At 31.9% G+C, this 72,089-nt stretch overlaps 2 protein-coding genes across 2 annotated transcripts; both read left to right on the forward strand.

Annotated features, from left to right (window-relative positions):
- The first annotated feature begins 2,420 nt into the window (after nt 1-2,420).
- LOC139489968 (uncharacterized) lies at nt 2,421-9,727 on the forward strand. Its single transcript, XM_071276819.1, has 5 exons — nt 2,421-2,424; nt 4,367-4,504; nt 7,664-7,810; nt 8,703-8,834; nt 9,422-9,727. Exons 1-5 carry the CDS (start codon nt 2,421-2,423, stop codon nt 9,502-9,504), a joined length of 504 nt encoding a protein of 167 aa, XP_071132920.1. The 3' UTR covers nt 9,505-9,727.
- Nucleotides 9,728-14,498: 4,771 nt separating this feature from the next.
- LOC139489969 (adhesive plaque matrix protein 2-like) lies at nt 14,499-53,140 on the forward strand. Its single transcript, XM_071276820.1, has 6 exons — nt 14,499-14,553; nt 45,171-45,302; nt 48,049-48,192; nt 50,331-50,477; nt 51,498-51,623; nt 52,657-53,140. Exons 1-6 carry the CDS (start codon nt 14,499-14,501, stop codon nt 52,737-52,739), a joined length of 687 nt encoding a protein of 228 aa, XP_071132921.1. The 3' UTR covers nt 52,740-53,140.
- Nucleotides 53,141-72,089: the final 18,949 nt, after the last annotated feature.

Raw genomic sequence — 72,089 nt, forward strand, 5'->3', positions numbered from 1 at the left:
AAGCGGGATTGTGTTTGAATCTATGTAATTCAGATAATGACATTGTTATAGTTTAAGTCCAATAGTATAATGACATCAAAACGTAATTTGGTATCTCTGGACTTCTTTTAAAATGTGTGTGCGTTCCATACGAAGGTAAATCAGGACAGGTGCTTTAAACGCACACACTTTATCAAGTATTATAATTTCTTTTGATATGAAGACAGAGCCAGTCGTACCGATTATGCAATGTCATCAAATTGTTTCTCTCACCTGGAAACGTTTCGAATAACATTATCGTATAAAACAAGATATAGTATATATATATATGGCGTTAATATTGAGTCACTGATAAGGTCTTTGCGTCGGAACTAAACACATTTATTCTAAAAACAGTTGTTGGCATGACACGGGTTATGTTCTTCTCATATATGTTATGATGGTATGATGCTAAACCCCTAACGGGAAGGATTGTGCCTGATGTACATATGATGAAATCATAATCTTTCAGTCAGTTTAATTGAAGTCTGGAGCTGGCATGTCAGTTAACTGCTAGTAGTCTGTTGTTATTTATGTATTATTGTCATTTTGTTTATTTTCTTTGGTTACATCTTCTGACATCAGACTCGGACTTCTCTTGAACTGAATTTTAATGTGCGTATTGTTATGCGTTTACTTTTCTACATTGGTTAGAGGTATAGGGGGAGGGTTGAGATCTCACAAACATGTTTAACCCCGCCGCATTTGTGCGCCTGTCCCAAGTCAGGAGCCTCTGGCCTTTGTTAGTCTTGTATTACTTTAATTTTAGTTTCTTGTGTACAATTTGGAAATTAGTATGGCGTTCATTATCACTGAACTAGTATATATATTTGTTTAGGGGCCAGCTGAAGGACGCCTCCGGGTGCGGGAATTTCTCGCTACATTGAAGACCTGTTGGTGACCTTCTGCTGTTGTTTTTTATTTGGTCGGGTTGTTGTCTCTTTGACACATTCCCCATTTCCATTCTCAATTTTATTACCATTTCTGATTTTGAGTTTGTTGGTTTTCATTGAACTATGGTAAGTGCAATGAATTTTATTTCAATGCTATATTAATTAATAAAATAATTAAATATTGTGAACAAATTTTGTTTGATTAAAAAAGGAATAAAGATTTTAAGTTTGATATGATATATTAGATATTCCGCTGACGTTAATTTACGTTTGAATTTTTTATCATATTTTTTCGTTATCGGTTTTGTCAACTTCACTCTTTTTTTGCATTCTTGAATTAATTTTCTAAATTCGCACATGGTTCAGTGCACTCGATGCTTTTAAATAAAATCATAAACGTTTGGTTTGTATTTTCTAAATCGACTTTTTTTGTGTGTAATGTGTTTATAAATTATAGTTTTTATCCATTGCATGATGATGAAAAAAGAGAACAATATTCTTTGACACTCCAGCACCTTTGATGATTACGTGCCTCATGGTAAAAATTAGAAAAATAGGACAAACAAAAAATATCAACCAATTTGATCTTGGTATTGAAAGGTCATGTTCCTGTAGTCAGTATTATGATAATACATTATTTTATTTATTACACTTTGACCAAGACTTCAGTTTGCATAAACAATGTAGGATTGATGTGCTTCATTATGTAAACTTATTTTAGTAGTAGTTTGCTCTCGAAACGGAAGTGTCTCATTACAAGACTTTAACGATTTGGTTGATAATTTGCATGTAGAAAGATTAAACTTGTACAAGATGTACCAGGTTTAAACTTAATGTATTATATCTCTAAGGCTGTTAAAAATTGAAAAAAAGGTTGAATAGATAATAATTCTGAATTGGTGGTTTAACATTTGTAAATCGACTGACACGAATAGCCTCGCACCGTAATGTGAGGCATTTCCATCCAGAACATCATAATACACAGCTTAAATCCCGGGCTTTAAGCTGGGGTCACACATTCACCATTTTTACTACCGTCCTTGAAAGGACTATTCCCGATTAAAATTTGTCAAAAGTCTGGTTAAGATCTTGTGAATCGTGGATAAAAATTCAAACTTTAATTAAAATTTGTAAAACAAATAGTTTAATCACGACAACAATCAGATATTTTTCAGGAAGCGTCGATATTCAACCGTTTCGAAGCGAATTTATCCCGATTATCCCGTTCTCAATCCGCTTCTTATCCAATTTGTATCTTTCGCCAGGTAAAATTCGACCGAGTATGTTACGACTGCGTCCCGATTCTACCGAATGTAATCCGACAGAGATCAGACAGTGACCAGACAGTGAACAGACGCTGACGGGAGTTATCCGTTCGAAAACTGTCGACATAATCCGGATGAGCAGGTACTGTCGGAACGTTATCCTATTGAGGTCCGCTCTATCGCATTTCAGACGGCTTTGTCTGGTATCAGTCGTATTGTATTCTGTAATTGTCGGGACTCTGACATGGGTATTATTGACGAACTTCGTATTAATAACGGGACTGTTCCGGAACGGTTTCGGCAAAAACGGTTCGCAATCCTCCATCGGCAGAAAAACAGCAATGAAAAATTTCTCCAGATCATTCCCGTTCCACAAGACACCGTCCAGAATACACTTAACATTGTTAGGATTTTGATCCGATACAGCAGAATCTGTCACGACATAGGCACGATTGTAATCCGACTAGACAAAATCGGCTGAGTTTCCCCGAATGTTACGAGACGCACCTAACTGTCGGGGTGCTTCGCCGAAATATTCGGACCCTTCCCGACCCGTAGGAATCTGTTCCGAAATTAAACGACTCCGTTCAGACAATGATAGGACATTCCAGATAATTGAGGATAGTAATCCGACTTTTTCATTTTTCGTTTCGTATCGCTGTCTAATCTCAAACGAGAGCAATACTCAGCAATGTGTGAAGCCCGCATTAAACTGTTTTTGGTTTTAGCATTGTTAATAAGGTTGAATTTAGAAATCACGAAAACCCATACATTGTTATGTTAATAAAAATTAGATTAAAAGTAATTTCATAAAAACAAATTTTTCTTCTTACAGTACCTCTTTTCTCGGTTTGTTGGCATCTGGATCGTGTGTGTCATTTATATTGCAGTCGTCATTGAAGGTATGTTCCGATCATGTATACAGTTTAAGTTCAAGTACAAATTATTGTTAGGTTTTCGAATTTCATTCAGGATATAAATGTTTATAAAAAAATACAAAAAATATAATAACAAAAATACCGAACTTCAAGAAAAATTCAAAACGGAAGGCTCAAACACACAAAACGAATGGAAAGCAACTGTTGTATTCCTGACTTGGTACAGGTTTTTTTTGTAGAAAATAGTGGATTAAACATTGTTTTATAGCCAGCCTTACCTCTCACTGATATGCCTGTCGCATTGAATTTCATTATTTTGACAACAAAACAGACAACAACAGGTTATTATGTCAAAAATAGGGATACAGCAGGTCTCTAATTTAATTGTCTTAAAAATTTTGTGATGTGATCAAATTACAAAAAAGGTAGTAGATTTTTCACCAGAAGCCTGAGGTGTCAACATATATTATAAAGCTTGTATAGCTAAACTTTTTTAACATGATAATGTTACTCAATGGTTATTTGAATACTTACTGTATTTCCAATGGAATACATAAAAATATAACATAGCTTAATCTGAAAAGTACCGATTAGAATAAGAGAGACAAACATTAGAACATAATTAAAGTCTTCTGAAAAAATTACAATGTATGAAAAGTTGTGACAAGATGGTTTACATCCTTTGAAATACCCATTAGACAATTCCCTCGTTACCCAAATCTTTTAATGTTAAAGCTAGAATCATGATATACGATATCAATAAAATGTTTCTTATGAGTTGATAAATCGATGAACTTCGATTGAACAATTAATGGTGACAAGCAAAAGAAATCGTACAATATCAATTATATTCCTTCGTTTGTATTCATTTGCTTGTTTTGTGAATGGTTTTGAAATCTACACATCTTCCTTTAACTTTCTTTCTTTAAATATACCTCGGTTTATTGTAACTAAATTTTTTTGTTTCGTAAGCTATACCTTCTTAATTCAGTCTCCAAAATGAATTTTTAATGATTGTTTTTTGCAATATCCTTTTTTCTAATATTTATCCTGTCTTGTTTCTCTTATTTTGTCCTGTTCATAACATTTCCAAAGAACTACAAGCCATATATTATAAGAGTTTAACTTATGTTAACTTTATACAAAGTTGTTGAAAAACTATCGTGGGTTAAGGGGTGTATTATGGAATGTTCAGCGCTACTAAACAAATTCTAAAGTGTGGCGTCCTTTTAAATGTGTGCAAAGCCTATTAGTTTAAACCACGATTTGGAATGATGTATAAAACTAAAATAACACATGATACTTTCTTCAGGAGCAAATTACGATGAGGCTTGTAAAGTTGATGGAGATTGCAAGGAAGCAAATGCTGCAAAATGTGATAGTGGTACTAGCAAATGTATATGCAGTGACAATTTTTTCCGAAAAACTACTGCTACAGAATGTGCCGCAAGTAAGAGTTGATTGTAAAATTATGTTGTTGGCTAGATGTTACATTAATATGTTTAAAGGTCGTCTTTTTTTACCCTTTTATTTAAATAAGTTTGATTTCAATTTAACTATTTTCATAATTACCGAATATGAAAAGCCAACAAACCTTTTTGATGTAGTAATAACGAACGTACATTCAAAAGCTTTTACGCTAATGACAAATATGTGTTGGGATATGTTCTTCCGTTCGTTTGTCTGTCTGTTCCCTTTTAGGTTAACGTTTTATGGTCAAGGTAGTTTTTGATAAAGTTGAAGTTCAATCAACTTGAAACTTGATACACATTTTGCCTGCGATATGATTTTTCCAATTTCAATGCCACATTAGAGATTTTACTCCATTTCACGGACCAGTGAACAGAAAAAAATGATAAAAGTTTAAATACTACAACTGCTCAAATCTGTTGACGTCAATAGTAGTGTGATGTTGACGTTTGTTATGTCATAATCAAAGTAAGGACGGATTCCTGTTTAAGAACAAACTTAACATAAGGGATACAAATATGGCCATCAAAATATTTTACATCCGATATCGAAAATGAAATGCTGATGGAAACAAACAGCTGAAAGCGCCAGATAAAACTGGTCTCCAAAACATTCATAATCTTGTCTTTCTAACTGTTTTATTTTATCAGTGTCTTTGTTAGCAATCAAATGATCCAAAGACTTCTATTCTGTTTACTCTTTGGTTAACATTTCAAGACAATACGTGATAATCATGGACAGTCCTGTACAACTGATCCATCTTTTTATTTATTTCAAAATTACCGTCAACGATTAATCGGCTTACTATCTTATTATCAGTATATATACATTTGTGTACATAACAGAACTTCTATAACTAGATTAAAAATTATAAAGTAATTTTGACTTCACAAATTTCTCGTACAGTATAAAGAAATTAGTTATAATTAGTCAGTTTGCAATGTGATGTTGCTGCAGAATCTGAAGTACACATCTCTGATTATTTTTTTTCAGTAAAGGATATGAACCAATAACGGAATGGACTGTTAGAGGCTTATATCTTACTTAAAACATTGTTTACCACGTCAAAAAAAGGTTAACAAAAGAAAAAGTAAGCACATTTATTTTCATCAATTGTGAAAATTGTTATGTGAATACACATTCTAAATTAAAATAAACCCCACATGTTGGCCCCTTTAAACAGTAGCTTAAATTAAACAATAGACAAAAAGAAAGTAAGGTGAAGCTGAAGGTAAAAAAATAACATGTAATGCTACATGAAGAATAAGACACAGGAATACGTATCATGATTTTTGCGTGTGCAAGGACTATTCATATTTTCCGTTAATACCTTTACATGCGTCTTGTGTTTCGAAATGGATAAAGTTATGGAAGTTTATAATTCATGCAAAAACGATGGAAATGATATTGTTATTAGTGATTGTGTTTTTTTCAAACTTTATATTAAAATCAAATGTGTATTTACAATATATGCAGATATATTCGACAGTTCGATTTCAGTGTGAAATACAAAGATAATATAATTATAGCAGCTAATAACGGCAAGTTTTATATATATTATATTTTAAAATGTAGTCCCCTCCTTTTTTGTTCCTTCTCAGTTTTGTTTTTACTAGCTGAATAAGAAAAAAAGAATAGCATATGTGACAGGTTCACATAGAACCATATCGAGTGCACCGTAGTCGATTTTATTTCAAATATATAATAAATATGATCACATGAAAAGGTAACGTGGTGCAATCAGTTAAATTCTTTTGTTTTTCATTGCAATGTTCAAGAGACTGCTATTGATTACCCAAACAGTACCACCTGAATACCCCCCTATTTTTTTTTCTTCAGCAAGATCGTAGCGCTCTTTTTTCGTTTATTTGTTTATTGATGTCCCATATGTTTTTTTCATGTTACCGAAATATAATTTTGTGTCTCAATATCCTTTTAAGAAACCGTTTTTGATGAGTAACACAATTATTCCATTGGAAGATGACTTTAATAAAATGTTTTTTTTTATTTTCATTTGTTCTTTGGTTGTATTTTTGTTCACATGATAAAAAAAAATAAGGCAATTAACATTTTTTTTTATTTCATTGATTGAACTATCATTAAACTGTAAGAATCAGTTCCGCTACCTTAAGCTGTCCAATACCTTTAAGAAAGAGTAAATCTTAAAAATATTGGACAGTTTAAGGTAACATAATGGTTTCTTACAGGTAAGTGCTAGTCCAATCACTGAATTAAAGAACGGGTAAAACAATGGAATGACGTCACAACAATTTTTTAATTACTGATGTATACTCGTTAACTTTCATCAACTTGTTATCATATGGTATAATGTATTATTGGTACTAGGAAATAACTCACAAAAGCGGGTATGAAGCTTATGTATGTCTTTTCTTTTTATTAATACAACAGAGTAATGAGACATCACAGTCGTTGTAATGGAGTTCTAGTTGTTGCGGGTAAAACATTGTCATTTAATTTTTTTTTCATTCTGAATTTCAGTGTAAATGAGTTTACCAAACATGAACTATTAAAAAATTTGGATAGAATATACCAAAAGTGATGTTTGAATAGGACAAGGAGATAGCATCCCAAACATTAATTATAAATTTTTTATTTTGCTTTTTCAAAGATTCCAAACTAATGTGCCATATCGTGTTATAATTTTCGTAAAACCTGTGGAAATCAAATTGAGCCCTGCATAACTCTTCTTTCTGATGTATTGTTTCACATATCTAAAAAGTAGTATTTGACGTGACTGCGTAAAAGATGTTTATTTATCATGACTTTCAACTAATGTAAGTGAATCATACCAACCCGAATTTTACATGAAGGGATACAGATAATTAAGATTATTAAAGAGACTAATCTCATTGGCATACATACAACTTTGTCATATTTACGTTGTTTACTTCACTTGTGGACTCTCCTTTTTAAAATTTTCCTCTGAGTTCGGTAAGTTTGTTTCTCTACTTGACTGACTGAACATAAAAATTTCCATTAATATATTTTTCATTATTTGTGTTCTTATGATATATTTTCAAAACAATACGTATTAAATGTAATTGATTACTTTATTTGAATTTTGTAATTATAAATACAACTGTATAGACTAAAACTAAATAATTTTTACAAATTACAGAAGTTGCCTTGGATGGAGCTTGCAAAGTCACGGAATCTACCAAAGGTCAATGTAGTGTAGCCGAAACTGAATGTAGACATGATGGTTCAGAAAGTAAATGTTTGTGTAAAGCAACACACTATTCAGATGGAAGCGCTTGTCAAACAAGTAAGACTAGACATATAAACATCGGTTATTGTAACAATTTACTTGTGTGTCAATTTTAAAAAGACTAACCAAAACTTTTCGTTTCTGTCGTACAAAGAGGTGCACATATGTACTTTTGTACTGTTGTGTTGAACTGAAATAATCTTTGAAAACTGACAACTAGTATACAAATGATTGTTGTATTCTGATGTACCATTGCTTGAATACATATTTGTTTAAACCGCTAGTATATGAGTGAGATTACATTAAGAATTAAGAAATTATTGCGATGTTTTCATTATTGCGAATAATGCAACAGGGTTATAAACGCAATAATTGAAACTCGCATTTTGAAATTTTGCAATCAAGTCCAAAATGCCAAAATCGCATTAATAAATGCAAGCAATAATTTCTGAATTTACAGCATATGTCTTGATAATATTATTATATGGTAGTACCGTTTAATCTAAATAAAGGGAAATGAAATTGTGTACGTAAAGTATTTGTATAATTTCGGTTTTAGTTAATATAAATTCCGTTTAGTGTTTCTAGTCATTACATTAATTTTTTATTTATATACATTTCGCATGTTTAGTGATTGAGCATATGTTATTGACTTATATACAGTTTAAGACTTAACCTGTTTAATCAACATTTTAACTTTAATTATATATTACATTTTATATTTTGGTATAGGCCACTTTAATGATAGAGCTCTTCACGTGTTTAGGTAGACATTGACACTCCATGTTGTTTGTATATCAGCGTTTCAGACTCTGCTCGATTGACAGATAAACGTACTATATATCCATCGAATGAGTGTCCTAGACCAGATGTTGAATATAATGTGTTTTTATATTGCATCATTGTCACATTAACCTATACTCTATGTGTGTTTGTTCATTTTTAACAGGAATTGGTCCAGGTGCCACTTGTGCTGTTCATCAGTGTGTAACCAATGCGTCTTGTAACACAACTTCTAGTCTGAATAAATGTCAATGTAATGCAGGTTATACTGCAACGCAAACCGGCAAACCTACCATGTGTAAGTTTCAGTTAATTTGCAATGTCACCTTTACATATGTCCTTTTTATCTTTGTATGTCTATGATCTGTAATTATCATCAACTTCAAGGATGAGTGTTTCAAACATTTGACGACGATTAAATACAACAAGACAATTTGGTGAATATTTCACTATTTCATAGTAGAAAACATTGTAATATTCGCGCATCACTGATGAATATAATGTAGACAATACATTTTTCGTACGTACGTTTTTAAATAAAACATTATATGCCTGGTGTGTTTTATGAGCTTTTATAGTCTTTGATAACGTTTTAGTCTATGTTGTATTGTAATCTTTAATTCTCACCAAAAACGCATACTAAAAGAAATTGTTACCTTGGTCAAAATGTCAGGAAACAATGTTACGACTACCGGTTTGGTATACCATTTTATTTATCAGACGAGTATTTTCGCTACTCATAATGACCAATGAAATGATAGCTATTTCCACATTTTCCGTACTGCCTTTGCGAACAAAAATCTTGCGATTCATGAACAAAATTTTACGTGACATACACACTCATCCAGCGAATAAGGAAATTTTGTGTTTTGATACTTTTTTCAGGCAGTAGCAATGGTGTTGTGAAAGTCATAACTCTTACGTACGTGGTATCCATCCTGTTATCAATGATGTTGGTTCTACGATGAATGTTTTTTCTTGATCATTTAGAATTGTTTGCTTTTTCCAATTTTTGATAATCATTTATAATATGTATATCTTACATGTTAACTTTCTAAACATCTAAATGATGCTTAGTGGAACTTTATATGTTAATGTTAGTTGTCGTTTGCTATAATTTGAGTTATTGAGTACATGTATTTCCGATATTCACGGAAACATTTTGAGGGTAAATTGTTTGTATAATTAACATTAAATTATTCCAGTTGAAACATTTGTTACAGTTTAAAAAGTAATTTGAATAGATTCCAAATAAAAACGTTTTATATTATTCGTTCAGTTTATGCTTACTTGTTTTTGTCAATATGTGTTTTTTTAATTTAGCTAAGCCGTTTCCATTGACATTTTAAAGTGTGTCTTTTGTACATTTTTATGTAGTAACACTACTTCATGTTAAGATGCTAAGTTGGAGGTTGACGCCTGTTAAAATGTCGAAACCCGCTGCATTTGTTTTTAACTGTCCTGCTGTTCAGTGGTTGTCGATTGTTAGTGTGGTTCATACGTGTTTCTCGTTTCGCATTTTAATGTAGAGTATACCATTGGGTTAATTGCTTGAATGGTCTGACAGTAATCCATTTTGTGGACCTTTAGAGGTTGCTGTTTGGTGTGAGACAAAGCTTCGTGTTTGCAGGCCGTTCTTTTACCTATAATGATTTACTATCAAATATTTGTCACTTGGATGAAGAGTTGTCTCATTGGTTCGCCTTACTAATCTTGTTATGTCAAAGAATAAGTTTAAAAAGATTCGAAATTTCATCACCTCATCTTGTCGTTGTTTACTTTGATAGATAGGGACTTTCACTTTTAAAGAAATTTTCAGTATATTGAAAGACTTTTTATTTTTAAAACCTTTTTTTGTTTATTTATTTGAATAATCATCGCTGCGATATATGCTTTCGGCGCTGATGCGGTGTACAACAAAATCAATCATGCATCGTCAAGTAATTAACTGTTGTACATACGTATGTTTATGTTTTTGCAGTCATATTAGAATTGTTATTAAAATTACATGAAACAGTTTTTACACAAGCTCGTGCACATCTGTAAATTAATGAAAACTAAAAAGAAACTTCCTTTGTCAAATAGCAAAATGAAATGCTCAAACATATCAAACGAATGACAAACAACTGTGATATTCATGAATTGATACAGACATTTCCTTATGAAAAAAAAGGTGGAATAAACCTGGTTAACTTGTATGACAATCTTATAAATTTCATAATATTGACAACAACAGAGGGATACACGGGGTACAGTCAAACTCATAAATTGAAAATAAACTGACAAGGCCATGACTAAAAAATAAAAAGACAAACATACAACTAATAGAATAAAAGACTCAACATAGAGAACTAAAGACTAAGCAACACGAACCCCACCAAAAACTTGGGGTGATCTCAGGTGCCCCGGAAGAGTAAGTAGATCCTGCTCCAGCTATGACACCCGTTGTGTTGCTCATGTTATTACAAACCCGGTTAATAGTCTAATTCGGTAGGTCACATTCGTGGGGAAAAGGAATGTGGATTGAAGTTATGACATAAGGTACATTTCCGATATCATCTGTGAAACGGTTACTCCATAACGGTCAACCAACTCGTGATGTACGTAGGGATGATTTCAAGTTCACCATTTGGAAGTCTTGGTTAAATATCTTCCTTGTGAGCAGCAACCCTCTATCGAAGAACTCATGATAGGAAATATAACCCCGGGAATATCGTATCAATTGGAAGATATATACTCCGTGTTCAGGCACTGCTGGAATTTATCAACATAGAAATGGAAAGTTCACTATCGGGGGGCTGAAATCATCTCTTTTGTCGTAAAGTTTTGTTTTCAACTGACTCTCATTGTCCATTCTAGATATCAGTCAATGTGTGAGCAAAAAAAAAATATAGCTTGATATAAAAAGTCAAAAGTTAAAATACAATATTGTGTTAATCTCAATCAATATAGAAGCAAATAACTGTTTCGATAAAAAAAAATATGGTATAAAGCAAATCGGTAGAAAAACTAGCATAGGTTTCGGCCTAGTGGGAGTAGTACATCAACGTTATTAATTTTTCTCCACCAGATCCGCATTTCTACAATAAATGTATAACTGTTTACCACTGATTGGCTCTCACACTGTCTCAATAATGACAACTTCAGTATGTACACTAAAAACTATTTAACAATGAACATTGCCCTTTCCAGGATATTGATATCCTAATTATCTTAAACGCGAACCTTAGTATCAAAATTTATGAAAGCAGAAATGATTTACCATTTCCTATTGTTAATTATTCATTTTTAAATGTTGAAGTTCCCTTGTCACCATCTTATGGTGTTTATATATATCAACTATTTCGATTTGATCGTGTATATAACAACGTTTTTGATTTTAACTAAAACGAAATAACAATAACAACAGTACTCTATTTTAAGAGGGTTACTCAGTTAGTTATATAACTTACCTTCCCTGCGCCCCTCATCATACAAAACCATAAACAAAACTCTAACATATACATTGCATACAACAGTATAAAAGTCAGGTATGACAATAATGTTAGGAAAATAAACATAATGACATAACTAGTTTCAATATTTTTTTCAACAGATTGATTTCAATAAATGATCTGTTATTTTTGTTACTGAAAGAATTAACAATTGTATTATTCCTTAACGGCATTGGCAAATTATTCCACAAGAATGGTCCTGAATACAGGATATAAAGATTTCTTGAACAATTCTATTTTGTGTTTTGGGAGTATGAGGTTACCTTGAACAGTATTTCCCAAGGAGTATGGATTTCTGTATGAAACATAATGAAACATAATGAAACTTGTTAATGAGATAAGATCAGATATCATTGGGCATAATTTTTTATGCCCTTTAATGTCATCACAAACTTGTGATATTTCATTCTCTGTTCAACTGTCAACCAGTTTAGGCGTTTGAAAAACAGCTCGGAAAGAGCGAAAGGGTCTGATTGTAACTAATGGGTTAAAATATTGTTTTTTTTTAAAAGATTTGTTAAAAAAATTGTGTTTTGAAATCTCAAAAAAATGCAAAAAAAGAAAAAAATGTTTTCAGCTCAAATCAATGTTTTGGATTTAAAAACAACACACTCTAAATTTGGAACATTTCGGATTAGTTTTAAGATTGTTAACGATTTTTTTAAATTTCACTTTACCCATACTGCCAATGGTAAACCAATTGATAATGTTTACATTTTAACGATTTCCTGTGGGGCCGAACTTTGCTTTACAAATAAACAAAGAAAATGTACAATTTAAAAAATAAGAATTGGTGGCAAACATTGTCTTTATCTTTAAATGAGAGGTTGACATCGGTAGTTGGAATTTTTGTTTTTAAAATTGTCGTTTTATGTAAATTTTGTGAAGAAAAAAAAAGTTCGCCAAATGACGTCATGAATGCAAAAAAAAAAATCTTTTTTTTAAACGGACTAATATTTCCATGGTCATCAAATAATACTTCCTTCAATATTGGTCCTAGAAACGGAAAACTTCATCTTTTTGGAAAAAGTCGTGTATCGTTTCTTTTGTTGACTAGTATAGTATTTATCTAGCAGCTCTCTTTTTAAAGTTTTAATGTCCTATTTAAACCCTCACTGCTACAACTAATCCAACCTATAAAACAGTAAACAATTTGTGGCAAGATATAACCATTATAGAATTATTTTTTATGTATTAATGAAAAATTATTACACCAGGGTTTTCGAATACACAAACTAGTCAAAACAGTTTATTTAATTTATCATCGGTATAAGAACATCATTGGTAAATATAAATCAACATGCAGACATCTTATACGTTCAGGTATTTCACATTGAATCTTGTATTGTAATATTCTTTACAAAGCACAAAAATGTTGGCAATCATCTCAAAAGCTAGCCAAAGCTTTAAACAGACTCATTAATATGAGATATAGTTACGATACTGTTGTCGGGTCATTATATATGGCATATTTTGGTATATATATATATTGATTTACATGGGGTCTATGCATCTGAAACGTACACATTTATCTTAAAACCAGTTGATGGCATGATACGGTTGATGTTCTTCTCGTATATGTTTGATGGTATTAAAATAAACCGCTAATGGAGGGGTGGGGGTATGTGCATGTTTTTCATATGTTCAATCAGTTTAATTGAGATCTGGAGCTGGCATGTCATTAGCGACTATTAGTCCTTTGTTAATTTATGTATCATTGATATTTGCTTAGTTTCTTTTGTAATCAATGATGACGTTTTTTTAGTTATAGTTCATTTATATGTTTTGGACTGATCTGGTACCCGTTTTTGTTTAAGGGCCAGCGAAAGCACGCCTTCAGGTGTGGGATATTCTCATTGTGTTGAAGCCCGATGGTGGCCGTCGGATTTGTATATTCTTTGATTGGTTTGTTTCCTTGACACATTCCCCATTTCCCGTCCCAATTTTACTCTTCAGTGATGCTCGCAGATTAGGTATTATACCTCAGAAGAAGTGTTCATTTATCATGTTTATGGTTTTAAACTCTTAAGCATATTTAAATCCATATATCAAGTGTATATGTGAATTGTTAAAACCTTAAACTTAACTAAGTTACCGTAGATACTGATTGTAAAAAAAAATCTTGGACAAAGAAAACATGAGACTGATATCGTAACCACAACCCATGACCCTGAAATAACCAACAAAAAAACGAACCACTTTAAAACGAAATTTTGTGTGATATCAGATACTTACGTGCTCTAGAAGATCTGACTTGGAACAGGCACATACAGAATGTGGCGGGGTTAAACATGTTAGTGGCCACCCACCCTTCCCCGCAATCTAAGGACATTGGTGCAACAGACCAATACAGGACTGAACAAGACAATAAACAAACAACACATTTGATCAACATCAACAACAAACAACCTTTAACTACAGTTTTCTAACTTGTGACAGTCACATATAAAATGTTGGTGGGGTTAAAAATGTTAGTGGGCGCCAAACCTCCTCTAGCCTGGGACAGTGGTGAAACAGTACAACGTAAGAGTAAACTACAAAATCAGTTTAAATAGATGTTACTCATCAGATACAAATGAAAATACATTTAACAAAAACAGAGAGTAGACATGAACCTGAACTACTAGTAATACATCCCAACATAAAAAAAACACAACTAAGTACAGTCAGAGAATATCATGATCTTCTGAAATGTCAAGATAGAGTGATCGTCAGATTATAGAGCCATACATGTGTATAGGTATATAACAAAAATGTTTAGTTTCCTTTAACAATATTATGTTCTATAAAAACAATATTCAAAGATCTAATTACAGTGTTGAATCGGTAAACTTTTAGAATAAATTTATTGAAACACGTGAAAGGATCGATTAGTTAACCTTAATCGTTTCTAAATTTCCTAGCTCAGTAAACAATTTATCCATTACACATGTTTAAATTAGAATGTGCTATTCCGTTTTTTACAGGAACAATCAAACCAAATCATATCGATGGATAATATAGTTTAGAAAAGGTTTAAGGTGGTATGGGAGTCTAAAATAAAAATGAAAGAATTTGTTAATACTTTGCTAAAACGTAGTATCTATTGATATATGTTGAAAAATATAATAAAAATGGTAGGTCACCGCGCAGTTTCTCAAGCTACAGGACGTGACAAAATGACACATTTTGTATGGATTATACAGGAAAAAACACCATTTTGGGATTAGAAACCAGACAAAATGATAGAATTGTTAAATACTTAAGGAAAAGATAGTTTTCAGACAATGCTTTGAGAATATCAAAAGAAAAGATAGGGTCACCGTACGTTTTCCCCGGCTAAAACACAAAATAGGAAAATTCCATGTAGATTCCTTCAGAAAATACACTGTTTTAGAGTTCCCTCCCCTTAAAATGCTAATTTAAAAAAAAAATAAAAACAACCAAAATTAATCAACATTTGCAAAAATATTAATATTTATAAGTTATATTCTTATAAATTGGTTGTTTTAAAGGAAAATTCACATTAAATATCTGCATTCCTGCATCAAATTTTGCTGACTTGATAGAAAATCTGGACCTTTGATTCTCTGTTTTTTACAATCCAATATGGAGGAAGACACCCATACCACCTTAATGTAAGTTTTGGTAACGAGATCCCTAACTTTATAATTTTCCACACAAACATAGATTACGTTCATTAAAATCTAAACCGGAACAAAAATGCCATGGACGACTGAAATTGTAAATTATGTTCAAAACGTTTAGACTAGGTGAGCGACGTAGGACCCTGAATTTTTTTTTATAAAAGACGTGCAATAGATTAAAGTGACGGTTTTCATTGCGATTTCATGACCAAAAAAAATATTAATATAGATAGAGGAAGATGTGGTGTGAGTGCCAATGAGACAACTCTCCATCCAAATAACAATTAATAAAAGTAAACCATTATAGGTCAATGTACGGCCTTCAACACGGAGCCTTGTATGCACATAATAGTTTGCTTTGTGACCGGTATAATCATGATAATAGTTTATCTTCGCGGAAAGGTTTTCCTGTTAGATCTTAGTTTTACTTTTACAGCGGGTCATTGTTTAGAAAAAGGGATATTGCCGAGCACATATGAACTAATCTACGTCAAAGGTTGTATGTTAATTGATCTGAATGAGTGCACATTCCTGTTTTACAAGCCAGTAATATAACTGCGAAGTTTGAGACTGTTTTGGACAAGATAAATTTCAAAACAGGTATAATTCCGTTTTTATAACAATTGCTTTCAATTATACCAGCAAAATGGAAGCCATTTTCCATTTAGAAGTAAGATAAAAAAAAAAAATCGCGCAACAGAAATTTGCCGTACAAATTGATGTTAAACACAGTGGAATTAAACATCTATCCAAAAGCAATAAATCTATGAATACTGCAATGACAAATGAATATGTTGAACTTCGTTACTTTGCATTCCAATTGTCACAGTTGTTTGTTATACATATCCAAACCATTTCTTTTCAAACATAGTAGTATGATCATAATGCATCCTAGAGAAATAAATTCCGCTTCAAGTAATTAAATCGACGCTATCACTAAGATTACTTAGAGTAATATGCGAAGTGTATTCGAAATACTAAGAAGTTTTGGCATGGCTGGACCCCCGTGTATAAAATGGCTTACTGATTTATGATTTTAACAAACTGGCTGAAAATGACATCATTTCATTTATAAGTAGAAGATGAAAGGATTTGGACTTACATAATTTATGTCGCTGTCATTATTGTAGTGTAACTTAATCACCCGTACTTCATGTATCCAATATGTAAAAGCAGTTAAGTTTTCGATTCTAATGAACTCCAGGTAAAAACTTTCTTAAGATAAACAAAATTTGCCTTGTCGTTTCTTTAAAGCATGATATATGAAATAACTTTTTACATTTTGTCAATATATTTCTTCTTTGCAATTAATATCTCACTTCAAATATTTAAACCTTTTACTCAAACATGAATCATTTGCAATGTCATTGTGGCCGTATTCAGTCATTCAGCGTTTTCGCTTTTTGCTATTTGTATCAGCTAAAAACTCGAAAACACCAAAACAAATGTCAGTAACGATGGACCACTCTATGCAAATTAATTAAAAAATTCAAATATACAACTTGAAAGTCATTTGTTGAGCATTCAAGGACATTCTTGTGGATACATTTTTATAGCTATGATTTTTAAATGTTTCATGTCGAAAGGTATTATTAAAACACGTTTATTGTCAAAGCTCACTCATAAAAGATAAACATTTATTTACTTATACGTCGGTGGGTGCAAATGTGTCCTATGGTTACCATCCTTTGACTATGGTCGATAACAATGTACTGGATGGTTGATTACATGAGCAAAAAACAACCAAAAAACACGATAAATAAAATATGAAAAACTATTTAAGCTAAACTTGTGTTAGGAATGATGTAGTGTTAGTATCAACACGATTGTATAATTTCGCAATGAAAAAGATATCACAACGTGTATTTGCGAAATTGTCCGCACAGAACAGTCATGTACATTGTACAAGGTAGATGCTATCTTTGGGTACTAGATACAAGCAGCAGAGACGATCAAATGGGAGTATCGTAAACACGCTACACTGATAATAAAGCGCTTACCATGTACGTGTGTTTGAAATAACCGAAAACCATTACGCGGAAAAAATATAAACGAACAAACATACAAAAAAGCAAAGACTAGATAAAATGTAATATTAAGCGAACTCAAAACTAAGATCCTCCTTGCTTATTTGAGAACGCTTACTCATTAAAATATTGACCAAATATGTAAAGAACCAACTTTTTGAATGGCAGGTATCATCTTCTGTTTGTCTTTTTCATTTTTAGCCATGGCGCTGTCCGTTTATTTTCGATTTATGAGTTTCGCAATCTTACAAATGTAACGCAATAAAGTACGATGGACTAGCAGTTTTACTTCATGGCAGATTTACATATTTAACGATGAATACGATTCTTTAGGGTTTCAGTATTTTGAAATATGAAAGTTTGAGTTCAAAGAGTAACAAATATGACAATACATTTAAGACAAGTGTCCGAAGAATAATATCGTCTACAGTTATATCTTAAATTGCACCGCGATGAACCGCTCAGACTATCAATCTGAATCGTTCAAATGATTTGAGGGGAATATAATCCTAAAGCTTAAATAAATAAAACTTTAATACATTAAAGATCATAATAAATATATATAAAACGAAATCTTCAGTAAATGATAACCTTTTTGTAAATATAAAATATATTATGGTTTAGATAATTTTTGTATTGTGCTATATAAAGTTGAATTTATAGCATATTAATGATCCTTTAATTCATTGTTGTGTGATATGAAAGGTTTCAAATTAAATAAAGACATAGATATTATAGATAAAAGACATTTAGTGTATTTATTTGAAATCCGGATATTTATTTTGTGTCAATAATATCAAAAAAAGATAATACAACGACACTGGACGTATTGATACTGTCACAACACGATCGAAATTGGTACGAGAAAACTGAAATATGCACATCTCACTATCATACATTGTGGACCAGTTATCATATGTAAGAGGTTTAACTATTAGTTTTAAGGGCCCTTACAATAAAAGTCTTAAATAGTAAACAATCAAGTACTTGTCCTATATGATATCCTTTTAAATACAGACTCCTTTATAGCTTGCTGTTCGGTGTGAATCAATGCTCCGTGTCGAAGACAGTACTTTGACATATAATGGTTTACTTTTAAAGATTGTGACTTTGATGGCAAGTTGTCTCATTGGCACTCATACCACATCTTCTTATATTTATCTATATTTCCGGCAAGTTCTGTTTTTACACAATTTCATCTAGCAAAAAACTATTAAGCAAACTACATCGAAACTCTTTATGTTGAATTGAAGAATTTCTCAAAAACTTCAAAATTAAAGAATCGACATTTTGATTATTTAGACATCAGCAAGTGTTTATATGCGTGTTGGAGGGATGTTTTAAATGCATATAAGTAAGAATCGGAACCACGATGTCACTCGGAACCACGATGTTCAATCTGAAGTGCGATGGTATGAAGCTAAACTGCGTTTTTTTACATGGAAATGTTATCATGACATTGTAACGTTATCTTGTTGATAGCTACATCCAGGTGCGTTTGTGTTAACGCTGAAGTGCTATGGTCTAGATACATTATATCTGAACGATTTTCAAGTTGAAATAGTTCTACGTCATTTCGTTTATTAGAAACATTTGTTCTGGTTTTAAAGTGTATAAAAAATGGAAAACAACACGTTTAATAATTTACTGCGTCCGAAGCGCTTTTCTGGATTTACATTCATCAGGAACGCTCAAAGCCAAACATTTGAAATCCGAAGATGTATAAGTACCGAAAAAGTGGCATATTCGAATTTTAATACTACGAGAAATGTGAAGGATAGAGAGTATAATGTTAGCATTTTTTAAGCTAAGAAAAAAACCATAGCAATTAAAGAAAGTCACAAAATCGACGACTTTACAGTAGGAATTATAATGAAAAAGCGGAATATAAGAAAAGGTGAAAATATTTATATAATGACCTGTATTTGCAATGATTTATGATTTCTTTTCGGTTATTGTATTGCTCAAAAGATCAATGGAATGTATGATAGCAAACCGAAAACTATATGTTTTGATACCATGTTTTTGATAATCAATGAATTTAAATTTTGTGATTCTTTAACTAATTTACATCACTAAGATATTTGATAATTTATCAATTATGATTCCAAATAAGATTTAAAGTAGTTTAATTAAACACAAACAGTCGTAACGTAGTTGCTACATTTATTGATCATAGCATTGGAACATTGATGTTTCTCCGAAAACGAAGTACTTGAAATTAAATGTTAAAAAGCATCAATTATAATAGCCGATCTTTCTATCGATCAAATGTCAGGTATATGCCTTAATATGCTCCCACCAACAATCAATAATTAAAAAATCAATTTCATTAATCAAGCAACCAGTTTATTAACTTATCAACCAATTTCATAAATCAATTAACCAATTTCATAACCCAATCAACCGATTTATAAATCAATCAATCATTACATGAATTAATCGTACAGTTCATCAATCATTCTAAGAAGCAACTAACCAATTAATGAACCCATCACATAATTTAGCAAATCAATTATCCCGTTCTTGTATTGTTTTGTACTGTATTCATATCATAACGTATTGTCATTTTAGTGGTATATTTAACATTGTCGTATCGCGTGAGGTTTGGCTAGCAACCACTCAAGGTCGACCAAACATTTTTTTCTTCAAATGTCCTGTACCAGGTCAGGAATATGGTAGTTGATTTCTAAAAGTTAGTTTCTATGTATGTTGCATTGTCGTTTGTTTTTGTTGTACTTCAGGGTATGATGTTGCATCACTGAAAGACTAAGACGAAAAAAAAAGAAATTTCCGAGAATGATACTAATAAGTATACAATATTGTTTTCATAATCTCATTAAAATATACTAAAAAGATAAAGTGCACGACGTAACGTCTTTTGAAGTAGATTAAACAAAATGTTGTTTGATTGAAAATAAAACAACTGTCAATAAACAAAATGACAGGATTTCGAAAAAAAAAGAGACACTAACTCATGCATTTACTTTACAATATCTTACAAACCTGTTCATGGCAATTTCTTTGTTTTTCAAAGAAGAATTATATTTTAAGATACCTGGACGATCCTATTTAACAAAGGATGACTATTGTTTACTTATTGTCCTTTTAACTTAAAGACCCGGTGCAGGTCTTTAAGTGGGGGTTGAATTATAAAAACTCACTCACGTTCTCACTAATGAGACACGCCCAATAAATGTCCAATTGGGGTCACGAAAGGAGAGAAAAATCCAACAGCCAACGTTGATTTCTTCATAGGAAATTGCTTTACACCGCAACTCTATAGATCTGACAACATGATACACTATTAAAAGTACAATAGACCTACAAACACTGTACAATTCATGAACACCTACACAACGTTCATAATTTTGTTTTTGAAATAGCGTTATTTAACATGAACTATTTAAAGCTTTATAGTGAATGTGAAACTAAGTGTTGTTGGCTCAGCGACGGATTCTCTTCGGACAGTCTCTATGTTAACAACTTGGTGTGATGTGTCATGACTAGTTTTTTTTCTCTTGCGATTGTAGTTTCGTCTCTGTGCACGTGGTAGTTTTCTGCGTTTTGCCATACAAGATCTCTGATGACTCATTTTGTTGAAAGTTTGCTGTCCCTTTGTAACTACGAACTGCATTACTACGATGACCTAGAAAAGAAATGTGTTATCTTTTAGTTAGAACTTGATAAGAAAAAAACCTGTTCACTATATATATGTAACGATTGCATATTTAGAAAAGAAACGTAAAAAGAGCATTCATACCTATTCGACTATTTTTAAATTCTACAAAATGTGTTTTTTTAATGTCTACCACGCGAAAATTGACCTATTGACTCCTTTAAAAAAGTCTTTTTGGTTATCCTCAACAGTTCGGAATTTGTTTCAATGTCTTACAGTTGAACAGTTTTAACAATTTTGTATGATGTTCGAATTGTAAGTATAAACTTTTCATTATAATTTATAGTTGCAGGACACTTGCAAGGACCACAATTCCGTAGGAAAAACCTTATCTAGTTTATGAGGTAAAATGGTTCGACCGTTCAGGGTATTTTTGTCTTTTTCAAAGCAGCATCTAGTTATTCCGGGCGGAATGGTTATTTACAACTTTTGCTAGTAAGACTTATATTTTTCGTATTGTGTCTTTATTATTGCTTTCGTTGTTCGGTTATACTGTGACCAGAATATTCATTTCAAAATTCTTCTCCCCCCAACACCAGTTGATCTTAGCAATATGTTGAGCGGTTCTTCTCTATTTTTGAATCGAAAATATCGAGCTATTTCTCTTTTATGTAAAATATGAATATGTCAATTCCGTAAGAGTATGTATCTTATTACGTACCAGTTGTCTCACAAATAAGTTGATCCTCAACTCCTGGTTGGTATAGTTTCATTGCTGTCGAAGCCCTTAATCTGTAGTTTGTTCCCTTGCCTTCCAATCCAACTACTGTACAAATGCATCGACTTCATCTTTAGGACTGTAAATAAAAAAAACAACATATTACTATAGTAAAGAGGAACAGATCAATGAGTAATGAAATAAATAAAGGATTCTTTTTGTAAAATTATTTCATATATGAATCGACTAGTCTTACTGTGATAAATTTTAGATTTTTAAAGAAAACAGAACAATTTGAGTGATAGTTTAATTTAAATTTATATTCTACTGTAGCACATCAGTATTCAAACACACCTTTTCTTCTACGAATAAATTCATGGTTAAATTTTCGTTTTAGTCGCAGAAATATTCAGAAGTATATATAAACAAGATGTGGTATAAAATGCTTTAATTTTTACATTACGCGCAAGATTTTTAAAGATAAAGTACAATTTGCCTTACACTTGTTTAAACGTTATCAGTTAAAAACAATTAACATACATCTTTAAAGTGGGTCTTTTCGGAAACTATAAGAGATAACTTGAATGTAATAAAGGAAAATATTCGCATAGAGATATGTCTGGGATGTGAAATATGGATATTATGAGAAATGAGATTTGAAATTAGTAATACAGATGTCAGCAAATTATCGTTACCATTAGCTATATATAGGGCTCAGTGACGGATCTATGTACTACGGAGAAAGTGCAAACCCCTCTTCTGATAGCAAACAAAATTGTAAAACTCAAGTTCATCACGATATTTACAAATTTTAGTATTAAATGATTCTACATCTTGTCGTCTCGCTTCGCTTGGCCTTACATTTCAATAATCAGAAATGACACCCCTTTCATACACTGGAAATCCGCTTACATTTGTGTAAAATGACAAATCATAAACTTAAAAGACGGTCAGCGCCTCGAAAGTTTACGTCAAAAACAGGACGCCTCTTTCGATGCAATAACAGATCCGAAAAAGATTAATAAATTGAAATATATAAAAGACACCCTCTTCATTCTGTACATATATTCCAAATAAAAACATAGATTGTCTGTTGCTTCTTGTCCAGTGGCAAACATTTCATGCATTTTAAGGACAACATTAACACAGATTTGTTGACTCTAGATAAAGTAAAGTGTTGATTCTGGTTTTAATATCGAAAACAAACTTAATTGTGTTATTGTAGTAATGAAATTGAGAATGGAAATGGGGAATGTGTCAAAGAGACAACAACCCGACCATAGAGAAGACAACAGCAGAAGGTCACCAACAGGTCTTCAATGCAGCGAGAAATTCCCGCACCCGGAGGCGTCTTTTAGCTGGCCCCTAAACAAATATGTATACTAGTTCAGTGATAATGAACGCCATACTAAACTCTAAATTGTACACAAGAAACTAAAATTAAATATAATACAAGTCTAACAAAGGTCAGAGGCTCCTGACCTTGGACAGGCGCAAAAATGCGGCGGGGTTAAACATGTTGATGGGATCTTAACCCCTCCCCCTTAACATACCATAAGCGTTTGTACTTTCAAAAAGAGTAACAATACATCTGTCTGGGTATTCTATATTTTCACAGTTTTGACAGTCTTTGGTGCATATTTTTTGTCTTTCATGCCGCCATAATTTGTTTTGGATATGTCTTCCTTGTATAGAATATATCTTTTGTGTAATTCTGAATCAATGTATTGCCCTGTTATCTATGGATTTTTGTTCAAACTCAAATTACGATGTTCTTTACCGTCACTTTATGCAAAATGTATACCATTCAAATAAACCATTGTTTCCAACAGCTTTGGGGGATTATTCGACCCTATGACTGCTCTCTCCCACAAAATATTTTCCTCAAGACTTAGATTGGTTCTGCCTTTCTTCGACTCGCGGCACCTAACCCCTCTGCGGATCTTTTTTTTTCTTCATAGAGTCCAGTACTTTGCGGCATTTGACATAAGTAGATTGGGTTAGTAGATTTACGGCTGGATCACTCAATCTTATTTGTCCTTGTATAGCCACAAACAAGTGGTAAAAGAACGCTGACGGGTAGTCATTTCCATCGGTCTTTTTAGCTTCAGCTAGGAAATACTGCAATGCTGTGTCCCTTAAACATGGTTCCATTTCAGTAAAACTCTGTGTAATTGCTTCGACTGGGATGGGTAAATTGTCGCTAATTGGGCGGGCCCTCCTCTCCTTTTGACAATTACTGAAAACGTTATATCCCAATTTATAATGATATCGCGTCGATTGAGAAATTGCTGACTCTATTGAATTCGAAATTTCTTCAGGGGTCACGGGTAGTTAATGTCTATACTCTGGAACATTTGCATCACTACAATTTGAGCTTGAATCAGTTTCTAAAATTGAAAAAAAAAAATAATACAATTTTATAGGTTCGAAAAAAGTTGTTGTATATCATATGTAATGAAAAATCGCATTTTACCTAGTTTTTAGTTCAAAGTTGTTTATAACAGTTTACTGAGGTTTATAGAGAATCATCTAATATTAATTTTGAAATGTATTTTATTCTTAAAATACCGAATCTAACCGTGTTTTAAGATTTTTAATTTCGGGGTCTTCATATTGGTCCACATTAAGATTACAAGGGTCTAAAATTTTACTAATTAGAAAAAAATAAATCTAAGGAGTTCTTTGAAAGCTGAATGCAACCGTATATTTAGGTGTTATTTTACTTTAGGACTGTATTTGTACGCTAACGTCCAAAGGGTCCAAAGCTAAACTTGTAGGGGTTCTTTGGAATGCCAAATCCAGCAGAGTATTTAGTATTTAGAGTTTTGTTTTTGGGTCAAGCTTTCAAGTTTGTCCAAATCGGGGTCTAAAATAAAGCTTTGTTCAATTTCAACACAACTTGAGTATATACGAGGTTCTTTAAAAAGCTTAATCTAGTTGTGTATTTATATTTGGGATCTTGGGCTCTGTTATCAAATTGGACCACATAGAGGTACAAATGATCCAAAATTAAATATATTCGTTATTGTAAAAATTTACTAAAAATATCTCATTTTTTCCCTACCCAGTTAACCCCTAATACTTTTCATGATGTGGACCAGTCATTGTTATTAAATAGGATCGTCCATGTACCTTAAAATATAAATCTTCTTTGAATAACAAAAAAATTGCCATGAACAGGTTTGTAAAACTGTTTATCATTTTTCATGCATGTTTATTGATTAAATAAAATCAAAGTACTGAAGTACTGGACATCGGATGACCGCAAGTTCTTGTGGATAAATCAAAAGCACTTGTGCACTTGTCACAGACAAAACAATCACATCTTTATACCTGAAACTGAGGTTAATGTACATATATTTATTTTTTTCTGAGACAAGTTCGTGCGTGGATGATGAATAAATGACAGGTTTGTTTGTTTTATAGTAATATACCAATTACATGTATATATAATTTTCATCCATTTGTATATCATTCCATTCTACTATTCTAATAAAAGTGCAGTGCAAGTGCATGGTGGACACTCTTCTGTAAAAAATCGATTTTTCTAAAAAGATTGGATATGAGTAGGCATTCTATTTTCCAGGAAAAACAATTACAGAGTTACCGGTCCTTGCCGGGATTGTCACAAAACGTTCTTCAGATATTCTTCCGCATGCTTTAACACAATTTTTCGGTACGTGTTCATAGATATATCAATGATTTTTTTAATTATATATGTATATATCGAACAACAAAACATTTTCAAATTATTAATTTATGTTCTAAACAAAAATATTTTTATCTGTATTCCTTAAAGAGATGTATTTATAACAAACGATAAGAAATGTTAGTTTGAACTAGTAAATATCAGCGTATTTATCATATTTATAGATCGGTTACAATCCCAAACCAAAGTTACGTGAGCAAATTTATGCGATAGCAATACATTGGAATGACCTCAAGGTTATCTCGATGTAAAAATGCATGAATGTGTACAGTTACTTTAATAACATTGAAACTGGCCACTGGACTAGTCCGTCTCATATTGTTTTTATCAATTAAACTAAAGGTATGATTGTTATAAACCTCCTCTTAATTTATAGTCACAAAAGAGGGACGAAAGATACCAAAGGGACAGTCAAACTCATAAATCTAAAACAAACTGACAACGCCATGGCTAAAAATGAAAAAGAACAAACAGAAAAACAATAGTACACATGACAAAACATAGAAAACATAGAACATAGAATAAACAACACGAACCCCACAACAAACTAGGGGTGATCTCAGGTGCTCCGGAAGGGTAAGCAGATCCTGCTTCACATGTGGCACCCGTCGTGTTGCTTATGTGATTACAAATCCTGTAAATAGTCTAATTCGGTAGGTCACATTCATGAAAGGGAAGGGAATTATAGTTACGACGTAAGGAGCATATCCGATATCATTTGTGAAACGGTTATTCCATAACGGTCAACCAACTCGTGATAGCGTCCGTAAAATTTACGAAGGGATGATTTCAACTTCACCATTTGGAACTCTTGGTTTAATAGCTTCCTTGTGAGCAGTAACCCTCTATCAAGAAAATCATGATAGGAAATGCAAGCACGGGAATATCGTATGTTAGCGTCGTAAACGTTACGGTATTTCCGTTTCTTTTATCAACATGATTGAATTAAAAAAAAAAACAGACTTCGTCCCCATTTACAGGTCGGTCCTTACATTATTATAAGTTCTGTCCTAAGAATGTAATCTTATAGGACCATTCTTTGAACAATTTCGTTAAACCTAGTTCTCATAATGTTATTATTTAACAAAATATTTTTATTTAAATGAATAAATGTCTTTTATTTACTTGCATTTATATTTTAGGCATTAAACTTAATGCCTGCAAACATTTTTTAGGATTTAAGACTAATGCCTTACATCATTTAGGCATTAGACATACTGCCTAGGCGTTAGCTTCTTGCCTAGGATTTAAGCTTAATGCCTAATTTCACTTATTGCCGCTAACATATATATATATTTAAATTAATTATTGATTATTATATATTAATCCCCGGATCTTTTACCATAGAGATCGAAAAAAGCATGATGTAGGGGTAAATTATTACAAAAACGAATGTTAAAGGGTCCATTCTACCTTCTGCAGCACTTGGTTATTAAAATGTATACAAACGTAAGCTTTGTTCGTTCCTTTTATATCTATCGGGTAGGCAACCGCTAGCACTGACCATATCGATTCCGGTTTTACTTAACAGACCAAGCGGGGCAAATGTATCCTATAATGGTATATTATGGCTCACACAAACCATTGTAGAAAAGAAAGCCCAAACAAGACAACAAATATAGCCACAGCCATACAATATTAAAGCGAAAATATGCAATCTTTTATGACCTGACAACAGTACCGTATCTATAACCTTTTTAATAAGTCTTAAGTTTTTGTTAGCTTAGTCTATTCAAGTCGAAAATATTATGGGGTAGAGTTCATGATTCGGGCATACATGTCGCTAGTATACCACGCGGTCCATGCTGGAAAATTGAAACAAAACTAAGGAGCTTTAAAAAAGCATTAGCTGACAAATTCATGTCCACCGATTTGACACATACACTCAAATTTGATTCCTGATACACTTACACATATGTCAAAATACACAAGTTGTACAGGAAAAACGAAACACTGACTAAAATGTAAAAACCATCGAAATGTTTAGACTGAACGTCCTCTTATGACTAATCTATGTTACCTTTGTAGATTGCCTAGAGTTATGTGACCCTACAATACATTTATAAAAGACTTTCAATAATGTACAATGACTATTTGTCGATTCAATATCACTGAACGAAAACAATATTGTTCATCATAATTATGTGAATAAGAATCAAAAATCGAAGTCAACAAAACTAAGTTTCAAGTTTCTATGGGACACTCTTTCAAAAACTGAAATTGCCGAGCAAACAAAACATGCTGCATACATTATGGATCTAGATGATGTCGGATATCTTGTAATGTATCAACAAATTTATGAATACAACACAACGAATACTTTATATAAAAGAGGGACGAAAGATACCAAAGGGACAGTCAAACTCATAAATCTAAAACAAACTGACAACGCCATGGCTAAAAATAAAAACAGAAAAACAATAGTACACATGACACAACATAGAAAACTAAAGAATAAACAACACGAACCCCACCAAAAACTAGGGGTGATCTCAGGTGCTCCGGAAGGGTAAGCAGATCCTGCTCCACATGTGGCACCCGTCGTGTTGCTTAAGTGATTACAAATCCGGTAAATAGTCTAATTCGGTAGGTCATATTTATGAAAGGATATAAATGTTTGATCCAAAAAAAAATATGTGTAATCATTTCAATGTTTACAGTCAAAATCTAGTCCTTGAAAGGTACGAAAATTTTATAACAAGTCTCGCGCACATATCTATAATAGACTACATTGAAACAACAGATTATGTAAAACAAACAGGTTCACCGGCTCTTCATGTGGGAAAGAAATTGTAAATATACACTCCCTTTTGCTTAGGAACCTATATAGACACATGACGATTTAGGTGCCGACTCATTGTTTCCATTTTAATATGTAGAGGTAGTAAAACACAGAGGAATTAAAAGCTTATTAAAAAGAAATAAATCGACGAACACTGTGATGACAAAGGCATATGTTTTACTTCGTTACTCTGCATTCCAACTGTCGTAGTTGATTGCTGTACATATCAGAATATTTTATTTCCATACATTGTATTAGGATCATATTGCATCCTAGAGTAATAAATCCAGCTTAAAGTAATTCGACCGATGCTATCTCTTAGGTGTCTTGGAGTGATGTGCGGAGTGTATTCGAAATATTAAGAGATATTGTCATGTCTGGACCACTGTGTACGAGTTAGCTACTGATTTATGGTTTTAATAAAATCGCTGAAAATGACAGCATTTCGTTAACTAGTACAAGATGAAAGGATTTTGAATTGAATTATTTATGTCGCTGTCATTATTGTAGTGTAACTTAATCACATGTACTTCATGTATACAATATGTAAAAGCAGCTTAGTTTTCGATTTTAATGAACTCCAGGTAAAAATTCACTTTCTTAAGATAAACAATTTTTGCCTCGTCTTTTCCTTTCAGGGACGATATCTGAAATAAATTTTTACATTTTGTCAATACATTTCTTCTTTACAATTAATATATCACTTTAGATATTTCAGCCGTTTACTAAAAAACGAATCATTATCAATGTCATGGTGGGCGTATTCTGTCAATCAGCGTTTTCGCTTTTTTGTTATTTGTATAAGCCAAAAACACGAAAACGCGCAAATGATAAATGTCAGTAACAACAGACCACTTATAGTATTCTCTAAACATGGTAAATGGATTTTAATTCATGTATATAACTTGAAAGACATATGTTGAGCATTCAAGGAAATTACGATGGACTCATGTTCCATATAATTTTCTAAATGTTTCATGGTGAAAGGTGTCATTTAATTTAGTCCTGGTATCTATGATGAGTTTATTTATTGAAAAAACGTTTATTGTCAAAAAAATTGTAACCATCCTTTGACTAATGCACTGGATGGTTAATTACGTATACATGAGCCAAACAAAATTCCGATAAATACAACATGAAAAAACTGTTTAAGCTAAACATGTGTTAGGAATGGTGTAGTGTTAGTATTAACACGATTAAATAATTCGCAATGCAACGATATCACAACGCGTATTTGAGAAATTAGCCGTACAGAAAACCCGTCTACAAGCCAGATGATATCTTCGGGTACTAGTTACGAACAGCAGAGACGATCAAATGGAAGTTGCTTAAACACACTACACTGAGTTCACAGCGCCTACCATGAACGTGTCATTGAAATAACATAAAATTATTACGCGAAATCAAAAATCAAAACAAACAAACTAACAAACAAACAAACAAAAAAGATTTGCCAAGACTAGATAAAAAAAGTAAGAAAAAACTTTTACATGTATCTTCCTATACTTATAAGTTAAATCAAAGCTAAGATCCTCCATGTTTATTTGTGAACGCTTAACCACCAAGGTATTGACAAAAAACACTAGACGCAATTTTTTGAAAGGCAAGTATCATCTTCTAACATCTAACAAATGTAACGCAATTAAGTTAGATGGACTAGCAGTTTTACTTCATGGCAGATTTAAATATTTTTGACCACATGAATACGATTTTAAAGGGTTTCAATATTTTGAAACTTGAAAGTTTGAGTTCGAAGAGTACGAAATATGAAAAAAAAACATGTAAGGTAAGGGTACATTCAAATTGTCCCCAGCATAATATTGTTTACGGTAATATCTTAAGTTGAACTGCGATGAACGACATAGTCTTTCAATATTAATTCTTCAAATGATTTGAGGGGAACATAATTTTAGAGCTTGAATAGATAAAACAACTTAAATACATAAGATATCATAATAAATATCTAAACAAAGAAAACTTAAGTAAACGATAACCTTTTTGTTTACAAAAGAAATTATATGGTTTAAATAATTTTTCTAACGTGTTTTATTTAGTTGCATTTATAGCATATCTATGATCCTTTAATTCATTCGTCTGTGATATGAAAGATATAAAATCAAATAAAGCCTTATTATATTACGGATAAAAGACATTCAGTGTATTAATTTGAAATCCTAATATTAATTTTCTGTCAATAATATCAAAATAAGAGAATACAACGTTACTGGACGTATTGATTACTGTCAAAACACGATCAAAATTGGTAAGGGATATATCTTTAATGTTTTGTATGGAGACTAGAATTAAAAATATTTCAAACGTTTTTTTACGGAAAAAAATATACAGACGATATATCAGTAAGATGAAAGCGATTATATTTCCCAACTGAAAAATGCAAACATCATTAGTATACAATGTGGACAAGTTATCAGATTTATGAGGTCTATCTATTAAATTTGATGATCTTTTCCGATACAAGACGTATAAAGTAAACAATCAAATACTTGTCGTATATGATACTTTTTGAAATATAGACTATATTTCCGGCAAATTCTGTTTTCATATAATTTCAATATGAAAAATTTAATAGTCAAACTACATCGAAAATCATTTCTGTTCAATCATTTAAAAATGAAGGAATCGATATTTTGATCATGAAAACACATGCAAGTAGTTATAAGTGTGTGGGAGGGTTGTTTGAAATGCATATACTAGTATAAATGTGTACTGGGAATCGTGATAATACTCTGAACCAAAGAGATAACGCTGAAGTGCTATGGTCTTCATAAACTATACTAAGCATAAACGTAATTTGTCTGTAAAATCATCTAGGTATCTAAAAACAAAAATAATATAACAATAAGCTTATAGAATAGTTTACAGTATTTCAAGGAGAGCAATACCAAGCTTAAGTGTTCTCCTATGGAAAAAATATCGCTCATTTTTGGACAATTCTAGTAGTACATGTACAAAATTCAAGTTAACATGTCAGTACCGTGTTTGACCATCTCTTGCATCTATGACTACCTACGTCGCAAACCTTACTAAAATTATCCGTTCATAAATTTTAAAATTATTAAGAAACTAAGGTTTCAACTCCCTCAGTCAAGGTTGGCTTTAGATGAATTTGGATATGTTACGTATATATGTAGCTCTTCAACGGTTTCGGTAATTATACATCTTCGGATTTCAAATGTTTGGCTTTGAGCGTTCCTGATGAATGTAAATCCAGAAAAGCGCTTCGGATGCAAGAAATTACTAAACGTGTTGTTTTCAATTTTTTACATCGCTGGGTCAATACCTCTGCTGGTGGACTATCAGTCCCCGAGGATATCATCAGCTCAGTAGTCAGTACCTCGGTACTGACCTGATTAAACAAACTTTACTAAACTTGGCCGTTATAAATTTTGAAATTATTAAGAAACTAAGGTTTCAACTCCCTCAGGCAAAGTTGCCTTTAGATGAATTTGGCTATTTATTTTACGTATTTTTGACATATACATATAAAGGTCTTCAACGGTTTCGGTACTTATAGATCTTCGGATTTCAAATGTTTGGCTTTGAGCGTTCCTGATGAAGGTAAAAGTTAGAAAAGCGCTTCGGACGCAAGACATTATTAAAGGTGTTTCAATTTTTTACAAGTTAATACATGAGATACGATAAAAGCTCACGAGGTTTCTAAATAAACACAAACACAGACACCTTATGTGTGACGGGTGTATTTTAGTTTTAGTATATTGTTTTTCATACTGATGCGATATAACGAATTCAGTATTACGCAATCGATACAATAAAGACCAACATATTCAATATATTACATGAAAGTAATTTTCTAAAAGCTTTTCAAATATCATTCCGACATGTTAAACAAATAATGTTTGTTTTTGTGTAACTTATGAACCAAATTGAATTCGGGCAAGTGTTTTAGTTTTTTTATGCTTTCGCACTTATGAATAAACTTCGGTTGTTTTTAAACTCTTCATACTGTGATGTAGTAAATTATTCGTATAAAATTTAATAAACAATTTGCTAAGTTCCTATGGATACTAATGATAAACTAGGAGACATTAAACCCATCCATTATATTCAACTTGCACTTTATACTTGATGCACAGTGGGTTCTATTCTGAAACTTAAAATACAAACTTTTCAGGGTCTCTAGTCAATGTATTATTTCATTTGAACAATTTCTTAGAAGATCTCCGAAGAGTTAGCGAATCCGGCTGCAAATGATGCACCGTCGTCTTGCTCATGTTGTAAAAACCCGGTAATAATTTTAACTCGGTAGTTCACATGTGTGAAAATTCAACGGTTTTTTCGTTCTGATAATCGGAACATATCCGATCTCAACTGTGAAACGAATATTACATAACGGTCAATTAAGTCTGGTAATGGCGTCAGTAAAGGGATTGGATGATTTTGAATTTTGAACTCTTGGTTTAATAGGTTCCTTGTGAGCAGAAACCCTCTTACAAAAAAATCTTGTTAGGCAATATAATCCATGGAACATCGTATAAAGGGTCTCAACTGAGGTATATACTCCATATGCATTCGACCAAGTTGACAAGAATTTGTAAGAAAGATGTACATCTCATTGGCACTTACACCACATCTTCCTATATCTATTGTATTTCAGGTCAAGAGTTTTTTAAACCAAAAAGAAACATCAAAACAAAAAACGAATATCACAAATTGATGACACTACTAGATGACCTATAATGAAAAAGAGGAATCCAAGACAAGGTGAACACATTAAAATCATGACATTTATTTGCAATTGTTATTGTCGTATATCTATTGGTTATGATAATGCAAAAAAGATCAAACGATTGTATGATACATGTGGCTAATACATTACACAGTTACCATAGGAATTTACAGCATTCCGAAAACTATATTTTTTGCAACTATTTTAATCGAAAATCAATGCATTTAATTTTTCTGATACTTTAACTAATCTACATTACTAAGAGATGTGATAATTTTATTAATAGGGATTCGAAATGAGAATTAAAGTTGTTATATTTTATAAGTCAACACAAAAAGTCGTACACGAGAACGTTAACCAAACTGTACACACATTATAGTTTGCTTCATTTATTGAACATAGCATTGAAAGATTGAAGTTTCTGCGAAAACTTTGTACTTCTTGGTAAATGAAAAACACTTCTTCAATATATGCTCACACTGTCCTGTTGGTTTGTCATTTCCTACGAGAGGAATTCTCTGTACGTTTTTAATGGAAGTCATTAATATCCTTATATCCCTAAATATTTGCGATTAAACGCTAAAAACATGCAATTATCAAGTATAACAGCCGATCTTTTTATGTCTATTACATGTATTAATATCACCGTGTAGAACGCCACATGCGGGGTGTCGGCTATGTTTGACATGGGGTGGCAATTTTGAAGCGACGAAAAAGTAACAAGGTAAGTTCAAGCATCAAAATGTCTTATTTTTAGAACTCTCAGTACCATATAATGTATTGCACGGAAGGAATCGCAACATAATCTATTTCCTGAAAGAAGAAGCAGTCGTTTTCAGTGCTCAGTTTTCTCAAACACCTCGCCCTAGTTTTCCGTGTTGCAGATTTTGAGGCTTTATATGCAAATTTCGGTATAAAAAACTACTTTACACAGCTACCCTCCGTATCATTTATATAGAATTGTATTCCTCTCATTGACTTATACCAAATACCAGTTTCTTAGTTAAAATTAATTGGTTTTAAAACTGTTATTCATCAAAATATAAAGTGTCTCTCGGGGTGTCAGATTTTGCGTCGCAAGGGGTAGAGGTTTGTCATAAAAAATACATATTTGCATGTAAATTAGTCTTCATATGATACTTTTTATTTCAAACCCATCTACATTTTATCATGAAGAAACAAGGATTTTTCATTTTGCCTATTTTTGGTCTTATAAAATATATGCTTTTGATTTCATTCACATCTACTTTACCATGACAAAATAGGGGTTTTTCATTTTGCCTGTTTTTGGTCTTATAAAACATGTACTTTTGATTTCATGGATTCATAGTAAAAAAGGGCATCATATCATATCATGTCATAGTCAGAGTAGACCTTCAAAGTAGATATGATATGATTTTTTTTGTTACACATCTATCATATCATATCTACTTTGAAGGTCTACTCTGACTATGGTATGATATGATATGATATAATAGATGTGTAACACCAAACGGATAGTTCTAGCTAGGCGATTACGAACGAAATAACTGTCTTGAATCATTTTTTTCTTGTAAACCTGTTCCGTTGTATATTTGTGTACAAGTCGTTGTTTTCTCATTGAAAATTGTAGTATCATCGTCTTCGGGATTACTTGAAGTTGTGTTGTCATTCGCTGAAAAAGATGCCGGTGAGTGTTTCATTGGAGAGAGTGTTCTAATTCTTTTAGGAGTGATGGATTTTTGCGGCGTGCACGAGTAATTTTTAGATAAACCTGGTGATTAACTATGATGCATTTTGGCTGGTGGAGGCTTCGGGCATATCTTATATTGAGGACTATTTTGTGATTTTCTACCATGTTTTGGTTTATTGAGCCATAGCCTTGACTTTTTTACCATGATAGCGACTGAAAAGGAAAAGAAATCGTTTACCAGCTTGAAAACTAAATATTTTGAGCCATTTTTTTTTACTATGAATGAAATCAAAAGCACATGTTTTATAAGACCAAAAACAGGCAAAATGAAAAATCCTTATTTTGTCATGGTTAAGTAGATGTGTTTGAAATAAAATGTATCATATGAAGACTAATTTACATGCAAATATGTATTTTTTTATGACAAGCCTCTACCCCTTGCGACGCAGAATCTGACACCCCGAGCGACACTTTATATTTTGATGAATAACAGTTTTAAAACCAATTAATTTTAACTAAGAAACTGGTATTTGGTATAAGTCAATGAGAGGAATACAATTCTATATAAATGATACGGAGGGTAGCTGTGTAAAGTAGTTTTTTTATACCGAAATTTGCATATAAAGCCTCAAAATCTGCAACACGGAAAACTAGGGCGAGGTGTTTGAGAAAACTGAGCACTGAAAACGACTGCTTCTTCTTTCAGGAAATAGATTATGTTGCGGTTCTTTCCGTGCAATACATTATATGGTACTGAGAGTTCTAAAAATAAGACATTTTGATGCTTGAACTTACCTTGTTACTTTTTCGTCGCTTCAAAATTGCCACCCCATGTCAAACATAGCCGACACCCCGCATGTGGCGTTCTACACGGTGAATATGCTCCCACCAACAATCAATATTTGAAACATCAATTTCATTTATCAAGCAACCAGTTTATAAACAATTCAACAAATTTTCTAAATCAATCAACCAGTTCATAAACCAATCAATCCATTCATGAATCAATCACTTATTCCATGAATTAATCAACCAGTTCAATAATCATTCCAAGAAGCAATGAACTAATTAATGAATAAATCACAGAATTTAGTAAATCAACTATCCCGCTCTTGTATATTGTTTTGTAATGTATTCATATCAGGTAATGTTTTCATTTTAGTGGTATATTTAACCATGCATGTTAACATTGTTATAACGCTTGAGGTTTAGCAAGCCACAACTCCGGAATCAACACACAATTTGTTTTCTTCAAATGTCCTGTACCAAGTCAGGAATATTGTAGATGTTATCTAATAGTTAGTTTATATTTATGTTGGATTGTCGTTTGTTTTTATTGCACTTCAGGGTTTGCTGTTGTATCGTTGAAACACTTAGACTGAAAAAAAAAATGAATTTCCGAGAATTATAGTTTACAATATTATTTTCATCATCGCACTAAAATATAGTAAACAAAACAAAAAGTGCACGACGAAAGTACAATAAGGACATGTTGCACGATTGAAAAAAACACTGTCAATAAACAAAATGACATTCATGGTTTTTTGGGAGTATACTGAAGAGATTTTAAAAAAGAGACACTAACTCATGCATACACTTAACAATATCTAAAAGTATATGGATGTAAGATATATTTGTATTTCCATAGATTTGTCATATACAAGAATACTATTATGATGAAATTTATCTAAATGACGTAAAACTAAAACATAATAGATACTGTCTCACCATAAAAACCTTGTAAATTTTAATTATTCTGCATCATAAGAGCACAAAAAACGTGAAAATGTAAAATTTGAATGCACAATTTAAATAACGTCTATTCACCTGTCCAATATAATATGAAACAATTACTTCTAAATAAAAAAAAAACAAACTATAATTTACAAAATAAAGCAAACCCATGTTAAATATTGTCATTGTTTTTCAAAAATAATAAATGGTCTATTTCTAAATCAATCACAAGTATCATTGTTTGCTATTTTAATTGCAATTAAAATCTTTTTGTAAGAACGATTTAGAATGAAATATGACAGTTGTTGTCCATTAGTTTTTTTTTGGGTTTGAGCTTTTAATTTTGCCATTTAATTACGGACTTTCCGTTTTGAAATTCCTCGGAGTTCAGTTTTTTTGTGATTTTACTTTTTGTTAATATACAAATATACGACTTTGAGTGAAAACATTCAAGTATAAACAATGTCAAACCAGATTCTTAAAATCTGTTTGATCTTAATCTAATTTATAGGTGAATAAATTTTTATCCCGGAAATGGCATTTATTGTGTTTACTCTTTAATGGTTATAAAGTGTAACTATGGAATTAGTTATCCTAATTAAATGAGCTGAGCAGGATGCAATCGATCACATACCACTGCACGTATACATGAACATGTATAATATTGTAGACTTTGATTATTTGGAAACATTAAAATACGAAATAAAAGATGAATTTTGGTCTGTTTTGTTAGGTTCATATATGAACTCAATTTTCAGTGACAGACTTTGCATAGATAGTTTTGTTAACCAGACATAGCTCTTTGTTAACAGACGTGTCTATATTAATTTGCATTAGTCCATTTCAACATAACTAACCTCGAATATAACAATAAAGGTGTTTTAGATATAGGTTATATGAAAAAGAAGTATCATTGATTGTTGTATTTGGTAAAATCTGCAAATATTTGTATATGGCATTGCACAATCTGCTAATATTTGTATATGACATTGCATTCAACAATTCCATTTTATTACTAGTACCTAATCTGAAAGAAAACAATTAACATTGGTTCGTTATTGACAGTAAGATTATAACTAGGTGCACATTCTTTGATCATGGTTTCATTATTTGTATAAAATTCAAATATAAAATGCACGGAAAAGAATTCTCTGTGCCTTCTTACAAGTAAATACCAAAATTTTGTGGATAACTTGTATTCTTGACCATTGAATTTTCTAATTAAAAACATATTGTTCCAGACGAAATCTTCTTTTCGGAACTATCGTAAGAAATATATTCTATATGCTTTAAAGATAGTCATTATCCTGTCAAATTGGTATGCATTATACAATTCCTGGCAGATTCAGCATTTAATCTGATCATCAATCGTCCGTTATATAGTGCAGACCGTTGTATGTCTCTACCTCCTGTTTCTTTTGGCATCGTTTGAATCTGCCCGTCTTCAAGTCCTGAATTCTTTCGTTTAAATACATTATGAAGCCGTGATTATATTTTGTATAAGTCGGATACCGTATATGTATTTTATTAGGTTGTTTTCCTCGTTTGATTTGTTCCTCATTTGTCATTTCGGGTCACTTTATAGCAGACTACGCGGTATAGTGTTTGCTCTTTATTTGAGACCGTACGGTGACCTATAGTTAAAAAACTTATTTGCTATTTGATCTTTGTTTGGGAGATGTCTCATTAGCAAGCATACCACATCTTTTAGATTTCAAATATACTAGCCGCTGGGCTATTTCAGTAAGAGGCATATACATTTGGTCAGATTGACTAGCTACAATAAAGATGTCAACACTAAACTTATAAAATGTTAGAATGAAATTACAAATTTGACCCGTTGTTATAAAGGGCTTCCACAATACTTTACATGTATATACACGTCTGCAAATTGTACACCAAAATGTGTTTTTATTAAGCTTTCCTTAGCGGGTTTGTGGTTGAAATTATGTTATTCATATTATGGCATTTTTTTTATAGTTTTCTATACAAGTCCAATAGTATAATATCAATTGTTCTTTGGAGCTGTGAACTACTTTTTAAATGAGCGTGCTTTCAAGACGAAGGTCAATCAAGACAGGTGCTGTAGACACACATAGTTTATCAGGTGTTATTTCTTTTAATACGAAGATAAAATTCCAAGTGATGACTACACAATGTCACGTGTGTTTTTTTTTCTCTCACCTGGAAACGTTTTTGATCACATTTAATGATTGGCTATTATCTATTTTGAATTTATTGAACCATAAAACTAATTTTTGACTCTTCACATTGAATAATCCGCCAAGCGGATTATGTAAAATGTGAAGAGTAAAAAATTAGTTTCATGGTTCAATAAAGTCAAAATAAATTATTGCCATTCATTATAAATAAATTTCTATAAAAAATAAGGCTCAAAGAACTTTTTATATTATTTATATTAACAATAACAACGTACACACACGTTGTAGTATGAATACACAACGTCAGAGTGGGCGTGTCACCATCAAAATTGACGACAACATTGAAAATAAAACTAATAATTTTAACCAATCAGAAGACAGTAAAAACACCAAATTTATTTATTATCATATAAAAACAAAATGCAATATAACCATTTTAGATTTTGAGATTACAGGTCTCTCTGAACAATGGTAAGTAATATATTGCATTAATACTATATTATTCCAAAAGCGATAAAATAGTGTCAAATATTAGTATTTGTTTGCAAAATAGTTATCGATTTAATCGTGTATATTCCTCTCATGTTTATTATCAGGTTTTGTCACATTTTGGTGTCGTTTTGGTTTTTTGAGATAGCTTTTACAAAACTATTTGGCACCCATCATTTATTGTCTAAATTTACATATGGTGCAATAAATTTTATAGTTTTTCATGAAATGATGTAACTTTGGTATGCATTTTTTAACTGTAATTCTTATGGGTAATGCAGTTATGAATTATTGCTATCATCCTTTGTAAAGCAAATCCCATGCAAGGATTGGAGTGTATACCTCCATAGAATTGTATGTCTGTTCGTCCATGCGACACTATTGTCATATCTGACGGACAGTAGTACCTATATCCTTTGAAAATTTGGAATTCAGGAGAAAATTCCGAAATTTTTGGCGACGTTAATAATGCACAAAATGCAGTTACGATACTAGTGAGTGCTTACATATCTGGCATACTAATGATTTGATAATAATAAAAATGGTTTTAAACATACTTAAAAAAAAATGACAAAATTTGTAAACTGTTTTTTTATATATTATTCAACCCATTATAATTTATTATAATACAAGTCAAATAGATTCGGTGAATCTAAATACCCACGTCTTAGTTATACTCAATTAACAGGTATTAAGTTCAGTTGAAAATTAAATTTCAAAATGAATGATTAAATTCTTATTTGTTCACATTCATTATCACTAGACCTGACCGTTTCTAATTTTCCTCAGAGTTCGATATTTTTGTTATTTTACTTTTCACATAGTTTTTCAACTTATAAATGTGACGTTTTGTAAGAGACGTAAGCCGATACCGAAACCGAAACCGAACCCGATACCGAAACCAAAAATAGTAACGAAGTAAACGGCAAATGTTTATAATGTTAATTACCTCAATCCTTTACTCCATTATATTGTATGAAAATTTAATATACTAGATAGAGTATTACTTCAATTCATCAATTCACATGAATCTATCAAACAGCTAAGTTAAATTCAACCATTATCAAATACACTGATGCAGATATATATAAAAGGGGGGGGGCGAAAGATACCATAGGGAGAGTCAAACCCATAGACTGAAAATTAAAGATGTTGATACAATTTATTTATGATGTATATGAATCACGAAGCAGGTTTCGTCGTAGGGAAAAAAGAGAGCTGTACTTAGTTCTTCAATAGGTTCAATATCGTTCCGACTTATTCTATAAAGAGTACTTAAATTTATAAACTTGCATTCGTCTTAAGAAACCTTCTACATAAACTCTTCTTGTACGAATCTTTTTCATTGACACATTTGTGTTGATTGCAAATTACAGCATTTTGATTGCGTAGCTGCCTTACAGTATAAGGTGTTGCATAAGAATGTTCAAGTGGAAAAATGGTATCGCCAAGTAACTATCAATGTATCCCGTGTGGATCGATCCCATCCATCAATCTGTAAGTCATCGGTGTCATTATTTCGACCTAGAAAACCAGTTTTGATGTTACTTTTTTTCTTCTTGTGTATGTATACAGTGTATACCATGTTGTACAGTATAAAACAATGCCAAGTTTTCGGTTGGGCGATTTATTCTATGGGAGGTGCAATCCGAAAGTCTTTTCTACATGCAATGAAATTGAAAAAAACCCATCATTTATATATGTGTTTCGTTTGAGGGGCTAACAGCATCAATTAAACATTATTTTTCTTTGAAACTCAAATACAACCAATAGTTATAGATTATTAAACTGCCTTTTCCATATTTGTCCTTGTATCAGCCCTAGAATCCCATATCAAGCCAGAATTTTTTAGCCCGAGTGTTTGATATGGGTCGTGGGCTGATACCACGGACCATATGGAAAAAGACATGTAATAATCAATTTATCACATATTTTCAACCAAGAGAAAAAAGCTAGCATATACCAAATTATGTTTGATATTTTCAACAAAAAATCAAAAAAACATTTAACGAAAAAAAGTAAAAAAATGTATCACAGTGAGTTAACAAAGTTCGTATCACAGTGAGTAAACAAAGTTTTGTGAAAAGTTTAACATATATATAATTAACAATCAATATAATATCAATTCTCAGCATTGTAAATATTAAACGACTGAAAGTGTTACATTTCCAATTAATGCTGAGGAAGAATACACCATATCGCTACTATAATTTAGAAATATGTTCCGTTTGAACTTTCGCTGTCAAACAACAATCACTTTTCCGTTGTGGCGTCATATATTTTCTAAATTCTTTATGACGTCAAAATTTTACAGGAACTTTTGTGATTTCCACTGTTGATTTTTACATTTTTTTCTACTACAACAGATTCGTAACTTTCTAAATTTCTTTTCAGTGTGTTCTCATTTTTCATTTTTGTATAAATGTACATGCATCGTCACTTGATCTGTGAGAAACCTCTCCTGATCGTCTAGCTGCTTCGGTGATAAATTGTTTACAAAACGTTTTAGATTGACAGGTAACCGGAAAGTTAACTCGGGGGCTCGATATGGATTTCGAGGGCTGATATCGATATTGGCCCGAGGGCTGATAACCAACCTTGACTTTCGGCTATTATTGGCCATGCAAAAACGTACATATCAGTACACAATATGAGATAAATATTGTTATCTTTGTCTCAATATTATTTTGAAAATTGAATAAAAAATATAAAATAAATATAAACATAACTGCACATCACATTTTATATATCTCTAATAGAGCTTTAGTAACATTTAATGGAATATATCCGACACTTGTAACGGAATCAAATAATCCTTGTTTGGATGTAAACAGTCAAACAGACCATTCAACAAAGTTAGATGTCAAATTCACCAGGTTGAATTTATATTTCAACACGAATTTGATAATGGGAGCAAAGCGTTCAAAATGACTTCGAATGGTAAAGCATTAGCCCCTAAAGGTAACTTTTGTCTCTGTGAGGTAGATTCAAATAAATTGTCGAATTAAAGGAATTTTACATCATAAACATTTTATCGTTTACCTCACTACATGTTTGGTTTCGGTATCGGATTCGGTATCGATTTCAGTTTCGGTTTCGGTATCGGCGTATGGTGAACATGTCTAAGAGAACTGATTGTTTTGATCCATTCTGACAGAGTGTCCAATTCAACTTCTACTCGTTTTGCGTAGTCTTGGAATCCATAAATATTTTGAAGCTATGGTTCCAATTGATGTGTTGTTGTTCTCTAAACTTAGGACCATGTTATATCACCTTTTGTTGGTGTTCGTGTTGAAATATGTTTGTATATGCAGTATTAACATTACCAGAGGATCTGTTAATATAAGGCGAGTGAGAACAGTCACATGTCACAGGGTTTTCAGGGTATTGTTCTAAATCAAGGTCCTGCAATGCTTGTTTATGGTGCAATGGTTTTGGTTTAACTATAATTTCTGTTCTTGCATAATTCATGTAATCGTTTTTGCTTTGTCTATCATACTATCTTGTATTCGTTATCAAATAGTTGTACAATACAGAAAATTAAAAAGACATGACCTACGATTGTCAGGAAGGTAATACCTTAAGTAATAGTGAACACGAGTGTTATGTATGATTGACAAAAATGTGAATGACAGAGATATGAGGATCTGGGGTAATGTGATGTGGAAGGTCTTGGTTTAAATATAACAGACAAATATTTAAACAAATAAGAATTACTATTTAAGAAAAATGTCATTATAAAGTGTATAAATCATATAGTCTTGATTTAAATGTACAAAATTCTTAAAGAGTTCCCATAAAATGTTTGTATATCTAGTATTAGAAAATACAAAAACACACCAGTGAAATCGCGAGTCCGGTACTGAACTAAAGTAACTTATATGTCTTATTTTAGCCAGGATTTAAGTATTCGTTATTTCATTTGATAAAGTCATGTTGATTTTAAGGTAAACAGTATTTTGTCTTTTCAAAAAAATACTTATGAAACCAGTTTTGACTGTTTTAACTACAATTAAATTACTATAAACTAACGACATTTTTTTAACATAACCAAAATCTGTCTTGGTATTGCGTTAACAAATAGACTTGTTAAAATGCGTACCATGGTGTTAAATATATATTAAACAACTATTAAAAAAAACAAAGGTTTTCCTGATAGGAGAGGGATTTTTATGAAAGTAACATGTATCTACAACCGGAGAAAAACACTATATTGTACTTAGTATTGTACTTTGGAAAGTAAAGGATAATGTAAAGATACAACATTTTCATGCCCGCATTTTATGCAATTTATTTATTTCAATACATTTCAATACATTTTACGATATTCCTGTTTTTTTTCTTTCTTACAGGACCTGTTAGTTCGGTTATTTGGCGTCATCATGGTGTTTGTTATTACTATTGCAGTAAGTGTTGAAGGTATGTTTTGACCATGAATATATCTATAGTGTGTGTACAACATATTGAAATGTTTGAAGTTTGTTGACATATATTTTTACTCCATCCTTGGTCTTGTTCTTATCATAATTCTTGAATCCTTACTATTAATTATAATCTGCAAGTCAGACGATATTAGAATATTAATGTTCGACTTTGATGTATAGTTGTTGAAAAATATATTGTTGGTTAAGGACGTGAGTTATTTATGGAAACATTTACGGGATAATAGGCGGCAGCAAAACTAATTTAAAACGTGGCTATGTGAGATCCATATATATATAACTTTGTTGCCTCGTGTGTTGAGTCTTACGCACTATGCGCGCGTTAAAGTCAGACCCTTATCAACAACTCACTGTTGGTACTGAGCTTGATTATTGCACGGCACAGTTAATGCGTTTATTCTACGCAACCTGATTTCTACCGTAAGAAATACGTTGTCAATCAAGAAATAAAGCATCTTGACAATGTCAGTTTTAGAGAATTTAGTGTTTGAATCAGAGTGATTTTGTACAAAGTCCCCCAGACAAGATACTTGTATTTACGTTGGCAATTCTTCTTTTCTAAAACAAACCAGGACCAATTATTGTTACTTTCTTTTAAAAGAGGAGCAAAAGATACCAATGGTACATTCAAAGTCAAAAATAAACTGACAACGCCATTGCTGAAAAAGATTTAAAAAAAACAGACATCAGAAAAACAATATGCCACAAAACACAACATAGAAATATAAAGACTTGACAACACGAATGGGGAAGAATTGTGTCAAGTGTAGAAAAATCAAATGTTTTAATACTGTTGCAAGATAAAAGATTATTCTAAAAGATGTACTCTAAAAAAATTCTTTTGAATATGTTGGTATCCACATCTTTATTCACGCCCCCTTACAAATAGGAAGTTTCGCAAGAACTTTGAAGCCTGGCTTTGATTGTTGATAAATTGAATGTTTATTATTTTAAAGACTGATATTTCATGTATATTTTTTTCAACCAAATCCAAAATAACTACTGACGATTCATAATCCTAGCTTATTCGGCTCAACCACTGCATGTTCTGTGATGAGAAAAATTTAACACCATAACAATCAGGTGACAGAAGAAATTTCATATACTAGTTATTATTGAACATTTAAAAAGCAAGCGTATTTGACATACGCGCTAACAAGCAGAAATTGAGTTCAGATTTCACAACCGAAAGACATTTTTGATGCTATGAGTGAGTGTTCTCCTTTTTACTGTACAGATAATGTTTGCAAAATTTGTCCATGATTCCTTTTAATACTCTTTATTACCTAAATTGCTTTTTAAATAATTTGATATTTGACGATCTTTACCAAATTTGTTTGTTCCGAGCAACACAATTGCTGTCCTCTAGTTAAAAGCAAAACAGATAATTATTCCAGACCACAATTCAAGATAATGTATAAAACTAAAACCCAACATACTAATTTTCAGGAGCAGCTTATGGTGAAGATTGTTCAAGTGATACCTGTGCAGACGCAAATAATAAATGTGATAATGGTACCACTAATAACTGTATATGCAATACTGGTTTTTTCCGAACGTCTGCTGCAGAATGTGCCGCAAGTAAGAGTTGCTCAATTTAACATAATGGTCGCTTTATTATTGTAACGGCATTAATGATGTCACCACTGTCTATTATAATAGGCAGTAATTACGAAATTTTACAAAAAGAACAACAAAAAAGATAAATGTAAAAGAAAAGGAAAACATTATATGCATAAAATAAAACTTAAGGGGGATTGCGGGTCTAAATCATTTTTATTAACATAGGGTTTTGCAATTTTTTTCTATAACTTAACTTTATCCTATACTTAATAGAGAGAAAAAATAAACAAATGGGGTTACCGTTTATTTAAGCTCACAATCTGCATTTAAATGAAGCATGCATTTTTGTTAAGGTACTTTTTTGCTGTTGAACTAATTGGAGAAAAAAAGGTAAAATCGAAATAAAAAAAGAACTATATTACAGAAATCGCTTAAATTTTACAATCGTTTAGTTTAAGTATAGTTTATCTGAAACCAATAAAAAAAATATAGATCACCGATATGTTAAAAAAAATTATTTCGTATAAAAGTGACACCTAACATCGACGTTTTCCAACATCAATCCGAATTCCGATAGCAAACAATCTTATTCGGAAGACTCCGTATACATACTATAAGTATGTTATGGTAAATCATGCAAAAAAAAAAAGGCATTTATTCACCAAAGAGAGATAATTTGAAATTTTTTCAATGATATAAACATTTTAAAAGTCATCTGGGGCGAAAATGAATTGATTTTTTTTGTTTATTTTTTAACCATATCATAAAGTAGCACCTAATAGTGAAATACATAAAATTTTTAATAAAAAAGGTGCAATTATCACCACTGTTGAATAGTTTGGATTTTGTAGGCTTCACGTTCAGAACACAACCAGGTACAAATCACCGACAAGTGCATTATACCTACAGTTGAAGATAATGTTGATCAATCAAGCTTTATTTGAATAGCTCGAGTGCTATGATAATTTCTCATAGATTTTGGGTACTTGCAAGTCGTAATACTATTTATTAAAAATCTTTCTTTTAGAAATAAAAATAACCCTTTGGTAAATTTGTATTTTATATTTGTTTTTTAAACTGTCAATTCATTTTATTTTAAAGGTTTGCATGCACGACTTCAGTATGTATATTAAAGAAATGTATCCTGTTGAACCTACTTTAAATAAAGCTAATACTAACAATGACCACTGCCCTTTCCTCGATCTTGATATCTATATCACTAACGGAAAGCTGAATACTAAAATTTATGATAAAAGAGATGATTTTTCATTTCCTATCGTTAATTATCCATTTTTAGATGGTGACGTTCCCTTGTGCATCTTACGGTGTTTATATATCTCAACTTATACGATTCGCTCGTGTATGTAACAATGTTTTAGATTTTAACGAGAGAAATTTATGTATTACTGAAAAATTATTACACCAGGGTTTTCGATATCACAAACTAGTCAAAACATTTACTAAATTTTATCATCGGTATAAGGACATCATTCGTAAATATAGCTCAACATGCAGACTTCTCATACGTTCAGGTATTTCACATCCAATTTTTTATGGAAATATTCTTTATAAAGCACAAAGGTGTCAGTATTCACCTCAAAAACTAACAAAACCTTGAATAGACTTATTAAGAAGGGATATAGTTACGAGACTGTTGTCAGGTCATTAAAGCTTGCATATTTTGGCGTTAATATTGATTCACTTATAGGGTCTTTAGGAACTAAACACATTTATTGTGCCTGATGTTCATATGATGAAATCATAATCTTTAAGTCAGTTTAATTGAAGTCTGGAGCTGGCATGTCAGTTAACTGCTAGTAGTCTGTTGTTATTTATGTATTATTGTCATTTTGTTTATTTTCTTTGGTTACATCTTCTGACCTCAGACTCGGACTTCTCTTGAACTGAATTTTGATATGCGTATTGTTATGCGTTTACTTTTCTACATTGGCTAGAGGTATAGGGGGAGGGTTGTGATCTCACAAACATGTTTAACCCCGCCGCATTTTTGCGCCTGTCCCAAGTCAGGAGCCTCTGGCCTTTGTTAGTCTTGTATTATTTTAATTTTAGTTTCTTGTGTACAATTTGGAAATTAGTATGGCGTTCATTATCACTGAACTAGTATATATTTGTTTAGGGGCCAGTTGAAGGACGCCTCCGAGTGTGGGAATTTCTCGCTACATTGAAGACCCGTTGGTGACCTTCTGCTGTTGTTTTTTTCTATGGTCGGGTTGTGTCGTTTTGGCACATTCCCCATTTCCATTCTCAATTTTATACAATACTATGAAAATATTAATGTATTTTTCTTTTTGTATAAAAATAAAGTTAAAAGATATTTTTACAAGTAAAACAATAAAACATTAATTGATTTCATTTTAAAGCAAGTATACACATTATCGTCATATAACTTAAAAGTTGTAAAACTTACCATCGAAAATCGTAAAAAAAGTGAGAGGATTCGAATGAAAATCCTTATGTTATCGAATGACAATCGATATTAAGTATCATTTCTAATCCATCTTGGACGATAAATCCAAAAGGATAAAATCTTCAGTTGTTCTTGTGTTCTGCTGTTACAATCTGTTATTGGTAAAAATAGCAAAAATGTTTCATCCAGACATATTCCTGATGTGTGTGACCGTAGCAAACAGTACACTAGTATTCTAGCGAATGTTGACTCCTTATATAATTTCCAACAACTTCATACACATTTAAAAGTGAAAAGTGTCAAAGAAATTTAATACAGAAAATTTATTTAATTTAGAAATAGCGCTAAACTCAGCATGTACAGATGGACAACCAGCTGGTCAGTGTAAAGACACCCTTGCAGACTGCCGAAATAAAAGCGGATTTAAATGCTTATGCAAAACCGGTAATTTTGAAAAGAAAGATGGAACATGTGCTGCACGTAAGACTTTATTGAATTAAAAATCAGACAGAAGGAAAAAAAACAAAACTTTTATGAATTTAAGTTTATATAGATTGAGTTCTATGCTTTGAGGTTAATATTTTAATCTTTCTGATTTTCTAAAAATATTCAATTTGACCATATTATTGTCTAGTATGGTAAATAAAACAAATGAATTATATTGATGCACGGATGCAAATTTGGCATTTCATAAGTTATACCAAATATGTTTACATGTATCAGTTTTCAATGAAGTTGGTTTCTAAGACAAAGCCAAACTATAGGGGTAAATTCAGTAAAAAATTTCCCAATGACCTAAATTCTAACCTTTGTCTGATATTAAATTTACACCTAATTTACCTTTAGAAATTAAAATGTAGCCCTATCTTTAGCAACAATAAAAACATAGGGTCATGCGGCATTTAGACATTCACATGGCCTTGATTACAAACACTGTAGATTCGCACCTAATGTCTTTACTGACTTCCATTACTTTTAAACCCTGTAAAAAAAATAATTAGTACGCCGCTAGATTAAAACTGACGTGGAAAGGTAACACATGCCCACCGAAAGCTCTTTTGAAAGAGAGCCCAGGTGGTCGTGTGGTCTAGCGGGACGGCTGCAGTGCAGGCGATTTGGTGTCACGATATCACAGTAGCATGGGTTCGAATCCCGGCGAGGGAAGAACCAAAAATTTGCGAAAGCAAATTTACAGATCTAACATTGTTGGGTTGATGTTTAGACGAGTTGTATATACATTATGTACACAGCCATGTATCACCATCATTGATGGCGATCCGATGGATACATCTGTTGTAGGGTTGTCACTGACTCAGACGTACGAAAAAATAATTAGTACATTCAACATTTTTTATGCCCCACCTACGATAGTAGAGGGGCATTATGTTTTCTGGTCTGTGCGTCCGTTCGTGCGTTCGTCTGTTCGTCCGTCCGTTTGTCCGTCCGTTTGTCCGACTTTTCGTCCGTCTGTACCGCTTTAGGTTAAAGGTTTTGGTCAAGGTAGTTTTTGATGAAGTTGAAGTCCAATCAACTTGAAACTTAGTATACATGTTCCCTTTAATAAGATCATTCTAATTTTAATGCCAAATGAGAGCATTTATTCCAATTTCACGGTCCACTAAACATAGAAAATGATAGTGCGAGTGGGACATCCGTGTACTGTGGACACATTCTTGTTTAAATCTTATTTTGATCCATCTATCCAAAAATATGTATTACAAACATTATCTACCAATCAGAATAACACAGGACTTCAGCTTTATACAGAAAGCTCTCTCCCAAATAAGGGGTCCCTTGAGACAGTTTTTTTTCATCTTAATGTCTATTCAGCCAAATTTAAGGCTTAAATTCGTTCACTTGTCCGGTAACTATTAAATAAATTAAAAAAAACCTGAGAAATCTCCCTATAAATTCTTAACCCTTCCTGATCATTTGGCTAACAAGCATTTTATATAAATGTGTATACATAACGGAAAGCTCAAATCAGACTAAACATTTCCGAGTCATTTATACTTTATGAAGCTGTCATACGATTCGAATAAATAAGTTTATATGGAGAATAATGTCAAATAACTTCTAAATATTTGATGAAATAAAACAAGACATCAGTTATTAAAACATAAAGGTTGTGAATTTAAGCAAGGATGTAATTTGGGTACTCCTCATTACAGAATCGTGGATCGTTTAGGACCGTAAGTCTATCTGTCTGTAGTGTAGATAATAAGTGTATACTACTGTTACCTTTATTTATCTCCGGTAAATGGCAAATTGATGCCAACCGAATGCTTCATATTGTGTTATAACTTCCGTTAAATTTTAGATTCAAATCAAACTTCTTTTTTGATTGAGACATCTATGAACTTGCAGTCGTACGTGATTTGGTAAAACTATAAACTTTCAGGATGTTTGTTTTCTTTTGATGTAATATTATGATTATATATAACTTTACTGTAGATAAAAAATACATCGATTATCACATGAGTTTATTTCTCACTGTTTGTGTTCTTTTGATTTATGAAAAAAAATTACACGTTTTAACTATTCATTTATTACTAGAATTTTTACTTATTTATACACTTAATAGAACCATATTTGTAAATATCATCCCCAAATTGCAGAGATTGCTGCCTTGAATGGACCTTGCGTCGCCTCAGATCCTGCTCCAGATCAATGTGCTGTAGACAACGCGGAATGTATAACTAATGGAACTGCTAAATGTCAATGTAAAGTCACCCATTATGTAAATGTAGCAGCTTGCGCAATCAGTAAGCCTAGACATATTAACTTATTACATTTTTTGTACCTGTGTATCAATATAACACGACAAATCAATTCTAGCTGTACCACGAGGTTCTCTTTTATTGTTTATGTAAGACATATCTTTTATAACCGACTACTTATAAATGCCTAGTATTTGATTCCAGTGTCACATTGTAAGAAAGAACAATTTTAAGCCGCGTTCCTTACAGTGTCATTTCGTTTTAGGAGCTTATTAGTTCTGTTTTTATATGCTTATATACCGTGTAATCTAATTTTGCCGAATTAAACTGCAAACAGAAGATACTTTTACAATTAATGTGTTAGTCATTAAAAATTAAGCTTTGAGTCTGTTTTCGTCATTGCATTTTTTTTTATTGTAATACATTAATTTATTGGCCACGTGCAAATAATTGGTAAACAGTTTTGTACTTCCTTGGTTATAAATATTTGTGGTATCTGCCTTCCTGATCACGAAAGAAAATGATTCTTATATCATAAATGATTGCTTGTAAAACTAAATAAGCATTATGCAAATATATAAAAATGATGTGCTGCCACTTAACCCAGATTGCCGTGAGTAGTTACACCTCTTATATCCAAGCGAACTTGCGATTAAGTATACTACTGGAACTAAACGGTCTGCTTAAGCTTATTATATTGATCATTTTCTCTATATTGATTGAGGACCTCAAGTAAAAGTAATTGTTGTTTCATCCTCATTTGAGATTTGAAATTGAATCTGCCATTTATATTTGTTCCTTCAAGGTTTAGAAACTAGTCAGAAGTTTATTTTATGTCTATTTAGCGGTGTTGTATTTGTGTTCAATAATTTGGAGGGAATAGTACATATCTTTGATATAATCACCGATAAAACATACTATTCACAATTGTACACGATTCTCGATTGATAGCTTGCCGTACTATATTGTCACCGTTCTAGTGTTTATAACCAGATATCGGAATTGAATAGTCTCTGTATTGGAGAAATGTCACAATTACCTATACCTGTTTGTTTTTTATTACAGGAAAGAGTCCAAAAGGCAGTTGTGCGCCAGGTGAATGTGTAACCCATGCTTCCTGTGACTCTGGTACTAGTAAATGTGTGTGTGATGCAGGCTATGATCCATCACCAACCATCAGTCCCACAATGTGTAAGTTTAAGTGAGCTGTAATGCATTGTCATTGGTAACATTAGATAAAAACTCGTCAGTGTCACAGCTACATTTGGCATAAAATCGATTCATTTCTATAATATGTAATTAATTGTAATATAAAGTTAGAAAGTAAGCAAAATTCCAAGAAGGAGATTCTCAAATATCCTACATCACTATTTAATTCTGGTATCTATGGTGAGTTTATTTACCGCTAGTTATTTTTGGCGAGTCTCTGGCGAGTCTGATGTAGACGAAACGCGCCAGATTCTAACAATGATATATTTAATGAGTGTTTAAAAGACCTTGCTTTCTTTTAACTCAAGTTATGCCATCCTTTCTTCTATTATTCTTATCAAATACGCATGCAAAATTCAATCGAATTCTTTGTAAGAGAATACCAGCAAACTCCTCTACGACTAATGGTATAGCTTTCTGTTTATTTGATGTGTATTTCCGTTACTTACAACGACCATACAATTGTGTCTATGTCTGCATTTACCTGTTCTATTTGCCGAGTATTTACGAATTTTAATGTTTTCTACACACGTATCCAATTCGTTAAAAAATTACAAAAAAAAATCTCGCAAATTTAGACATTTCAAAAAGAATCAAAAATATCACATCACTTTTAGCATTTCCTTGATCAAAGTAAAATCAAATCAGATAGAAAAAATATTGTTCCGCTGCTGGTGGACGTTTTGTCCCCGAGGGTATCACCTACTCAGTATTCAGCACTTCGGTGTTGACATGAATATCAATTATATGGTCAATTAAAAAAATTTCTTGTTTACAAATTTTGAATTTTTCGAAAAACTAAGGTTTTTCTTAACCCAGGCATAGATTACCTAAGCCGTATTTTGCACAACTGTTTGGAATATTGGGTCTTCGATGCTCGTCAACTTTGTACTTGTTTGAATTTATAAATATTTTGAGCTGAGCGTCACTGATGAGTCTTATACAGACGAAACAGACGTCTGACGTATCAAATGATAGTCCTGGTACCTTTGACAACTATTATAACTCTTTGCAGGTAGTGGTGTTGTCAAAGTCATAACTCAGACATACATGTACCTGGTACCTTTCCTTGTATCCATGATGTTGCTTCTACGATGAATGTTTTTTCTTGACCGTAGTGAAGTGTTTTGTTTTTCGATATTTGATTAGTATTTATAATATTTATATTTGAATGATCGACTTTTTATTTATCTATATGATGCTCATGTTGTTTAGTGAACCCTTATATCAATAACATACAAAAGTCAGTATTAACTTTTGTATTGTATTTAGTTAGGAGGAAATGAACAGTTTTATTTTAACAGGACAGTCGTCGACCTACTGTAGTCTTTCCCACATTGTACATACATTTAATAACACCATGATAAATCTTGCTTAATATATTTTGGTAAATTAAAAACTATGTTTAATACTTATGCCTAAATCATTGAATATTTTACGGATTGTCACAATCAATTAAGATAGCGAAGTTTTGATTATCTGACACTTTTAGACGCTTATGCAAATTCTCGTTAAATGTTAAAACATAATGTTCAACTTGGTGTGAAATGGGAATAACTATTTTATTTGAAGAATTGACGTGACGCATGCCAATGAAGGTTGTTCTTGCAATACAACTTGATGTACATACGATTACGTAATAAATATTTTAAAAACATTTTTCATCTTTTTTTTGCTTCTATTTATCAAAACGGGTATACATTCTGAGTAGAAATAAACCTCAGAAGTATTATACCATAATCAAAAGATGAAAATGAAACAAGACATTGAAAGAAACTTGACGAATTCAACAAAAAGTAGGAAAACATTCATTATTTAGTGATACTCCTATTCAAAACAAAGACGCTCCAATGAAAGGCCTTGATTTCCCTATTGTATCGCTCAAGTTATTGAAATAAGCATTACAGATCTTAGTTGTATTTAAAAGAAGAATATAAGATGCATAGACAGTGGAATAAACATAAATGAAGTTTGTATAATTGCACAAAGACTAATATTTGCTACACATTTAATACACAAATATTGACTACATTATAGCATAACCAACATAATTTCTGTTGAACATAATGACACTGAATAAAAGACAGCCTAAGTACTAAAGTGACATTTAAACTTATCAGTCAAAAATACATAAACAATGCAATGGTAAAAAAGAAAAAATATCAACGTACGAACAATCGTACACAAACCCAACATAGAAGATTGAGCAATACAAATCCCGCCAATAACTTGGAGCTCAATAAAGGTAAGCAGATCCTGCTTTACAAGTGGCACCTGTTGTGTTACTAGTTTTAAAACACATTTCATGCCTATGTATTTTTGATGATTTTTCAACGTATCACTGTGTATTTTATTTTGTCGGAGGAAAAGAGGGAGGTTATGTAGTTTCTATAGTATGATTTTCTGTCTCGTTTCCTCTTCATTGTCATTATCATTTTTATGTATCATTCATTCTATAATTAATTAATAAATCACCACTTCTCTCTTCTGATGGCATAACCATGTTACTACCGTAGAAAAACTCATTATGTAAAAAACAAGAGTACATAAGCCTGACATATCTCGCCTTCTTTACTACACCATTGAAATAATGTTGATAGTCCTAAATATAAGCTTGACTACAGTAAATATAATCCAAGAAAATGAGGTGCAGGTCAGATGAACACTGGAAATACATTTCATAAACTAATAATGCTTTAAATATAGTTGACTTATTGTACATCAACAAAACAAACTAAACCAGGTAAACTTCACATTGATCATAAAACTATGATATTGAGGTCAAGGTCAGACGAATACTGCCAGACAGACATGTACACACGTTAAAATCATTACATGTTTTGAATATAGTTGACCTTTTGCCTATAACTAACTGAATTAGGTAAACCTAATATTGAACAATAAGTCATGGAAATGAGGTCATGGTCAGATGATAATTGACACACAGACATATACACTCTTAAGCCATTCCATACACTAAATTTAGTTGACCTATTGGTGAGAGTTTAAGGGAAAAAAAACCCCAAAAACATTACATTGAGCAAAAAAACATAAATATGAGGTCAAGGTCAAATAAAACATACTTACAAAACTGACATGTAAATCGTAAAATATTTTCATACAGAAAATATAGTTAACCTATTGCATACAGTATTAAAACAACAGACCAAAACATAAATCTAAACTTTAACCACTGAACCATGAAAATGAGGTCAAGGTACGATGACACAAAATTCTAGGATACCAAAATGACCATTTAAACCAGGTACATAAATGGCTTAAAAAGAGCTTATATTTCTCAATCAAAAAACTGCTTTTTATTGGTGAGTAATATGGGATGATAATTATTGACCCTAAAATAAGACAACTGATCAATTTCAGTACAGATGGGTGCACTCCTAACCTGTACAGCAAGTTAACTTGATAACCAGTCATTTGGACTGGTCAAAGTTAACCTGTGACCGAATATAGGACTGCTCTGACCAGTCCTAGGACCAAAATCTAGTTAACTTGAAAAGCGGACTTGGTCCTAGGACTGTTTTTATGTCTGCCAAAAAGTTAACTTGGAAACAGGTCCGCTATTGATATAAGTTAACTTCGAACCAGTCCTGTCATAACCCAGCAGGCACACAACGTTGATTTAACATTGAATCAATGTTTATTTTCTGTGTTGAATCAATGTAGAATTATTATTAGATTTTGCAAATTTGTATCAACGTTGAAATCCAATGTTGAATCAAGGTTGATGTTCAACTTTGAATCTATATAGAATAATGGTTGCTTCAACATTGTTTCAACCAATAGCTTAATTTGAATTCAGATTGAATTCAGGGTGAATACAATACTAGTATTCAACATGGAATCAAAATTGGTTAGTGGTTGTGTTCAACTGTGTTTCCACCTAAACTAATATGTTTCATTCATCCTGTATTTTTTGTGTCTTGCAGTCCTTAATTTTATACTGTAGCAATATTCAAGCTATTGTCTTCTCAAGGCGCTCAACTTCTGATTCAGGAAACCTGATCCAATAACTGCTCCATTAGACCCAAGTTTGAAAAATAATCTCAAAATAAAATTGATTAACTTTAAATAGTCATTGTATTTATATTTCACATGGTGCGGGCTTTAGCTCATTGTTGAAGACTGTATGGTGACCCAAAGATATATAAATAATATTCTGTGGTTGATGGTTGTCTTGTTAACAATAGGTACAACAATAAAAAGTGTTTGGGTGCACAAAACTTTGAATACAATGTAGATGCCATTAACTGCCAATTTAAATACTATCAGTATAAATGTTCAACAAAAAAAAAACTGAGTGATCACATTCGTGTGGTGAGCATGGTGAGAGCATGGTTTGACCATGATGATGATAACAACCAATCAACTGAATAACAAATATGTGTGTTTAGGGATTTCCTACGAACCATAATTTAACCACCAAGATTTTTTTACATTTTACGATATGCTTATAACTACACAAATTATCATCCAAGAGAAATATTGATTTCTAGAGCACACAACCCCTTAATACACAAATTTTGCTCAATGTCTATTTGAAATATCTGATTGATCAAAATATAAAACAAAGATTGCTGTTCGGACACTTCCTACCCCATGTATTCTAATGTCCAACCACTGATTATCGAGAAATATTCAATACGATAAAATCAAAATAAATTTATTTATTAACAGTAAAACTTCAACTTCTTTTTTTCTCACACCTTGTCTTTTTAGAGCCAGTTTTAGAAAGTTTATTGTTTTGTCACTTGAATTGCTGTTCCGTGATTCCATCTAGGTCTTCATGATGACATCTACAAAATAAAAAGTTGTACCATTGTCAAGTTTAATTCTGTTCAACACATTTAACTATTAATAACTTAATAATGATAATACTTTAAAGTATAAATCAAAAGCATAAGAACCGGTGAAAAGTAAAGTAAATGACAGTTGTCTTAGTGTATTGGTATATACATTTGTACTATATTTTTATGCTTTATACATTTTTCTCACAGATACACATAGTTAATATATGGCTTCTACTAACGAAAGCTCCATGTGTTTAGAGACCACTTATGTCAGTACACCTTTCCTATATTGCCTAAATGACAGTTGTCCTTTGAGGTCTCAACAACATTTCCTTTTAGATAGACTAGAAGGTATAATCTGCAAGAAAATCCTAAATACTAAATCATAAATTGATCGCAATTAATATCCTGGGACAATCTCCCATTGAACTGACTTCGAATTTAGTCCTGGTTTACTTTTTTTATATCTTGAATGTTGGACTAGCACAAGAAATTAAGAGTACCCACACGAAACACGAAACACAGAAAATAAATAAGGGGAAACAAAAATAATGCATGTCGAACCAAATACGAGAAATAAAACACGAAACACGGAAAATAAATAAGAGGAAACAAAAATAATGCATGTCGAACCAAATACGAGAAATAAAACACGAAACACGGAATATAAATAAGAGGAAACAAAAATAATGCATGTCGAACCAAATACGAGAAATAAAACGCCAAAACATGTGAAATAAAAAGGCCATAAATGCAAATAACTTTTTACCACCCTCATATACTCTTTATGCTTGATTACCTTGTCAAAACTCAACTTCAATTTTTACAGTAAAATTTAATTAAAGGTCCAACTCGGTGAGTCATAGCTTCTGACCTTCCCATCCCAAAGTTGTAAACAAGCTCCCCTTTTATGCGATTAAAATTTCTTTTTACTTATGATTCAATCATATGATTTCAAATAGTCAATGATAAAAATTCATGACACGTTGCAAGATATCTTGGGAATGGTAACATGCTATCCGGATCCTGATCCTAAGGTCAATCAATCCGTAGTTTGTCCTAAACATCCCCCTTTTTCACGTGTAAAATTTCAACTTTTCAGTACTGTTTCATAACAACATATATGCTCACATTTCTAAAATACGATAACTTAATCAAAACAATTAATATAAATACTTACGATAAAATGTAAAAGCTGTATACAGGAAAGATATTGATAAAAACTCTGCAGAAATCACTTGTGGTCTCGCTAGCGGATATTCAAACTTTGGCAACAAAAAAAACTGCGCATGCGGATATAATTCTGAATAGTCTTAAAATAGAAATGTTACAATGCCGCGAAAATTTAAATCGTTATTTAAATAGATCTATCCGATGTTTATATTACAAGTTGTCAACCATTGTTTATGTACCGATGTATACGTCTTTACTTTGAATTGATAAAAAGAATAGAAAAAAGAAAGAAATGAAAACAAGATATTTGACATCAAGGAAAAAGGGGGAGGGGTCTTGGGGAAGGGTTTATTCACAAATATTTAATTTTACATTCACTGTATGATCCTGTATACACGCTGGTTCTATTACTAGAATAATGTTTTGGGGTGGGGTGAAATTTTGGAATTTTCTATTATTTCAATATTTGGTGTGCGAAGTTCATGATTAATCAGTAATGCTTATGTACACTGATTGTTTTATGTGTTATTCTATAATCACCACAACAATTAGTGATAAATCTACTAAATATTTTATTTAATGTGAATATCGTTGTCCATTTAAAAATAATTGTGATGTGTCCAATACTTCTTTTTTGACAATTCTGGTATCCACAACTACTGGGTTTTATATATTGTTTACTGAGCCAATGTTGATTCATTGTTGGTATTTCAACCCGATGTTAATTCAACGTTGAAACAATGCACTAATTTCAACGTTGCATTGTCAACGTTGAATCAATGTTGAATATTTGTTGATCAATGTATAACCTGAAATCAACAAAGATTCAATGTTGATTCAACAAAGTGTGCCTGCAGGGAAGTTAACATAAGTTAACTTCGGAACCAGTCCTGTCATAAAGTTAACATAAGTTAACTTGGAAACCGGTCCTGCCACAAAGTTAACTTCTGCTTGGACAAATCCGATCAAAACCAGACCTGTTCCCAAGTTAACTTTTGACTGGTCTGCTCAACACTAAGTTAACTTGTAACCAGGACTGCTCTTCGTTGATTTAAAAAAAAAATAATATCTTTGTTTCGTAGTATAAACATCGAAAATAAAGTAATTTGAAAATTAATACTTCCGTTTTATGAACAGGATTAAATACAAATATTTGAAAATAAGTACGCACAGAACGTAACACAAATTTATCTGTGATCTGACAATCTATCTATTATAAAAACGATCTCGGTTACAATCACTACTGGACGAAAAAACGTCTGTCCATACCAGTAACAGTCGTTCTAAGACTGTTAATGTTTGTTAAAGTTGTAACAGTTGTTAAATTTCACTGCTGCAGTTATTTTGTAACTGTCCCAACTTTAAAAGTGTTTGTCTACAACATAAATTGACTGCAACAACGCAAGAAATAACTGTCAAAGTCATTAAAGGACTGATACAACTATTTCAAAGTTGTAACAGTTGATTTACAACTGTCCCAACTCGAAAAACGTTGCAACAGTCATAAATAAACTGATTAAACGCCTAAAGGGTTGTCACAGTCGTAATAAAACTGATGCAACCATTTGAAAGTTGTAACAGTTTTTTAATTACTGTCCCAACACGGAAAACGTTGAAACAGTCATAAATAAACTGTTTAAACGCAGAAAAAGTTGTAACAGTTAAAATATGATAGCTACAACCATTGTATAGGCATAGCTAATTTATAAGCGTAGCAACTTCCAAACATTGATCTTCATGTACATTTAAAAGTCACGGATACAAAATGTCTAACAGTCAGGAATATAGGTTCAATTATTTGTAAAACAATTTTACCGTGTGAAATATAATGTTGTGACAAAGAGAAACAACTATCACTCGCATTTAATACATTACTTTCAGATAGATATTGATTTAAAAAAAATAGTATTTTGAAGTATTTGCCGCTGAACACATTTTTTTATTCCTCGGTTATTTAGTGAATGTGATGAATTTATATATTTTTTTAACACTTCATCGCCCTTATCTCTTCGAACAAATAAAATCAGAACCAGCACTAGATACCTGCAATTTCACTAGATAAAAGATAACTACTAACAGAAAAATCGAAAACGTTACCCAATATATTTGTAACCAAATGTATCTTTATAACTGAATTAAAAGTTGACAATTTTTAATATTATCTAAATAACAAATTTAAATATTTTTTATTAAATTAGTTAGGTGTGAAATCATTCATGCATACACGGTTGTTTTCAATATCCGTAGTTTTACGAATCACATTACTTTATAATTTAACGCGCTCAATATACATGATATACTCTAAACCTAGCGGGGAACTCCTAATACACACACTTGTCAAACTTATCCCCATATAAAACTGCTTTATATTTTCTTGAGGGCTTATTTCACACACTTATTCTGAGCTTTTATTTGGGGCTACATTTTTTTCTTGTAAAATTATAAATATTGCCGTATTAACCATTTTGATTTCTATACATGTAAAAAAAAATAATCAGACATTTAACACATCTTTTGCAGCTATGGAAAACAAATCTTAAATTTATCTAAATTTAATTTATTTTATTTTAGAATAGTTCAATATTAACTCGACTTTGTATTGTATATTGTACGGAATGGTCTATTTGAAGTTCAATTGTAATTGATACACATGATACATGTAAATAGCACGTCAGCAATCATGATTGAGGTAAAAAATTATTATCACTCGCAAGAAAAATTAATATTTTCACCGGATTTTTCGCAAACAATTTACCATACATATGTTGTACATTTGTAAATACTAGTAGATGGACGTACTGTACATGTACAAGACCCGACAAAAATAACTAGCGCCAGTGAAAGTTCAAATGTTCAAAACAAGAAAACTCGCATTATTTCAGACAGGGAAATCAAATCTTTTATTATATTTTTCACATCACGGTTTAGAACTTGATGTATTCTTTAGACTCCGGTCTTATTAAATTCTAAAGACTGACATAGGATTCTCTTATGTGGTTTCAGTTGATCAGATGTCGTACTAACGTTTATCCAAAATATTTTCCCATTTCAATTGTTCAAATTCAAATTATTTAATCTTATAAATGCTTGTACAATAATGACATATTATTCAATCAGTAAAGAAAACTAACAATGTTACTATATATATATAGCTAGATGTACAGACAATATTTTGGGTCCCTTTAATTTTTTTTGTTCGGTATGAGGCGAGGCTCCGTGTTGAAGGCCGTACATTGACCTATAATGGTTTACTTTTATAAATTGTTATTTGAATGGAGAGTTGTCTCATTGGCACACACACCCCATCTTCCTATATCTATGACAGTATAGTACTGGAAATTTAAAAAATGGTCACATTTATAAATTAGGCAAATGGGTCCGATATTCTGAATATATACATTGTACACCTTAGAAAAAAAATTAAATCATAAAAAATTGTTGGACTCACTTTAAAAGAAGGATGGACTGAAAACCAACCTTGATCGATTGCATTACCTGTTCTTTAGTCATTTGATGGACAAGGTGCAGTTAGTTTTGGTTTTTAATATAAAATGCAAGTTGGAATAGAAAGGTGGTCATTTTGGTCTTCTTCCGACTTCCAGTAAACCCTTGCCAAAGTTGGACATGCATCTGGTTTCGCGGGATGTATACTTTTTCACAAATATCAGAGTGGTGACATTATATCCTGGTTCTTTGCAGGTTAAGAACCATTGAAACAACTCTTTGCGGGGCCGTCTGTAACCTCTTGTCTAAGCCTGCTGAATGGCAAAATTCTGACCGTATTCAATATACATGTAGTAGTTACTTTCATTGTCCATTCTCAGTCAAAGATTCAGTGACTCGTTTCATTCCGGATGGCAACTATTAAAGAACCTACCAAGTGTATTTATTGTTAAATTATTCTTGTCCTGAACGTGCATGTAATATTTGCTACTGGACAATAAGCAACATTATAATATTGTAAGTAATTAATGAATGTTATTTTGAGACTCTCATGAAGATCAATTCAAAATAATTTTATAATTAACCTCTTGAAATACAGACTATTTATTTAAAATATTGTTCAATTATTTCGAGCCGGACCATCATGACTATTGGGGTGTCGGACTAATGGGGCGTCAGACCATAGGGGTGTCGGACTAACGGTGTGTCGGTATAATGGACGTATATATATACAATGTGTTGATGTCTCTTTCAAATAACACTGCACTTTACTCAATTTCACAAGATTAGTATTTTCTTTTGCTAGAAGTTTTTAAAACAATGGCAAATTAAAACCCCAAAAATATGCTTCCAAACATAAATATTATAATTTTATTAAATTATAACAAACAGCTCAGTAGAAAAAAACACAAATAAAGGCAGATGATCACCTATTATAGTACAAGTCTTTGGTTAACCACAATATATTTGTCATCACTGATGTATCAATGTTGCTTTTGTATACATGGTATAAAAATCAAACTTTGGTTTCTCATCTAAACTTGCTTACATTGTGTAACATCATCCAATATGGCTAGGCCGGTTATAGGTTTTTCATTATCACACTTATGCGGAACTGATTTTGCTCATTGTTGAAGGATGTACAGTTACATGTACTAACAATTACATCACTTGGTTTACGGTTGATGGTCGTCTTATTGAAATTCATACCACATCTCCTTATTCTGGTTATCATACAGTATACATGTTATACAAGACTACAGTACCTAGTATTATCAAATGAACTAGATACATGTACCATTGATATGGGAGCCATCTCTGTGGGCCCCGCTGTCAATAACGTATAGAGCGGACATGATCTTCACCACAGGACACGGGTTGTCAACTGAAACCAGTTTTTTTTACCTTGACCTTTGACCTAGGAAGTTGTACATACATCATGACACGCCCTCTGGTGGTGGTTAAAATGGATGTCAAGTATAAACTTTGAAATCATAACGGTTCTCAAGATATAGAGCGGACACGATCTTCACCACAGGACACGGGGTTGTCAACTGAAACCACAGTTTTTTTTACCTTGACCTTTGACCTAGGAAGTTGTACATACATCATGACACGCCCTCTGGTGGTGGTTAAAATGGATGTCAAGTATAAACTTTAAAATCATAACGGTTCTCAAGATATAGAGCGGACACGATCTTCACCACAGGACACAGGGTTGTCAACTGAAACCAAAGTTTTTTGACCTTGACCTTTGACCTAGGAAGTGGAACATACATCATGACACGCCCTCTGGTGGTGGTAAATAAACATGTAAAGTATAAAGTATGAAATCATAATGGTTCTCTAGATATGGAGCGGACACAAAAAATAGTGATCACGCATGTACATGTAATTTATACTGTAGTAGTATCTGAGAAACATTTGGAAATAGATCAAACCACAACAAGAGTGCATACACTGAAATGTCTCGCCTTCTTTACTTATCATTGATATTATGTTGATAGTTCTAACATGTCTAAGTATAAATCATTATTAAAAACTGTCACATAAACTTTACATTAACCAAGATAACTAAACAAAGACCAATGAACCATGACAATGAGGTCAAGGTCAGATGAACCATGCCAAGCAGACATGTACAGCTAACAATGCTTCCATACAGCAAATATAGTTGACCTATTACTTATAGTTTCAGAAAAATAGACCAAAACACAAAAACTTAACACGAGCAATGAACCGTGAAAATGAGGTCGAGGTCAAATAAAACCTGTGCGACTGACATATAGATCATAAAATATTTCCATACACCAAATATAGTTGACCTATAGCATATATAGTATTAGATAAAAAGACCAAAACTCAAAAACTTAACTTTGACCATTCAACCATGAAAATGAGGCCAAGGTCAGAAGACATCTGCCCGCTAGACATGTACACCTTACAATCATTTCATACAACAAATATAGTAGATCTATTGCATAAAGTATGAGAAACATGAGAAAAACAGACCAAAACCATGAAAACACAAAAACTTAACTACAAAATGTATAACCACTGAACCATGAAAATGAGGTCAATGTCAGATGACATCTGCCAGTTGGACATGTACACCTTACAGTCCTTCCATATACCGAATATACTAGTCCTATTGCTATAAATAGTATCTGAGATATGGACTTGACCACCAAAACTTAACCTTGTTCACTGATCCATGAATGAGGTCGAGGTCAAGTGAAAACTGTCTGACAGGCATGAGGACCTTGCAAGGTACGCACATACCAAATATAATTATCCTATTACTTATAACAGGAACTTCATAACATAAGGAAATATCCAGGCCTTTCAGGTTCTAAAATGTATCTGGTGAAGCTTAAATACAAAACGGTACGCTGTAGCCACTGCCAGATTGTAATACATGTACCTATTTCTTGCATGCATGTACTTCAACTTGTGTTGCAGGAGGGATAATAAAATTATACTTTAAAGTACATGCATGATTTATTTGTTTCAAATACTTGGCCACTAATCATGCTAATTAAGATTTTTATTTAATTCTAATTCAGACTTTAATAATTTAAGTACAGCAAGCAGTCATTTGACACTAAACAATTGACACGGACTGCACGAGACCCTAATAGTTGGTTAAGATCTTTTTACACACCCTGGACATGTTGGCGGTAGTTAACAATTGCAATGCCAACATAAACTTCAGATGTGATATACTTGTACTGTTTTGTAAATTTCACTGAAACTAGATTTTCACATTATCCATATTGTTATTATATTAAAATGACTGATTATCCACTAATCAAAAGTATTCATGAATTCAGATATGATGCACTATTATTAGTAGTATTCACTGAAACTATGAATTTTCATTATTCCAAATTACTATTTCAAGTGAATAATTATCCTGGGTATTCATGGAATACAGAAACAATGTACATGTATGATTGCACTATTAATATGCACTGCAACTATGAAATTTTGTTATTCCAAATTCACAATTGATCATGATTGATATAGCAAATTAATAATTATCATGATAATCCAAGGTATTTAGTCCTCCAGTAATGTGGTCCTCCTTTAATACAATTTGTAAGTTTCCCATTTGTACAAGGCACAATTTTCTTCTTGTCCAATTTAATCAGAACATCAGATCATCATCATGGAATAATGTTGCATACCGTATTCATTATTTCCAAAAACAATAGATAACTAGCATGACTAGCATAAAATAATGAATTAATCCATTGTTTCACAATTTGCAGCTATAAGAGCGACTCAGTGACATCTATATTTCCTATGCATCAAAGTGCACATGTACTAGCAGACGTCATATATGTTCTAAGTGGGAATCATGGTCAAACCAATGCATATTCAGTATGATTCTACAAAATAAAATATACATTTAGACTCGAGTACAGTAAATTTTTAACTACATGTAATAATAAATATATAATACTATATGTATATACATTGTGCAATAATAAGAAAGTCAATTACAATAACTGTATTTACCTAGATAAAACTAGCACTTCTCATTTAATTGACCAAAAAATTCTAGCACTTATACAATTCTTTTTTCAAGTGCCTATTAACAAGAAAAATAAATCTTTTAAGGGGGTCTAAATTCTATATAGTGTTGTCTTTTTTTCTGCATTAATGATTTTTTAAGTGTGACTGTGTACTTTCATTGAACATGTTGAAGAGTTACTATCTTATTGAGGCTCTCATCATACTTTATTTCATCAATTCTTTAAAGTCAGACATCATGGACATAGACATAGTTATTCCTCTCTAAAACACAACAGGTTATTTCTTTTGTTTATTTTAATTATGTTAATCATTTAACATGTTTAATATGAAATATATTGATACTACAAACATGACAAAGAAAAGTTTAAGGAATGAAAAAGAAAAAAAAAATTTTGCATTTTTATATCCACAATAATCATGATTATAGTATATCCTACTGTTTCATATTTTTCTTAAATTATAATTTGTTTTGAAAAAGTTATCAAAAATTTGATTCAATATTTTATTCATAACCTCAGACACATACTTGTGTACAAGAGGACAATTTTAATCATAATTTGTGAACATTATTATAAAATCATATTCAATATACCCATGACAGATTAAATGTCATCCCCAAGGCAATAAACTATTGTGTCTTAATTTGTATATTAGCTACATCATGTATATAACAATAAGAATTTCTGATTATTACCTATCCAGTGTTAATTATATAAAACATCCTGATTATTACCTATTTTAATGTCACATTTGCATGGTCATATGCAGTAAATACAAATATTTTAATTATTTATCATGTTTATTTTGAATTTGAATAAAAAAAAAATTTTGACTAAATTAGTAGATACAACATGTACAATGCAGTTAACACAGTAAATTTTATGACAACTTACTGAATAATATCATATCTACAAAACATTTTTTTTTAGCTTCATAAAATACAATGAAATACTTTAAAAAAGTTTAAACCATGTTAACATAAAAAAATATGCATACAGATAGATTTTTTTATCAGCTGATAAACATGAAAATGATAAAGCAAAACCAGGAAATTACTAGAAATTCAGCATAAGCATGATAAGAAACACATTTATACGGATACGTACAGGTAAAAATCAGTTGGTTGTTGGTTATAAAATGTCCAGTGACAAGTAGTTCATGCAAATTTAGGTCCAGAGTAAGCAATACATTAACGAGGGTGGTAAAGGGGGACCCTCAACACGGAAACACGTGAAATAAAAATGGCAAAAACGTTGCACGTAAAATAAAAATCGGAAAAAACGAAGCACGAGAAATAAAATAGTAAATATTAATGTAAAACGTAAAATAATTTATAAATCAGCCGTTCTTGGAGATCATCTAGCCATTATATATGATGGACATGATGACCCTACAGTCACATTTTAGAGTCCGCTAGTCGCAACTGATTTGAAAGAAAAATGTTATTCATAATAATTAATTTCATAGCAATTTTAAATATTCTGCATTGGAACACATAATTTAAAACAATCTCCTGACTAACCGGGGCTTTGAATTTAATCCCGGCCTTACTTTTAATTAAATGAAGGACAAGCACGAGAAATTAAGAGTACTGACACGAAACACGGAAAATAAATAAAGGAGAACATGAGGCACGCACGTCGAGCCAAACACGAGAAAACGAGAAATAAAACTACAAAACACGAAAAACACATGAATTAAAAAGGCGGAAAACTTGCACAAAAATAACCCTTTACCACCCTCATTAACATACAATATGTACACTACATGGGGGGGGGGGGGGGTCCTACATGATGTATAGGTCAGTAGCAGATCCAGAACTTTTCATAAGGGGCCCCTATATAATCAAACAAATTTTTCCCACAAAAAAAGGGAAGATATAGAGTACCCTTTTTTGTATTCCACTCAGGGTGATGTATGCAAACTAAATAAGGGAATAAATGACATACACATGATAAAAGGGGGAGGGGAACGGTGTCCTTTATGACTTTCAATGATTTGTTTTGATGCACAACTAACAAGCTCAATTTTTCCTGGAATATGCAACTTTTCACGAGTGTGGTAGTATAGAATGTCGATTCATAGCTATATAGTCTATCGGAGTATCTCATTATGGAATCTGTAGGGTCAGTGGCGGATCCAGCCATTTTACATGTTTTAAAAAGGGGAGGTTTCCAACCCAGGACAAAAAAAAGGGGGGGGATTCCAACTGTATGTCCACATTCAATTGCATTGAGCGGCCAAAAGAAGGGGTTCCAACCCTCGGAACCCTCCCCCTGGACCCGCCAATGAGTTTAAACAAACTGTAATGTCTGTAAGCTGACAAATGTGCACATTTTCCCTTCAAAATTATGAAACCATGATTATTCGATAGACATGCTTTAAAATATTGATAATTTCTACTCACCGATTGTAATTTCCAGCTCAGATTATTGTACATGTGGTCTAACATCTAGTTTTCTGTGTAAAGATGTACTTAGAAGTTTGCCGACCTGAGGTCCGTTTTTTATGCCGACAAAAAATTAAAGAGGGTAAATCGTTTACGGTGAAGAATTGTTTTCCGTTTTTAATGAAACTTGACAGATTTTACTAATTATTTTTTTAATCATCGGAAATGTCCCTCGGGGTGTAATTCGAATTAAAACTGTTTTATTATGCTGTACAATATTGGTAACTTAGTCATAATCTTTAAATTGATTTCAGGTACACCAATAGTACATTTTTTTATTCCGCAGAATCTATCCGGCAAAACTTTTTCAAGTATAAATTTGAATGCATATTGGAATCCATTATCATCTTCTCATTTTTCTGCAATAATATTAAAACTCCATTTTAAACAACAGCTTCTGGTTTTTAAAACCAGTTATGAACGACAGATATTATAAAATAAAAAGTAAGGATATCAAAAGAATTATTTAAAGTCAAACGCACATGACTGCCAAAAATAAACGGACAATGCTACGGCAATAAATGGAAAACGACAAAAGACAAACAACGATCGCAAAATAAATGAATAAACAGCAAAACAAGTTTACAATCGCACAATAGACGATAATAGTATAAGTTATGGACTATTTCACAACTAAATAAAATCTTGAGAGCCGTTACCGGAGCGTCTTTTTACCACAGAACACCGCAGAATACCACAGAATACCACAGAACACTCAAAATATACCACAGAACATAAAAACAAACAACAAAACAACTAAAATATGCAACATAACATTAAAATAACTTTAAAAAATGCATGAACTAATATTAATTAGACGGTAAATCTAAATTTCATCACCGATCGCAAACCACATATGGCTAAACAGCGCATTTTTTTTTAATTTTTTTTTTTAATCGTTTTAATTGTGACCTTAATATATATTATTTCAGTTATTAATGCAACAAATCATATTAAATTAAAGTTTAAAATATCAAATATAATTAATGTAACAAATAGGAAGCAGTGTCTGCAAACTGAAATACAGTAATATCACCATTCTGTAGTTAATCTTTCAGTTGTTGAAGGCGCTGGTTGGGAACTTTTCATGTGGGACAATCAGAACTCTAAAATTTAAAAAAAAGTGGGACAATCGGGAATAAACCGCTCAATTCTGGTAGGTTGTCGGGGGCGTCTTCCATTTGCCTGTCCTCCAATTGGTCAATTTCGTTAACCACCTTTAATTTTCTATACTGGTCATTTAGAACATAGGTTTCATTTGACAATCTCTTCAATTCTAACATGCACTCAATTTGTTCATTGCGATCTGTTATCGCTGCCATGTTATCAAATAGTTTGTAAAATTTTTCATTCAATAGATAAATCTCACTATGGAGTTTTTCCAATAGAGTACGGTTGTTGAACATATCCATCGTTTTTAAAGACTGATGACACTATATATTAAGATTCTATATTTATTACAAACATTGGAATTTTGAGTAATATTCGATTTTAGTGATTAGGCACTTTGAGTAATAGAAAAAAAATTCAACATTTCAATCATGAGCTAATGTCTATCAATCATTTCTAAAAAGTAATCTCAAACATTTCAATTAGGATCGGCCAACTGTTTGAAGTCCTTTAATTGTAGTCTTTTTAAAGTAAATTAATATTCCGACTAAATAAGACTGTTATTTCGATATTATGGTGTTTTTGTCCAGAATAAATGACAAATACAGCCTTAAACATCATGTAATATCGAAATAACGTCTGAAATGTATTTTTCCCCTGCCCAATGAAACTGATAGAATTATAAAGTAAGACTGTTATTTCGATATTACGGTGTTTTTTGTCCAGAATAAATGACAAATATAGCCTTAAACATCATATAATATCGAAATAACCAGATTTGTTTGATAAACTATTTGACATGGTGGACTTCCAGCTCATTAATCTTCGGTCAGCCCTTCATCATTCTGGGGACTACATGCTGGTCAACTCATACAAACAGTACACTATAGCTGATGTCATCTGGAAAACAAAATCAGATGAGGGAAAACGAAAACTCTTTAATAGTTTCCTACAGGACAATAAGAAAAAAAAAACACGAAAATATCATAACTTCATCCGATGGACTCTACTCTGTTGTCAACAAGGCTAAGTCAATAGCCAAGAAACCTATGCAGAGAAAGAGACCAAGAACAGAAAGAGCCGAAAAAAGACATTAATCACCTTGACCATGTATTTATTGAATTGTTTTGTTATTGATGTTATCAAATTAAAATTTTCAACTTAATTTTTATATCTCTTTATTATTATTGAAATTTGACCACAGACAAGACTTATCTAAACTTGAATTTTTTCACCTGAAATTTGAGGAAGATACACACATACACAAACGTAAATCAGTCTTCGACCTTCAATTTTCAATAATTAAATACAAATTAAAACATTATATTGGTAGAATTCTATGTGGTTTTCTCGATGATTGGTCTTACGTTAATTTTTAGTCTGGACCCAATTAAAGGCCAAGTCGATTGGGGGCGTAATGACAATGAGTCGACACTAGATTGAAATTTTTTAATTTATTTGAATAATAAAAGTCATATTATAGACATAATTAGCAATAACAACAACTATTGTTACTATTAAGGAGTTCTGTGGCATATTATAAGTGTTCTGTGGTATATTTTTAGTGTTTTGTGGTATTCTGTGGTGTTCTGTGGTATTCTGTGGTGTTCTGTGGTAAAAAGACGCTCCCGGGTGAGACGTGATTTTTTTTTACGCTGATCGACTACCGTTACGCTAAAATATTTGCATTAAAAACATTTACCGACTGTATCAACCTATACAGTGTTTGTTTTAAACATTTAACGACTGTGTCAACCTTTTATAAGTTGTAATAAACATTTAATGACTATGTCAACCTTTTGAAAGTTGTAACAAACATTTTAACGACTGTCCCAACTCTATAAAATCGTTGTGACAAACATTTTTTGACTGCATCAACGTCTGAAAAGTTGACACAAACAAATTTTAACTGTCCCAACTATTAAAAGGTTGGGACGGACATTATGCAACTGTCACAACTATTAGAAAGACTGTAATAAATAGAGTTTGACTGTGACAACACCGTAAACCACTGCGACAGTTCTGAAATGACTGATGGTAGCATTTTTTGACTTTCACAACCCGTAAAAAAGTTGGGACCGACATAAATGAACTGTTGCAACGAAATATGACAGATTTGACAGTCATAACTTGTCTTTCACAGACCAAGACAGTCGTACAACGACTGTTACTGGTATGGACAGTTGTTTTTTCGTCCAGTAGTGAATGATAACAGGCACTGAATATACATATATTCCGAGATCAAATTCAATCATATTATGTATATTTTTGAAAAGAAGTATATTTGATGTTAGGTGTAAACGTCCTTGTTAGTTATACCTTTAACTATGCAGGGTGCCAGCATGTCCTCTTTTTACTCAAAAATACTGATACGTAACAAAACTTCAGTAGTTTTGATACCTCCAGTTGACTTGTACAACAAAATTATTTGACCGCATCCACCAAAACTGACCATATTTGCACTTTAATTTGTAAATATATATATCTGCATAGTAAATCAGCCATATTTTTTATGTCAGGATTTAATGTATAATACAATCATGACAATGGACAGCAAAATTGCAATATAATAACAAAAAATTTTGGTTCGCATAAATTCAGGATACCAGCATGTCCTCATGTTATTCAAAATATTGATACGTAACAAAATTTCAGTAGTTTTGATACCTCCAGCTGACTTGTACAACAAAATTATTTGACCGCATTACCAAAACTGACCATATGTGAACTTTAAATTGTAAATCTATATACCAGCATAGTAAATCAGCCTTATTTTTAATGTTGGGATTCAATGTATAATACAATCATGACAATGGACAGCAATATTGCAATATAATAACAACAAATTTTTGTTCGCCTAAATTAAGGGTGCCAGCAAGTAGTCTTTTGACTTAAAATACTGATACGTTACAAAATTTTAGTAGTTTTGATGCCTCCAGTTGACTTGTACAACAAAATTATTTGACCGCATCCACCAAAACTGACCATATATGCACTTTAATTTGTAAATCTATATACCAGCATAGTTAATCAGCCATATTTTTTATGCCAGAATCAATGTATAATACAATCATGACAATGGACAGCAAAGTTGCAATATAATAACAACAAATTTTTGTTTGCATAAATTTAGGATACCAGCATGTCCTCATTTTATTCAAAATATTGATACGTAACAAAATTTCAGTAGTTTTGATACCTCCAGCTGACTTGTACAGCAAAATTGTTTGACCGCATTCACCAAAACTGACCATATGTGCACTTTAATTTGTAAATCTATATACCCGCATAGTAAATTAGCCATATTTTTTATGTCAGGATTCAATGTATAATACAATCATGACAATGGACAGCAAAATTGCAATATAATAACAAAAAATTTTGGTTTGCATAAATTTAGGATACCAGCATGTCCTCATTTTA

This window comes from Mytilus edulis, chromosome 9, assembly GCF_963676685.1.
Source record: "Mytilus edulis chromosome 9, xbMytEdul2.2, whole genome shotgun sequence".
NCBI classification, from domain to species: Eukaryota; Metazoa; Mollusca; class Bivalvia; order Mytilida; family Mytilidae; genus Mytilus; species Mytilus edulis.

Coding starts and splice junctions, on each gene's coding strand:
- LOC139489968 (XM_071276819.1), top strand. Junction 4,505..7,663: donor TGCTACAGAATGTGCCGCAA/GTAAGAGTTGAT, acceptor TACAAATTACAG/AAGTTGCCTTGGATGGAGCT. Junction 7,811..8,702: donor TGGAAGCGCTTGTCAAACAA/GTAAGACTAGAC, acceptor CATTTTTAACAG/GAATTGGTCCAGGTGCCACT.
- LOC139489969 (XM_071276820.1), top strand. CDS start 14,499: ATGTTAGTGGGCGCCAAACCTCCTCTAGCCTGGGACAGTGGTGAAACA. Junction 45,303..48,048: donor TGCTGCAGAATGTGCCGCAA/GTAAGAGTTGCT, acceptor TATTTAATTTAG/AAATAGCGCTAAACTCAGCA. Junction 50,478..51,497: donor TGTAGCAGCTTGCGCAATCA/GTAAGCCTAGAC, acceptor TTTTTATTACAG/GAAAGAGTCCAAAAGGCAGT.